Genomic DNA, 68,246 nt, shown 5'->3' on the forward strand with positions numbered 1-68,246 from the left:
TTGCTCCATGGTGACAAAATGGCAAGGCTGCCCCTCCTTGTTCAAAGCACAGGGCATGAAGGGCGGGACCCCATCCTCTGTTATCAACAAATCAAAGACTATCCAATAGAACTCTGTGGCCAACCCCTGTGAAGTCATTGGCTGGAATTTGGTCCATGTCCAAGCTGCCAAGGAGGTGGGAAAAGTGAGCCACACGATTTGAGGTATACGAAGGACCAATCGGGCCCCATCATCAGAGACTGAACACCCCAATACTCTCCCAAATCCATGTGGCTCTCACAGACGGAGATGAGGGCTGGTTACCAAGTTGGAAGCCAGCAAGTTCTGCCACATGTTCTGTCTGTGTTTCCAGCTCCTTCTACACATGTCAGTCAAGGCAAATGTAACATTAACGTATGGAGAAGACATGTGTCAACATGTCTGCATTGCTTAAACTGACAAGTCTCAACACAGGCTCACATTAGAAATCCCTAGGGATGTTAGGTGGTGGTGGTGGTGGTGGTGCATGCCTTTAATCCCAGCATTGGGAGGTAGAGGCAGGCAGGATCTCTGTGAGTTCAAGGATAGCCTGGTCTATAGAACAAGTTCCAGGCAGCCAGGGCTATACACAGAGAACTCGTGTCTTGAAATACCCCACCACCAAAAATTAAAAATTAAAAAAAAAAAATTGGGGGGTAAAGTTGGAAAGATACTAGTGATTAGAGTCAGTGCATGAAGCTTTCTTTTTTTTTTTAGATTTATTTATTTATTTTATGTCTGTGAGTGCTCTATCTGCATGTACACCTGCAGGCCAGAAGAAAGCGTCAGATCACGTTATTGATGGTAGTGAGCCATCATGTGGTTGCTGGGAATTGAACTGAGGACCTATGGAAGGGCAGTCGGTGCCCTTAACCTCTGAGCCATCTCTCCAGCCCATGAAGCTTTTAATGTAACTGCTCCAGATGGGCCCTGGCAGGAGTGGTTTTTAAAGCACTCTCAGAGAGCCCAGCATGTAGACTGTTTTTAGAACCATGGCTACAAACCAGGCAAGGTGGTGCACGCCTATAATCCCAGCACTTCGGGAGGCAGAGATGGGCAGATCACTGTGAGTTCGAGGCCAGCCTGGTCTATAGAGTGAGTCCAGGACAGCCAGGGCTACACAGAGAAACCCTGTCTTGAAAAACAAAATTTTTTTTAAAGAAAGAAAAGCACTGCTACAGAAACAGCACCTTAGGAACAGGGTCTGTCCTGCACTCATCAACGCGTACAGTTGAACATCATGCTGACAGGAAGTTTCCTCCACTGCATGAGGAAACCAAAAGTGGGGGATGTTGCAGAGATGGCTCAGTGGTTAAGAGCACCTGTTGCTCTTGCAGAGGATCCAAATTTGGTTCCCAGAAACCTGTCCGGTGCCACTTATAACTCCAGCTCTGGAGGGTCTGATGTTCTCTTCTGGCTTCCTCAGGCACCTGCACTCAAGTGCATGTACTCACACACACACACACACACACACACACACACACACACACACACACACACCTTTTAAAAATAATAAAAATGAATCTTGTTCTAAAATAGCAGAGCACAACTTCTCCAGCCTCTACAGTCTACACACCATAGCGGTCACCGTCCTAAGAACAGTTGCCTCTCCCCTCAGATCTCTCTCAGTTCTTGAGCCTTGTACTTGGCCTCCCTTGATTAACCAAAACCACAGCTCCAGGTGGCAGCTCCTGTAGGCAGATTGCCAGCTGCTCTTCTAACCACCACGTGGGACATCCCAGTCCCACACTGGCTTAGCAAACGAACTAGTCCAAGAATATAACTCTCCCGCACCAGCCAGGCTCAAGCCTTAGGCCTTGGCTAACCTCCCAGCCAGGATAAGAGACCAGCAAGATGGAAATTCTTACAAACGCACTCCCAAGCACTCAGCAGCAGAGTGTCTAGTCTGAACTTGAAAGCAACCTGTAGGCTTTGAGCTTTTCCAAAGCTACTTTATTTGAGGTTCTTTAATGTTTAGACCTCCCTTCCAACGCACCTATCCTAGATAGGAGAGAAAAGAGGTTAATGGGAACAGGAGAAGTAGACCTTTTTAGACTCAATACCTTGGAGAGATTCCCACTGATATAGCTGGCAGGTTTCAGCAGACCAGTTAAATACCAAACCAGCAATTCAGTGAACGTGACTGCAACCACTCGAAGCAGCTGGAACCCGGAGCCTCGAAGCAGTGCACGCCTTTAATCCCAGCACTTGAGAGGCAGAGGCAGGTGGATCGCTGTGAGTTCAAGCCAGCCTGGTCTACTGTAGGTCCATGAAGGGAGTCCAGGACAGCCAGAGCTGTTACACAGAGAAACCCTGTCTCGAAAAACAAAAAGCAAACCAACCAACCAAACAAACAAACAAAAAGCTATTGTCTGAAATCCTACTATCTGGTTCTAACCTCATCACACTTCTAAAACTGCCAGTTCAAAGGTAAGTCCCAGGGACAGTCTCAGGACAGGTGTAGTGTCCACGGTTCTAGGAGAAGCCACATCAATGCTTGGAGAAACCTCACACTGGGTTTTACACTTTGCTATTACTTGCTATTATCTGCTGTTGAAGACTTTAGCATATTGCATCTCATTTTTAACACCATTTATAACTATGCGTCTGATCCTGATCAAGCACAGGTTCTTAGAAAATCCAGCAAGGTTTGGGAGGCTACGGGAGAAGTGCGAGCTGAAGGCTAGCCTGAGCTACATAGTGAGGCACTGTCCCAAAAATTGATGATGATGATGATGATGACAACAACCCAGCAAAGTTTTCTTCCTCAGGAAGCTCTCTGCACAGTCTGATGTCATCCTACTTTGAGCACCTCCCATGTCTCCTCGCTACCCTGTGACACCCCACACTCCTGTTTTCTTCCATCTCTCAGACCTAGTGAAAGTTAACCAGTGTCCCACATAAGATCACTGATGGTCAAAGAAGCACCAAGTACTTCAGTGTGGCGTGGGGATGAGAGAGAGGCCAGTGGGCACAGGAAGTGGTTGGTGAAGGATGAACGGGGTTGTGGTATTGGTCTGGCCACCGACATAATACAAGTCTAGTCATGCTTTGGGCCCCCACTTCCTTGCCTGAGAGAGTTCAGCTGGATGGTCCTTTCTTTTGAGCCCCGTGCATCACCGAGGCCCTAAATCCTGTACCAAACTGGAGCTGGTGTGGGTAAGATGATATACCACAAAGGACCAGGCTGTGGGATGGCAGCGGTATGGTTGGCTGGCCATGAGGGTCAAGGGAGAAACCCATGAGCTAAGGTACTGGGTAGTTCATCTACATCGGTGGTTCTCAAGCTTACTAATGCTGCCACCCTTTCATCCAGACAGTTCATCATGTTGGGGTGACCCTCCAACCATAAAATTCTTTCCTTTTTTGTTTTAAGATTTATTTATTATTATGTATACAGTGCTCTGCCTGCATGTACACCTTCAGGTCAGAAGAGGGCATCAGATCACATCATAGATGGTATCTGGTTGCTAGGAATTGAACTCAGGATCTCTCTCGAAGAGCAGCCAGTGCTCTTAACCTCTGAGCCATCTCTCCAGGCCCCCATAAAATTCTTTTCAATGCTATTTCATAGCTGTCAGTTTGCTGCTGTCATGAGCGTAATGTAAATGTCTGTGTTTTCCAATGGTCTTAGACGGCCCCTGGTGAAAGGGTCATTTGACACTCCCCACACCCTAGCCAGGGGTCGCAACCTAGAGGTTGAGAACCACTGATCTACATGGGCATCCATATCCATGACTTCCGGTCACCCCTGCCCCTGCAAAGTACAGGAGGTGAGGTGGAGAAGGAAAGCCAGTCTCGGTGTCACAATCACGAAGTCAAAACAAGCTGTTCTGGAAGATGCAAGGAAGAAAAACAGCAGCTGGTTTGCATTTCACGGCCACAAGCTCCCCCACATCCAGTCCACATGGAGCCCCTCCACACCCTGTCTTTGTCCAGACACAGGAGCTCAGACGTACACACAAAGCACTCTTCTGACCCCCGATCCTTCCTTCCCAGCACCCAGGGGACAGCGGGAGAGAGGGTGCAGAGGAGAGGTAGGGTCTGCAAACAACCCTTAGGATGAAGGGGCCTTGAATAATAAGTCCCCTCAGCCATCTTCGGGTCATAGGCTTGAAGAAGGATTCAAAACGCCACCCTGGGAGCCCAAGAGCATCTGAGTAGGCCCCTAGTTCGGTAGAGAAAATTTGGCAGTTAAACCTATACACATCGCCAGATCAGGCCCCAGGAGCCTTCAAGTGCCTGGAGTGAACATCTACAACAGTGCCCCCTGGTGTCAAGAGGATTGGTGACCATCCAGGCGCATCCTCCAAAGACAGTTCTGAGGAAAGGACTGAGGTACCGCGGAGCAGGAGAGGGCTTGGGCTGCAAGTTTCTGGGATGGAATTGCAGGGTTCTGTCCCCAGGGCAAACAAACAGCCATCTTTTTGGCCAGCCAGGCTCTTGGGCAAGAAAAGGAGGTTCTGGAAGGCAATTCTCAGCAGCGGGCAGGAGATAGCAACTGCCAAACTATGGGAGGAAAACCTGGGATGGGAATGGAATCCAGGCCAGTCTCCCACACAGTTCATCAGGGCCTGGGATCTGCTCTCTCTTGGCATTGCCTGGCCAGGCCATGGCTCAGGTATCTGACACCTGGGGCCTGGAGTCACATGCCAGGAAACTTTATACACTTGGGCCCCAGGTCGAAGCTTCCAGCTGCTGCAAGCAAACAGGACTTCTGAAGGAGGGAAGCAGGTCTCCATCGCCCACTGGCAGGCAGCGGGACTACTTCTGGCAACAGCACAGGCGAGGACTCTGCCACCAACCCTGGTGAGAGGCAAGACGGAGATGGAAGGGGGGGGGGGGGACAGTGAGTAGAACCAAGAGCACAGAACTGGGGCAGGCACCGGATGCTTCCAGAAAAGGGGCTTGATGAGCAAGAAGGCAGGGGCAGAAGTACGTTACCTACGGTATAGTCTAGCTGGACACCCTGGAGTTCTATCAGTAACCTGTCACTCTCTTTGTTGTTGTTGTTTTGTTTTGTTTGAGACAGGGTTTCTCTGTGTAGCCTTGGCTGTCCTGGACTCGCTTTGTAGACCAGGCTGGCCTCCAACTCACAGCGATCCACCTGCCTCTGCCTCCTGAGTGCTGGGATTAAAGGTGTGCGCCACCACCACCTGGCTAACCTATCACTCTTATGACCTTAGTGCCAACCAGACCCTCGGGTGTTTACCTGGCCTCCGTGGCAGTCACACAGGTATGTAGAGGACAAAAATATTTATTTCAGTGAGGAAAATGAATATACCAGCAGGAAAAAAAAAAAAAAAACCCAGGCCTGTTTCAACAGGGAAAAGAGACAAAGGGACCTCATAGATTAACCTAGACTCAATAGAAGCAAAACGTTTCAAGCCTATAGGACTCTTTTGCCCCCTCCTCCCTGCTCCCCCACCCCCACCCCAGCCCCAGAGTCCAGACTCACTGGTCAGACGGACAGAATAATCAACTGAGAAAGCATTCAAAGGAGGGGCTCTGGTCCGAAGAGAGTCCACTGAGGGACTCTAGGCAGAGTCTACTTCAGTGGGACTTAGAATTCTAACTTTGCTGTTCCTTCACAGGTTCGTCTATTGCCCAGACACTCCTCCACGCCAGGATTATGTTTATCGGCGACTATGCCCCTGCTAGCTCCTCATCTCCTGCCCCTCCTGCCCTTTCTGTCCCTCCTGTCCCTCCTGCTGGTGACAGGCACAGGGGTCTCCCCGCCCAGCCCCAAGGTACTGCCCCGGGGCTGCTACATCGCAGAAGAAGCTGGGGAGCAGACATTCCGCTGCAGCAGGGCTGGCCTGAGTACCGTGCCCAACGGCATCCCCAACGACACCCGAAAGCTTTACCTGGATGCCAACCAGCTGGCATCGGTGCCAGCTGGTGCCTTCCAGCACCTGCCCGTCCTGGAAGAGTTAGACCTGTCTCATAATGCCCTTGTCCGCGTCTCGGGGGCTGCCTTCCAGGGCCTGGAAGGCACCCTGCGCCACCTTGACCTCTCTGCTAACCAGCTGGCATCTGTGCCTGTGGCAGCCTTCATGGGGCTGCAGATCCAAGTGAACCTGTCCGCCAACCCATGGCGCTGCGACTGTGCCCTTCAGGAAGTGCTCAGGCACGTAAGGTTAGCTCCAGGCTCAGGGACAGGCATCGTGTGTGGTCCAGGAGCCCGGCCAGATCTCGTGGGACAGGAGTTCCTTCTGCTCACCAGGGAGGAAGAGCTGTGTGGGACAGGACGAGGTGGGACCCGAAGGAGCACAGATGTGGCTTTGCTAGTCACCATGGGAGGCTGGTTGACACTGGTAGTGGCTTATCTGATCCACTATGTGTGGCAGAACCGGGATGAGACCCGGCGTCCGGTCAAGCGGGTTCCTCTTGTGCAGCCCATGCGCTCAGAGGATTCCTCTACCCTCAGCACCGTAGTCTGAGGACCAGGAGCCATCTGCCCTTTTTGCCCTATGCCCTAGCCTTTCCTACACTGCCCTACCACACCCTCCGCCCGTGTATCCTCTATCCTAGCCATTCTTTTTTTTTTTTTTTTTTTTTTTTCCCCCAGAGCTGAGGACTGAACCCAGGGCCTTATGCTTGCTAGGCAAGCGCTCTACCATTGAGCTAAATCCCCAACCCCAATCCTAGCCATTCTTAACTGGGACTGGGGGTGGGGATGGGGGCAAAACAACCCTTTCACAGGGGTCACATATGAGATTTCCTGCATATCAGATATTTATATTACAACTCATAACATAACAGCTCATAAATTTTCATTTATGAATTAGCAATGAAAATAATTTTATGGTTGGGGGGTCACCACAACATGTATTAAAGGGTTGCAGCGTTATGAAGGCTGAGAGCCTTGTGGACTCCCTGGCCCACCCTCGTGCTCTCGTTAGTCTTTCTTCTCCAGAATGCTGCCTTTGGTGCCTGCATTTGAGGGCTCCTCCTTCTGTACCTGGATTGTGCTCAACTCAGAGGATCCAAGGTTCCTGACTAGACAGGGTGGGGGTAGCATCGCAGCAGCATCGCAGAGAGAGAAACCAGTAGCTGTAAGGAGCCTGGGCCTGGGGACACACAGAGGCCTCATCATACAGATGTGGGTAATGACCCCCCCCAAAAGAATGATGGCTTTGAGGGGGCTAGGCGAATGGCACATAGTAAAGCATCTGTCCTGCAAGCATAAGGACCTGAGTGCAGATCTCTAGGACCCACTTGAATGCTGTACACAGGGTGGGTGTTAGAATTCTGCTTCAGTCTGCCTGCCTGTGACGTCACCGCCTCCCTGCCACGGGGGCCATGTAAAAGGACAAGCCCTCCTGGTGGCTCTCTCTCTTCCTCTTCCTCTGTCTCTTCTTACCCTCTCACCCCCTTCCTCTCTGTCTCTGTCTCTGTCTCTCTCTTTCTCTCTCTCTCTTTCTGGGGTGCCTCTACCCCCTTTTCCTTCTCTCCCCATGCTCATTTGATAAACTCCTCTACAACATAGTATCAGCTGCCTGGTATCTTATTATCTTATCTTATATATTAAACATAAAAGTGGGTGTCTGTAATCCCAGCGCTGAGGGGTGGGGGTTAAGACAAACAGATCCCAGGAGCTCATTGGTCAGACAGCCTAACCAAGTCAACAAGCTCCGCGTTCAGTGGGTCACGGGACACTGGCCCAAAACAGCGGGGAAAGCAATTGATGAAGACACCTAATGACATCAACCCTAGCCTTTCGTTGCACCCACATGTACACATGCACACACCCACACGAACATGCATAACACACCCATGCTTACACACACACACACACACAACCACCCAGAGTGAGGGCCTTGGGAAGAAAAGGCAGAGTGTACAAAAGAAAGGGTGCTATGAGATGAGTGTGGCAGCAGGACCAACCTTGGCCGAGGGGATGGAGAAGAGTGAGGGAATGGTGGAAGCAATAAGGCGTGGGAACAGAAAGCAAGAGTGTGGCCATTTTGAAAAGGGCCTCTGGGCTCTTCTCCCATCCCTCTACCTCCTCTCCTCCACCTCACTTTGGAACCTCTCTCGTGTCCCCAGGCTCTTCTCCTTGTGTCCTTTGTCAAGGACCCCCTGCGCCATGGTCCCCTACTTCCTTTCCCCAAGTACCCTGTCATTCTGCCCTCTCCTTTACACACTGACATCCCTCCTGAGCTCTTTCTCTCAGAGGAAAGATGGCACCATTTAGTGACCGACCTGGGCACAGGTGATAACAATTTACCCCAGATTATCACTCAGCAACTCAGTAAAAAAAAAAAAAACTTTCATGAGCTCGCTTCATCTCTTCCTCTTTGTCTGTTTTACGGAACACGTGTGTGGTCTGGCAACCCAACCCGGCCTGCCACCTCCCCTCTCTGTGGGGGTGCTCCCACTGGGATACATGCTCGCCCATTTCTCTTCCTGCTTTAGCCCCTGATGTTGGAGTGCGAACAGTTGAGAGCCAGAGCCTCTGAACTAATAAGGAAGGAACCAGAAGTGTGAGGAAGGTCAGAAAGAAGGTGGCCTGGCTTCACTACTTCAGCCCCGCTAGGATTCGGAGGATAGAACAGGTTCTAAGACGCCACTGGCATCTTAAGCATTTCCAAGAAGCACAGTAGTATGTCGGAAGGAAATTCCTCCACCTGGCTATACCAGAATTGCGCTATCCAGCCCAAACTCTAAGGCAAGATTCCAGATTCCTGGGGGCAGGCCCCACCCTGGCATGAATAGGCAACTTCTCGGAGCTGAGCGGGCTCCGAGTGGAGGGGAGAAGAGGCCCCAGAACCTTCCACCGCCAGCTTCACTTGGCTCTTTCCTCTGAGAGTCCTGGGAAATTCACACCAAAGGAAGAAGAGTGTCTCCTCTGGGGGTTTCTGAGCCTGATCAAGCTAAGCCATTCCCCCAGACTACAGATGGCTCTCCAACGCCTCATTACCTACAAAGGGGGCTGAGTAGAGAAGAGAGCAAGCCCGGACTGCTGAGGCCAGGATCGAGGGCCTCCTTGCCCAAGGGATGGGACGATTTGGTGGGAGAGAGAAGGGTAGGACCAGGGTTGCAGCTGAAAGGAAAACAGGGTCTGGTCTCACCCCACCAACAACAGGAAGCTTGCGGGGTCGAGGGGAGCCAGAGTAGTTGAGGCGCGGAGCAAAGGGGCGGGGCGGGGGGCGGGAGGCGAGGCAGTGAGGATACTCCAGGCCAGACCCTGACCTGGCTGCCCACGGTTCTCTGGCCAGGCATGTCTGAGGAAGGAGGCAAGCCCAGAAAGCCTCAGGCTTCTGTGCGTGGGAGGAGAGGACGCCAAAGGTGAAGCCCTGTAGAAGCCAGTTGCTACTGTCGGGCGCCCAAAGCTCTGCGAGTGAGGAAACGGAGTCTTCGGGTGCTACAAACTGAGGTGGAGATTAAGCTGCGATGCTGAAGGACTTGACCCGGCTGGCAGGAGAAGAGGGAGAGGTGGGGGAGGAGGAGCTGCGCTGGCTGAACACGCTGATAGCAGCAAAGCGGGAGCAGGCTGAGTGGGTGGGGCTTTAGCGGAGTGGGCCCCACGGCGCTGTGCAGGGCAAGGGAGTTAGTGATGGCGGAGGGGAAACACCTGCGTCTTGATTTAAACAGACAAGAGGCGGGGCCCCGAAGGGGTGAGGTGGGGCCGGGGAGGGGACAGAAGAAAGGTGGAAAGTGGCGCTGAAACAAGCCGGAAGGTAGGCTGGGTTGCTGCAGGGAGGGGATCCCAGCCCCACCCCCACCCACTCTGCCAGGGTTCAGCCACTGATGTGGTGACGCTGTCTGAAGGCGGAGCGGGACTCTAGGACTGGGGACAAGCAAAGAGGGATTTTATTTTATTTGTTTTGTTTTTATTTCTTGGCTTTTCGAGACAGGCTCGCTTTGTGGACCAGGCTGGCCTCGAACTCACCGCGATCCGCCTGCCTCGGCCTCCCAAGTGCTGGGATTAAAGGCGCGCGCGCCACCATCACCTGGCTGCAAAGAGGGATTTTTAAACAACTGGGCAGGACTGGTCATCCGAGGGTGGGATTACGGGGCAGGAGAAAAGGTTTAAATGAAGTCTTGACTGAGAGATTATCTTTAGAGAGATTGGAGCTTTCGCTGCGAGGAATGCCCATTCGCTCCCTCAGGAAGCTTCCTGTTCCTCGAACTGCAGGAATATCTCATCTGCTTGGGGATGACCTGGGATCTTAAGGAGCCAACTGGTCTTCGGAGTGGGGCATGGAGACAGTCCTTAAACAACTGCTGAGACTTCTAGCAAACTCTACGCCAAGCTGTCTCGGAATACCCTTCACATGGCCGGCTCTGCACGCTCCGGGTCAGGAGTGAGAGGCAGCAGAGGAGGAGCGGCAAGCCTCTATGTACTGAGCCTACCAGGGTAGGCACAGTAGCACCAAACAGAACCTACCGTATAACGTGTAGGTCTTAGTGCAAGAAGAAAGTGCAGATTTACTTGTCAAAAAAAATAAAAACAGGGCACTGACGAGATAATTCAGAGGTTAAGAACACTGACTGTTCGTCCAGAGGTCCTGAGTTCAGTTCCCAGCAACCACATTGGCTCATAACCATCTATAATGTGATCTGATGCCCTCTTCTGGCCGGCAGGTGTACATGCAGCCATAATAAATAAATACATCTTTTTAAAAAAAAAATGTTAAGATAAAAATGATTAAGCTGGAAAGATGGCTCAGCCAAGGACCCAGGCTTTAATTCCAACACCCACGTGGCAGCTCACAACTGTCTGTAACTGCGGTCTCAGGGGATCTCACTTCTCCTGACCTCCACGAGGTCAATGTCCATGTGCACGGTGCACACTCATATACGTGAAATAAAGTCAAAATGCCTGGCGGGACAGGGGTGGCACACACCTTTAATCTCAGCACTCAGGAGGCAGAGGCAGGTGCATCTCTGAGTACGAGGCCAGCCTGGTCTACAGAGTGAGTTCCAGGACAGTCAGGGCCACACAGAGAAACCCTGTCTCAAAAAATTAAAATTAATTAATTAATTAATACAATAAAAATCACAGAAGCCCAGGCGTGGTGGCATACAGCTATAGTCCTGTCACTGGGAGAAATCTGAAGTGGGAAAACTGCCAAGAAAGTAAAGCCACTCTGGGCTATGTGACAATACTCTGTCACGACACAAACAAACACTTTTAAAAGACTTAAACCGGTCTTGCTGGTACACCTGCAACTCTAGCACGTCGGAGGCCAAGGCAGGAAGACCAGAGGAATTCAAAGTAGTTATGCAGGGACTCCTAGTTGGTAAAAGTGCTGATATTAAGTGACTCTAGAGCACTCAGCTCTAAGTGGGCCGTCTGTATCAACCACCACCCCAGGGCTCCAGAAACATCACAGAAGACGAAGCAGAAAGAATGGGAGAGCCAGAAGACGCGGAAGAGTACTATGGGATTTCTTCTGGACATGACATGGCCATTGCACCTAAAAAAGACCTGCACAAGATTAAGGGGTAGGGAGTCAATTGGCTCCCAGGTCCCACTACACACACACACACACACACACACACACACACACACACACACACACAGAGGACACCTTAACCCCAGCCCCCCAGCTCCAGCCCCCTCCCTGTCCCCTTCCCCAAAGGAAGAGCACTCTCTGTTTTCCTTTACCTCTGTAGGGCTGAGAGCGGCAGCAGGTGCTGCCCACACCCTTGGAGGAGAGTGTGGCACCTGGGGTTACCGGAAAAGCCTGAGATTACAACAAGGACAAGATTTGCCTTTGAGGTCATGTAGCTGTCACTACATGAGTCCCTCTAATGTCTAAAGTGCACAGGGGACTTCAGGGCCACCCTGCAGGCTCCTAGGAGAATTCTTCACAAAGCTTAGGTCTTTGGGTTCCAATCCCTGTCCGTTTCTGCTCACTCAAAGCACTCGCAACCTGGAGAGGGTTTTCCAAAATGGAGATGAGGCTGAAATCGATGACTCTCCAAGTGAAAGGCGTTGTGTAGATTGTTTTGTCATACGTTTGTTTGGTTTTATTTTCTGTCCTGTGCAGATGGAGGTCATCCAGGGCCAGAATTCTTCCTTCTTCATGTCTGCGTGCTCAAGAGCATCTGCACCGAGGCATTGATAACTAAGCCCTCATGGGATTTTTGTTTTTCAGGCCTTTACATATAAGCAGACAGCTGCTTGTTGTTCTGTTTTGTTAAGATTATTTATTTATTATTACGTATACAGGGCTCTGCCTGCATGTACACTTGCAGGCCAGAAGAGGGCACCAGACCTCAGTATAGATGATCGTGAGCCACCATGTGGTTGCTAGGAATTGAACTCAGGACCTCTAGGAAGAGCAGTCAGTGCTCTTAACCTCTGAGCCATCTCTCCAGCCTCCCCAGCTGGTTTTCTTGTTTTTGCTCCACCTCTTGGCCTAGGGTTAACTTTATTTAATCCTGTGTACAGAAAAAGTTCTTGGATTAAAGGTGTGCTAGAGCTGAGCCACTCCACAACTAGGAATATGTTTTTATAGTTCACAATCTCAGGGTCCACGATGGGATCAAATATCCTGTAGCAGCCGGTCATGATGGCAAATGTCTGTAATTCCAGAACTCACGAGGCTGAGGCGAGAGGCTCGGTAGTTCAAGGGCAGCCTCAGCTACACGGACAATTTGAGGCCAGACTAAGCTACATGAGATCCTGTCTAACAAAAACAAACAAACAAACAAAATAGAGCACACACACGCACACACGTATGCACGCAGACAAGTTTTTTCTCTATACTCAAAGCCAAGAGCCTTGTTACAGCTCTGTGTTCCCTAATATTTCCTCCATGGTTTGGGCACTGGCCAACGATACCCACATTCCAGATGTTTTGTCCTGCGGCAACTGTGGTTAGGGAAAGCGGAGCCTGGGGATCGGCCTTGGGGAGCTTTGATTCCAAGCATTCCTTACCTGAGACCCAGGCTCTTCAACCAAATCTGGAAGCGATGTCCCAGCCGCCAGGTCTTGCAATCCCAGCTGAGGAGGATGTCACCTCTTCCACCAGCTACATAGTGGACAGAAAACTCTGACACCTGTCACTGCGGCATCATCAGGGGCTGGAGGAAAGTAAACATCCTGGGAGACCAGCTGACAGAAGAGGTTTCTCAGAGTTGGTACTGCCACTAGCAGTAGTCTCTGTGTTTCTGTTTGTTTTTTTCGAGACAGAGCTTCTCTGTGTAGCCTTGGCTGTAGCCAGGCAGGCGGGCCTCGAACTCACAGAGCTCCACCTGCTTCTGCCTCCTGAGTGCTGGTATTAAAGGTGTGCACCACCACAGCCCGGCTTTCTGTACTTCTATCAGCTAGTCAGATGGGGAAAGGTGGAGGGGGGGTGGAGAGAAGGGAAAGGAAAGGAAAAGAGGAAAACAGCAGGTCAGTGTGGTGACACACTATAGCAGGCTGAGGCAGGGGAGGCAGGCATCTGAGGCCAGCTGTACTATATACTGAGGGGGGAGAAGGGAGAAGGGGAAAGTAGGGGAGAGATGAGATGGGGAGAAAAAAGGAAGAGAGGAGGGGAGGGGAGGGGAGGGGAGAAGAGAGGAGGGGAAGGGAGGGGAGGGGAGCGGAAGATAAGTGCAGAAGCAAGAACCCAAGCTCCCAAACTCTCAGCCTCATGCCCCAGCCTCCCTTTCCTGCACGTCTTTGTCTCCTACCTCCTTACCACCTTTTACTCAAAAAAGTCCGGGGGGGAGGTGGTTGGGGATTTAGCTCAGTAGTAGAGCGCTTGCCTAGCAAGCGCAAGGCCCTGGGTTAGGTCCTCAGCTCTGGGGAAAAAAAAAAAAAATAACAAAAGGACAAAAAAAAAACAAGGTAACTCAAGAAAGTCCGGGGATGTGTCTGTGTGAGGAGTCATGCCCTTAGCTGCTCCAGCCTCCCAACAGCCCACAGCATGCTGCTCTGTCTCCTGCCTTTCAGAACCTCCCCTGTCCCCCTGACTTCCAGACCCCAGATTTCCCCGTTCTTGGCAGGATCAGCGACTCCAGTCCAGACCTCACCGTCTCCTTTTCCTTTCTTTACTCTTTGGCCCCTTCCAAGGGGGAAAAGTCAGGAAAAAGAAAAAGAAAAAACAAGCTAAGGAAGTAAAGGCTGTGTCCTGGTGCCTTGTGTCTGTCCTCAGAGAACTCCGCGAGAGAAAGAGGCATTAAGTTTGCCAAAGAGCATGCAGCGGAAGGGACCTCCTCCTTTTCCCATTTACATGTTCCATGTAGCAACACATACATATACACATATGTCCATACATACACACATACACACACACACATACATACATACATACATACATACATACATACATACATACATACATACATACATACGGATATGGACATGTATAAAGCAGAGGATCAGGGACGAGCGTCTGGTAGCACTTACATCAATTGGCCACCAGAGGGCGATAAAGATCAAAGCCTATCACCAACTTCAGCACCACGCCCACAACAGTTTTCAGTTTGGGGTTAACCCACTTTTATTGACTTCAAAAGTTTCCTGGCTTTCTTTGCTTTTATTTATTTATTTATTTATTGGTTTTTTGAGACAGGGTCTCTCTGTGTACCCTTGGCCATCCTGGACTCACTTTTTAGACCAGGCTGGCCTCGAACTCACAGCGATCCGCCTGCCTCTGCCTCCCGAGTGCTGGGATTAAAGGCATGCGCCACCACACCCGGCTTGCTTTTATTTTTATACCCTTTTTCCCCACACCATGTCTGAGCCTTGCTTCAGGAATTCTTCCTGGAGCTGAAGACATGGCTCAGTAGTTAAGAGGAAGTACCGTTCTTGCAGAGTACCTGAGATCGACTCTCAGAATGCATGTTAGGGAGCTTACTGCCTATGGTAACTCCAGTTCTAGAGGGATCCCACACCCCTGGCTTCCACGGGCACCTACACTCACATGCACACAACTGCAAACATATACAGATAAAAACTAAAATAAAGGCGCTGGAGAGACGGCTCAAGGGTTAAGAGCACTGACTGCTCTTCCAGAGGACCCAGGTTCGATTCCCAGCACCTACATTGTGGCAAACAGTCATCTGTAAATACAGCCAGTTACAAAGAATCCAACATCCTCTTCCAGCCTCTGTGGGCACCAGGCACACATGTGGCACACAGACATACCTTTTAAATATGAAATAGGATGCCAGGCTTGGCGGCACATGCCTTTAATAACAGCACTTGGGAGGCAGAAGGGAGTTTGAGGCCAGCCTGGTCTACAAGCAAGTTCCAGGACAGCCAGGGCTACACAGAGAAATTCTGTCTCAAAAGCCCAAAATAAGCAAACAAGCAAATAAATAAAAGAGCATTGGCTGCTCCTGCGAGGACCCAGGTTTAGTTCCTAAGCATCCACATAGTGGCCTCTAATCACCTGTAGCTGTAGATCCAGGGACCCAGGTGCTGTCTTCTGGCCACACTTACATATGTGCAAGGAAACACTCAAACACATAAAATAAAAATAAATAAAATAAGAATTTAAAAGCTTTTGCAAAGCCAAGTGTAGCAAACTTAAGTGTAACTCCCACACTCAAGAGACTGAGGCAAGAGGGTTGTGTATTCAAGGCCACCCTTGGTCACACAGACAGATTCAAAACACACACATACACACACACACAATTCCCACAGATCAGCCAAATTCATACATAAATACATACATACATATATTAAGTGCAATTTAAATTCTTGCTTATATTCCTTTGAACATAAAAAGCCAGCCCTCTTGGAGTTAGAGAAATGGCTCTGAAAATAAAGATACTTGCTAAGCAAGCCTGAGTTTGATTCCTGGACCCAACATAAAGGTGAAAGGAAATAGCTGACTCCACAAGGTGTCCTCTGACTTTCTTAAGTGCATCATGACATGTGAAACTATCCATAGTGTGCACGCGCTCGCACACACACACAGACACACATAGCACACGCAAACAGACACACACACCACACACACTACACAGACACACAGCATACACACACTCAGACACACACAAACACACACAGCACATACACAGACACACACATAGTGCACACACACAGACACACACGTCTCTGATAAGGAGGAGGAGACCCAGGATGTAAGGAGGCCAGGGCGTCCTGCATGTGAAGGGACACACCTGAACATGACTCCGTTTCCTCCTCCTCCTTCCTTCCTGGAGCCCTCTGAGCCCAGTGCTTAGAATGCCATTAGTCAGATTGGGAAAGTTTTTGCAGTAAGATAGAAATGAGGTGGAGGGAGGATAAGGAGAATATGACATCAGGCCGGAGAGAGATCTGCATGAGGGAAGGACCGCAAGAGAAACGACAGAGGCAAGATGAGAGGTCAGAGAAAAGACTCGGCCGGGGGACTTTGGGGCTTCTAGGGAGAACGGACACATGTGTGACTTCACTGCTGCCTCATAGATCGTTCAAAGATGAACCAGACAAGAAACCTCGCCGTCAAGCCACTGGAACAGGGGAGAAACTCCCAAATGTCTGATGGAGGTAACGGTCGGGTGGACCACCTTCCCAGCTGATTAAGGAAGAGGAGTTTGCACAGTTCAGATGTCTTACCAGTGTCATGATTCAAAGAGACAGAGAGGCAGAGGCAGATATTTAGGGCGAAAGGGAAAACAGATCCGCATAACATATACGCGTCTGAGCACAGGTATGCTCACATGACAGAAACCAGATGGCCAATGACAACCTTCCCACACACCCAAGCCCCCGACTCCGTCTCTCCTAAGAGAGATGGGCACACGACCATAAATGTGGCTCCTGGTATGGTGGCGCACGCCTTTAATCCCAGCACTAGGGAGGCAGAGGCAGGCAGATCGCTGTGTGTTCGAGGCCAGCCTGGTCTACAAAGTGAGTTCAGGATAGCCAAGGCTACAAAGAGAAACTTTGTCTCGAAAAAATAAAAATAATAAAATAATAAAATGAAAAAGAATGAGGAGGAGGAGGAGAAGACATTGTTGTTTTAGGGAGTGTGGGAATCTCCTCACTCCCACCAGCTCTTAAGGAAATCTCCAGGAAACTGATTCTTCATATGGCCTTGCACATAATCACATAATTTGTATTCTAGAGGCCTGTCCATGCATCCAGAATCCTCTTTTAAATTATTTCCAGGCAGCAACTGAAGAAGGAGAAGGGCAGTGCCTGACTGAGCTGCAGGGAGACGCTGAATGCCCATAGGTGAGTCCTGGGCCTCCGGCCATCGCACTGCTGTGCCTCTCCTCTGTGTATGGGTGTGCGTGTACTCAGTGTCCCTAGAGGGGCAGGGATGCCTCTGTGTCATAGAAGGCCATTCAGGCTGGCTCTAACCCTGCCTCCTCAGACTTCTGTGCGTGCTGCATGCACAAAGGTATGCATATGCAGTCTATACAAGTAGCCAGAGGTAGGCATCAGCAGGCTGATGCAGAAGAAGATGAAGGGCAGGTTCTCAGTGGCTGCGCTGCCTGTGGTGCCTGAACATACAGGATTGCTTGTCATTTTTCACCCCCACGTGGCCCCAGATGTATCACAGATGCTTCCTGATGGACCATGATGACACCAGAGCAGTGAGTGATCCACTCCTTATCACACACACACATACATGCACACTCGTGAGTACACACACACACACACACACACACACACACACACACACACACACATGCCTAACTTCCATGGCCTCCCTTGCTCCCCAAAGTGGTCACCAGCCAACTTCTAGTTTCTACTTCTCTCTCGGCCTCAGCTATCCACACCTACACAGACACCTGCCTGGCAGCTCCCTACCCGCCCCCTCATCTCTTTAGAGCCCAGGGCCCAGGGCCTGAGGTGGGGTAAACTTGAAACAGGTTGATGCTGTTCTCCTGGAAGTGGAACAGAAAGGGGTGGGGCCACGGAGGTAGGCGGGGTCTGTGGAAGCCTACATCCACATAAAGCAGCTCGCCCTGGTAAGGGACCAGTCAGTCCTTCTCACAGCCCACAGACAGCGTGAGCTCTGGTCCCTCACTCCACACCAGCTGCCGGACAGAGCCCAGCATCACTCCCTCCCAGGTAAGATGGACGACAGCAGAGAAAGCAAGGGGCGTCTCAGGGGTGGGGGAAAAGTTAGGACCAAAAGCGCGTGGGATTCCTTATCTTTATCGTGGTCATAAAATTCCCTTGGATCTCACAGGGGGGCAGGTATCATGGTGGGCCTTAAAGAGGGAAGAGAGAGGTAGCCTTTTGGCGAGGAGCAGTTCCAGGTACGCTCATCTGCTGATTACGCCAGGGAATTGCTCCTCAGAACTGATATCCTTACGGTTTTGTTATTGTGTTCCTTAATCCTCATACTGTTGTTTTGGTTAGTCAGTTTATAAGTGGCGTACGCTCGGTTAATAAGTTGTAATAAAATATATTGGTTAAGAAAATTGAGCCTACACTCATCTGGTCCTTGGAGGGGGTCTATGCTATCCACGCCCTTCAAGGGATGAGGAAAGAGCACATTGGAGATGACAGGATGGCCCCATACATCTGTGTATGGACCTCCTGTTTCCCTGCCTCTGTCAAGGAGCACAGGAAGGTGAGGCCTGTGGAGGCTAGCTGATGTGTCTGGCCTCTTCCACCCACCAGGACAATCTGGGTGTGTCTGCTGGCTGCCCAGTGAGATGCCTGGACTTCAAAGGCAGAGAGACCTAAAATGCTGAACTTCAGGTCCTCCTTTCAGGTCCCAAATCCTTTTGGACCCTCTCACCCCAGCGTGTCTCCCAGGGACACATTGTTCTTTCTTTCCTTTCCTTTCTACCAAACACAGTGCCTGGTGCTGATGCTGCCAAAATGACTAAGACCCATTTCCTGCCCTCTGGGAAATCACAGTTGAGTAGGCGAGACACAGTCAGGTGAACAGATGGTGACAAGATGAATTAGCAGGTGTTTCAGAAGTGGATAGGCAAGGTGTCTTGGGAATACAGGCAGAGTCACTAAAATGCCCAAAGGAGTAAAGGGGTGAACGGGTGACCTGAACAGAGCCTTATGGGGTGAATACAAATTCCTTCTAGTAGAAGGTAGATATATCATAAGCAGAAAGGCAACGTCATGAGTGGGACAGAGCCTGGGGAACAGGTCCTCGTTACAGCTGCTGTCCCCTAGGGCGAGAAGAGGCCTCACTGCCCCTGTTCATAACATACTCTAGCTGGGCTCTATGGAGGCAAAGTAAGGAACATGTAATAGGAAAAAAAAAAAACAAAAACAAAAACCCTCGACAAAGGGGAGGTCTGGCATCTCATGCCAGCCCTGTGAATTTTGGGGCCCAGGATTTTCCATCACAAAATAAGGACTCCCTGGACGTCCTTCCAGATGCAACAGGGTTTCTCTGTGTAGCCTTGGCTGTCCTGGACTCGATCTGTAGACCTGGCTGGCCTCGAACTCACAGAGGTCCGCCTGCCTCTGCCTCCCTGAGTGCTGGGATGACAAGAGTGAGACACCACCACGCCCGGCTCCCAGGCCTCTCTACACCTCCCCCCCCCCCAGCTCTATGAGCGAAGCCTGGCGACCCCCTCTTTACAAAGCCCTTACCAGGTCTTGATGTCTCGGCAGCCATCTTGGCACTCTCCGTCTCTTTCTCCACAGAGACGATGACTATGTTTGAGAACGTCACCCGGACTCTGACTAGGCAGCTGAACCCTCGAGGGGACCTGACACCCCTAGACAGCCTCATCGACTTCAAGCGCTTCCATCCCTTCTGCCTGGTGCTGAGGAAGAGGAAGAGCACACTTTTCTGGGGAGCTCGCTATGTCCACACCGACTATACCCTCCTGGATGTGCTGGAGCCTGGCAGCGACCCCTCAGGTCAGGTTCTCAAGCCGAGCTGGGCTCTAAGGGATCCCGTAGGGCTGGGGCCAGCCATCTGGACCACAAGGAAGACTCTGAAGCTCTCCCTTCCCTGATATTGGTTAAGTGTCATCATCGCCAGGCCCAAAGCTCTTACTAGGGGTGCTGAGGCGGCAGTGGGGTGCTTCTCCGCTCAGCTCCTTCCGTCTTTTCTCTCCTGCAGGTCCAACAGACTGTGGAAACTTTAGCTTTAAGAATTTGCTGGATGCAAGAGTAGAGGGAGCCGTGGATATGCCAAGGACAGTGAAGGTAAAGGGGACTGCGGGCCTGTCCCGGAGCAGCACCCTGGAGGTCCAGACCCTCAGCGTGGCCCCCAAGGCTCTGGAGAACTTGCACAAGGAGAGGTGAGAGAGGACGGGACTGATGGGGGACGGGATGGGATGGGGTCGGGCAGTGACTAGACAGTGGTTTGAGTCACAGGTGGAAGGGGAAACGCTAACCCTGACCTTTGCAGGTATGGTCTCCACAGGAGAACCCCTGAGGAGATTTCTCCAGGGGGGAAAGTAGCTCGCTGGTGAGGCCTAGCAGTTACAAGGGGATCCGCCAAGCCACTTCCTAGACATTTCTCACACCCTCCAGCAATCTCCAGTATCATCGCCCACCCCACCCCCCACCACACACACACACACACACACACACGCACGCACACACACACACACACATTCAGATGTTCAGATTCACTTCTGTGTGACCTTGGAAAAGTCACTTCTCAGGGAACCTCATGTTTCTTTGCTGTAGAATGACGCGTGTGGGTGGCAGTTTCTAAGGTCCCTCCAAGCCTAAGACTGTGCAACATGGTGGAAAAGGCAGAGGATGGTAGTAACTGTTACTTACAGAGCTTGTGTCCGGCGCTCTGCTCCCGCAGAGCAAGCTTCAGACTGACCCCATCAGCAGACATGGCGTGTGGCAGACAGGATGTTCATACAAGGCTCTGGCATGAGTCTGGTTTGACAGAGGACCTGACTTTTTTTTAAACAAATTTTTATTTATTTATTTATTTTTGGGTTTTTTGTTTTGTTTTGTTTTGGTTTTTTGAGACAGGGTTTCTGTGTGTAGTCTTGGCTGTTCTGGACTCCCTTTGTAGACCAGGCTGGCCTCGAACTCACAGTGATCCACCCGCCTCTGCCTCCCGAGTGCTGGGATTAAAGGCATGCGCCACGACACCCGGCTTTTTATTTATTTATTATGTATACAATGTTTTGCCTGCATGTACATCTGAACGTCAGAAGAAGGCACCAGACCCCATTATGGATGGTTGTGAGCCACCATGTGGTTGCTGGGAATTGAACTCGGGACCTCTGAAAGAGCAGTCAATGCCCTTAACCTCTGAGCCATCTCTCCAGCCCCAAGGACCTGACTTTTAAATAATAAAGTAGTGATTGGAAGAAACAGATGAGGACTCAAGGGGCTGATGGGAAAGGCTTGAATGTTTAACAAGTTCACCCAGTAAACACCTGCAGAGTTCTCACTGAGTGTAGAGCATCCTACCATGTGCTGGTGTACCTAGGGTGCCTGTGTCCAAGAACCTTGTGGTGAAAACTAATGCATAAGAGTAATTCTCCAGCTGGGTGGTGGTGGCACACCCCTTTAATCCCAACCCTTGGGAGGTAGAAGCAGGAGGATCTCTGAGTTCGAGACCAGCCTGGTTACAGGGTGAATTCCTCGACAGCCAGGGCTACACAGAGAAATCCTGTCTCAGAGAGAGAGAGAAAGAAAGAAAGAAAGAAAGAGAGAAGAAACTATCCAGGCCGAAAGCACTAGACTTGCAGCCAGGGAGAGCGCTTCTGGCTGGGGAGGTGAGGCAAATCCTCACAAGATGGTGGTCTTGGGTTTAGGCCCTGAATGACAGGTATAAAGTGGGCATGCAGAGAGAGGAGAAGTGCCTTACAAAGGCACACAGGTGAGATGTCTCCAAACCAATAGGAACCAGCCTGACAGGCGCAAAAGAGGCACAAATGGAACAAGCGAAAGATGAAGGGTAAGACCCAGAGCAGGAAGGAACCAGAAACCGGGTCAGAGAGCTCAACAAGCAGCCCCCAGGGACACCCTGAGCCCCTGCTGCTGCTATGATGTGCATCATGGCGACCTCACCAGATGAAAAAAGTGCATTAGCTGGAGGAAGTAGATGGGGTTAGGAGCAAGGATCTCCAGAAAGACAGTGTCCTGCCCGCTATCCATCAGAGAAAAAAAATGAGGACATGACCCGGGCAGTGGTGGCGCACGCCTGTAATCCCAGCACTCGGGAGGCAGAGGCGGGCGGATCGCTGTGAGTTCGAGGCCAGCCTGGTCTACAAAGCAAGTCCAGGACAGTCAGGGCTACACAGAGAAACCCTGTCTCAAAAAACCAAGAAAGAAAGAAAGAAAGAAAGAAAATGAGGACATGAGCAAGGGACGCATGGCCAGAACGGAGGGAGGAGAGGGTGCAAAGCTTATTGCGAAGGATGATGAAATGGGTTAACCTCGCCAGCTGACTCCGGGGTGACAGGGAGGATTCTGCTAAAGATGACTCTGAGTCTTGACCAAGACTTGTGTCATTGCAAGACATTAAAGGTGACAAAACAGGAAAAGAGGTAGTTCTGTGGGGATGGTTGTCAGCTCCTTTCATGACACACCTGGAGTACCACCTGAGACTGTCTGACAGGGAGATGGGAAAGGGGCTGGAAGCTCAGAGAGAGGTCAGGGTGGAGGTGAACCTGTGGCGGTCAGCAAGATACAGATAAAGATGGTAGGAATGGGGTGTGTGTGTGTGTGTGTGTGTGTGTGTGTGTGTGTGTGTGTGTGTGTGTGTACACGTTGGAAAAAGCTCAGAGAGAGGAGGCATAAAACCAGACTCTTAGGGACTGGAGAGCTGGCTCAGTGGCTAAGAGCACTTGCTGCTTTTGCAGAGGACCTGAGTTCAATTCCCAGGTCTCACATGAGGCAGTTCACAACCACCTGTAACTCCAGCAGCAGGGGACCTGCTGCTTTCTTCTGGACTACACACACACACACACACACACACACACACACACACACACACACACAAAAATTTCAGAGGACACAAACTATTAAGGTTCCAAATCAACTGGGAAATGATGAGTCAGATAGAATGCATTTGATTTAGGAGGCAGGAAAATAAGAGCAAAAACAGCGTGCAGCAATAGGAAGCCGAGATAAGGCGGGGTCACAGCAGAGAGAAGATCCAAAGTAGTCCACAGTCAGGAGGGGTCATGGAGTTCAGTGAGCGCGAGGCCCTTGTGATTTCAGCTGGGTGGCAGAAACAGAAGCCAAATTAGAAGAAGTTACGACGGGGTGATGTAGGCAGAGGCGGTGAATACGCGTATCTTTTGAGATATTTGCCAGTGCTGTGAAGGAAAGACAGAGTGGTGATTGAGAGAGTATTCAGGAATCGAGGTGGATTTTTTTGTTTTAGGGACAGAGACATGTTTTCTTATGGAAGTAAAGGGATGGAGGAAACGGAGATGCGGAGCTGGTGCCGGCAAGAGGGATGGGTGGAGAAGAACAGACAAGGGTGATGGGCCATATCTGAGGAGTGGAGACGGGAGGGTCAGGGGACAGCTCAGTAGCTAAACTGCTTGTCCTACAAGGGTGAAGACCTGAGCTTAAAGAGCCCGGGGAAAAGCCGCACGTGCTGTCATGCCTCTGTGCTGCCAGGATCTCACATCAATTTGGGAGTTGGAGACAGGAGAACCCCTGGGAGTGTGACCTGGAGGAAGAAGGACCCAGCTAACCTTAGGTTAAACACCTGAGGTTGTCACCTGACTGCCACACTGTAACACATGCACACGCGCGCGCGCGCGCACACACACACACACACGCCAAACAGAAGAAAAGAGACAGGAAGGAATCTCAGACAACATGAACAGCAGCCCAAGGAGAACCTGTTCCTGGGCTGTAGGAGGAGACAGGGAAGCCAGGTGCTGAGCCTCCAGCTGTTTGCCCAGTTTATCTTAGCAGCCTGGGAGGCAGCTGGCGTCACCTCTGTTTTATAGATGAGGTAACTCAGATTCAAAGCAGCTGCCCTGCCAGGAAGCAGGAGCTCTGAGTTTGCGCTGTGGTCTGACCTGACCCTCGTTTTTTTTCCCCCTCTGGCACCGTACTGTCTAGGATTAACAGATTAAAAAGTAGACACTTTAGTCCAAGTGCTTGGGAGGCAAAGGCAGGTGAATCTCTTGTGAGTTCAAGGCCAGCCTGGTCTACATAGAGAACTCCAGGCCAGCCAAAGCTGTATACTGAGACACTGACTCTAGAATAAAATAAATAGTAATATTAATACAAAATGCAAGTGCTGGCCCTCGTGAGGAGCCAGTCGATGCCTGTGGTGTCTTTATGCTTCCGCCCTTAGGAAACTGGCAGCGGACCATCCATTCCTGAGGGAGATGCGGGATCGCGGGGAGAACCTGTATGTGGTGATGGAGGTGGTGGAAACCGTGCAGGAAGTCACTCTGGAGAGAGCTGGCAAGGCAGAGGGTTCCTTCTCCCTCCCGTTCTTTGCCCCGCTGGGACTACAGGTTTGCTTTACACACACACACACACACACACACACACAGAGAGAGAGAGAGAGAGAGAGAGAGAGAGACAGAGACAGAGACAGAGACAGAGACAGAGACAGAGAGACAGAGAGAGAGACAGAGACAGACAGACACAGAAAGTGAGAGAGACAGAGACAGGGACGGAGACAGAGAGACAGAGACAGAGACACAGAAAGGGAGGGAGGGGTAGGGGGAGAGGAGAAGGAGAGGGAGAGAGAGAGAATCCATTAACTCTGCCTGAATGGTGCCCACTTAGGATATAGGACCTGGAAAAAAAAAAGATGCAAACCCAAGTTGACCACACCGCCTCCTTTGCTCAGTGGTACCCGGCAGAGCAGGGCAGGTCCCCTGTCCCATATGGCACAGACAATATGGAACGGGCCAAGGACTACTGAGTTTGTCCTCAACCCTGTCTGAAGGCAGAGGCGGGAGGGTCACAGGTTCAAGGTCAGTCTGGGCTACCTGGTGAGACCGTGAGGTGGGGGTGGTTTCCTACTTTCAGAAAGTCCTTACATATAGATGAGACACACACCTAAAGCCCAGAAGATGTAGGCTTGGGAGACTCAGTCCAAGCAGGTGCATCTCTTATATCCATACATACATGGACCAAGCATATTCAGGAGGGATGCTGTGGGATTGGGAGCGGGGGAGGGGGTAGGGGGGGGGGGGAGGGAGGGGTCAGTCCTGGAAGACTTCCTGAATGAGATAAGAATGGGACAGTTGGTGTAGAGGAAGGAGGAACAAGTGTAGAAGGAAGTTGGGAGGTGAGACAGGATGACGCACAGGCAGGCGCTGGAGCAGTCGGCCCAGTTCCCTCTACCTGTCCAGTCCAGAAGCAGGCAGAGCGTGGTAGCCAGTGATCACACGAAATGAAAGAGAAGCGCCAGGCAGTGGTGGCGCACGCCTTTAATCCCAGCACTCTGGAGGCAGAGGCAGGTGGATCTCTGTGAGTTCGAGGCCAGCCTGGTCTACAAGGCGAGTCCAAGACAGCCAGGGCTACACAGAGAAACCCTGTCTGGAAAAACCAAGAGGGAGGAAAAAATGAATGCAAAGGCTTCAAGGCCCACTGAGTTCAGACTACAGAGAAGACAAGTGGAGATCCTCCTGAAGGCTCTCCAAGCCCTTGCCTCCTTGAAGGCTCTCAGACCTGGCCCTGGCCCTGCCTCCTGCCCCTCCTCCTAACGTCTCATTCATAGCATCTCCGAGACCTCACCGATTCTCGTTGTGTAACCCAGGGATCCATGAACCACAAGGAGGCTGTAACCATCCCCAAGGGCTGTGTCCTGGCCTTTCGAGTGAGACAGCTGATGGTCAATGGAAAAGATGAATGGGGTGAGCGGAGGCCAGCACGTTCTCCCCTCAAGATAAGGGTCGCCTGCATCCGTGCAGTGGCATCCTGGTCCTCTCTTGCAATGGGAGGGGATGGGGGAGGCCACATCTTGTACTGCCCATTGTTGGAGACAGAGCAAAGGCTGCTCTGGAAAAAAAGGTGAAGGAGCTCAGGGTTCCAGGTGTCCCTGGGCACCGGGGAAGCCGTTGGGGAATGACAGAAAACCCGTCCAACACACCAGGATTGGGTTTGGCAGGGTGGGGGTGGGGTGGAGAAAATGCTATAGCAGGCAAGAACGTAGAACTCCCAGCGGTAAGGGTTGGGTAGAGAATGTGATGGACGTTTGATGAGCAGAGCCCTTGGGCTTGAGGCTGAAGAAGAAAGGCTGTGGCAGCTGGTGACAACCTCCTAGATGCCTTCTCCTGTCCCTTACAGACATTCCACACATCTGCAATGACAACATGCAAACCTTCCCTCCCGGAGGTAGGTGCACTGCTTACAGGCTCCCCACGCCCCCTGCCCGGATGGTGTCTGCTAAAGTGCCCCGCCCTCTGAGAGTAGTAGCTCCTATAATCTCCCCCTCAAGAGCATCTGCTCTTGTTTCCTGGGTCCTGAGATAGATAGAGGTACGGAATGTAGACACACTGCTGGAAAGGAACAAAGAAACAGAGGCCAAAGCACACTCAGAAAATATTTGGAGGCAGCGAGTGTTGCAAAGTTCTGTGAGTGATGGGAGGCAGATGCAGGCCGATCTCTGTGAGTTCGAGGCCAGCCTAGTCTTCCACAAAGCGAGTCCAGGAAAGTCAAGGCTACACAGAGAAACCCTGTCTCGGAAAACAAAACCAAACCAAGTTCTGTGGGTGGGTGTGCTGGCAAAGCCTCCGTGTAGTTATAGCACTGTGGCAGGGCTTGTCTCGATGATTGTGGCTTTAGCGAGAGGCAGCAAACAGTTTGTCCTGACAGGTGTTCTCTGCTTCTGTTTTCAGAAAAGCCAGGCGAGGGGAAGCTCATATGTAAGTGGTCCTTTCTTTTCACAACTCTCCCCCCCTTACCCTCCCATGGGACTGACAGGGAAGATAGTCAGACAGGTCCTAACAAACTGCTGCCCCTCAGCTATGGCAGAACTTCCAGGAGGAAGTTTGGGAAAAGCACTGGGAAGGGGGAGCTCTGTGGACATGATGCGGAGGAGATGTGCTGCCTCAGATCTTTGTTGTCAGAGGCCTCAGCTACAACCTGTTCCACCCGTATCTGCTGCCCAGTAACGAGGGCACGGGGTGCTGAGTCACTTAGCCGCTGGGACATACCAGTTCAGAGTGACCTTTCTTTTTTCTTTTCTTTTTCTTTTTTCTTTTCTTTTTTTTTTAGATTTATTTATTATGTATACAGCATTCTGCCTGCAGGCTAGAAGAGAGTACCAGATTTCGTTATAGATGGTTGTGAGCCACCATGTGGTTGCTGGGGAATTGAACTCATGACCTTTGGAAGAGCAGTCAGTGCTCTTAACCTCTGAGCCATCTCTCTAGCCCAGAGTGACCTTTCACATGGGTTTTTTTGTTTTGTTTTTGTTTTTGTTTTTTTCCAGGCAGGGTTTCTCTGTGTAACAGTCCTGGCTGACCCGGACTCACTTTGTAGACCAGGCTAGCCTCGAACTCACAGAGATCTGCCTGTCTCTGCCACCAGAGTGCTGGGATTAAAGGTGTGTGCCACCATGCCAGGGACCCCCTTTTCACATTGCATTGGCTCTTCCGGTTCATCCCTGCTTCCCAAGAGTGGAACAAGAGGGTTCTGGAGACAGCTGGGATCTCAGAGGGTTGGTGCTGACCCGCTCCCTAGGGAGGGCTGCTATCCTGAAGGACTGTGTTCTTATCTGTCTATTTCTTCTTATTTCCTCAGTTATCCAGGCGTCTGATGTCGGTAAGGAGCTTTGGGGATTCTTTCAAGGCTTTGCCACACAGGTAGGGGGCGAAGCACTAGGGCGGAGAGAAAAGGCGAAGGCCCTGGAATTTAGAGTCTCTCTCTCTCTCTTTTTTTTTTTTTTTTTTTTTTTTTTTGGTTTTTCGAGACAGGGTTTCTCTGTGTGTAGCCTTGGCCACCCTGGACTCACTTTGTAGACCAGGCTGGCCTCGAATTCACAGCGATCCACCTGCCTCTGCCTCCCGAGTGCTGGGATTAAAGGCGTGCGCCACCACCGCCCGGTTTAGAGTCTCTTCCAGGAGGTCCCCAATGCAGCCTGGATGTACCCTAACTGGTCGTTAACCAGGCTGCAGCTCGAGCCGTCCCTGGATACAGACCCAGTGTTCGCTAAGCAGTCACAGCCAGCCCTCCATTAAGAGAAGGGGAAACGGCCTCCCCAGACATCTAGGGGCAGTTGACAACAGAAGTCAACTGTGCACTGATAAGGGATGGAGCCCGGGATACGGGGTGGAGGTGGTGATGGCGGGGCGATACTGTCATGTTGGTACGGGGGTCTAGTCCACGCTTTTGCTCCATCCTTCATGACAACTTTATAACCACACGCCTCGGTAAAGAGGAAGTGTTGGAGCCGGGCGTGGTGGCGCACGCCTTTAATCCCAGCACTTGGGAGGCAGAGGCAGGTGGATCGCTGTGAGTTCGAGGCCAGCCTGGTCTACAAAGTGAGTCCAGGACAGCCAAGGCTACACAGAGAAACCCTGTCTCGAAAAACCAAAACCAAAAAAAAAAAAAAAAAAGGAAGTGTTGGATTCAAGATGGAGGCAGGGTACTGGGAACCTGGGAAGGTACTGGAAACGTGTGACAGAGCCTGCAGGTGGGTAGGAGGGCGCCCGCTGAAGCGGTGCCTGCCGCCACGTTGACTGCGCCCTTAGGGGAGATGCATGAAGACTTCAAGACACTAAAAGAAGAGGTTCAGAGAGAGACTGGAGAAATGGAGAAATTGAGTCGAGAGGGGCAAAGCTCCCTGCTCACCTCCCTCAGCAATCTCCTAGGAAAGAAAAATGAGCTCCAAGACCTTGAGCAGACGGTGAGACCCCAGCGGGAGACAGGAAGTGGGGGGCGGGAGGCGTGTCTGGGTGGTGGTGGGTCGTTGTAGACGGGGAGAGCAACCGACAGTGGCACAGAGTGGCCAAAGGCTGGGGAATCAATTTGGCAAGCTGATTTAGCAAATTAAAAAATAGCAGATATCTTTCCCAAGGCTGGCCAAGTGTACCTAGGCTGCTAGGCCACCACTGGTCCCTTTGTCCATTAAAAGGGGTATCAGTAGTATAGGGTTCCCTCAAGAGCTGTGCGTCCTCTGATGGTCGGAGAGTAGCAACAGGCTAGTGGCGCCCTCTGCTGGAGAACAGCTTGAACTTTCCAGAACTCAAAACCCAGGGACCAAAACTCAAAAACCAGGAACCAGCCCAGCATTTTCTACACACACACACACACACACACACGCACACACGCGCACACGCGCACACGCGCACACGCGCACGGAATGGGAGAATTCAGAGACTATTGTGTGCCAGGTGCTGGGTTAGGCCTTCCCTGAGGTATTAGTCACCCAGTTTTCCTCACAGCTTGAAGGGGCTCTAGACAAGGGACATGAAGTGACCCTGGAAGCATTCCCCAAAGATGTCCTGCTGTCCAAGAATGCCATGGATGCCACCCTCTATTTCCTTGGGGCCCTAACAGGTGAGTGAGAACTGAGTAAGGTAGGGTTTTTTGGTTTTTGTTTGTTTGTTTGTTTCCTGTTATAAGAGTAAAACATATAACCATTGAGATGTAATAAGAATAAATTAATAAAATAAAATTTAAAAATTAAAAAAAAAAAAGAGTAAAACATGTGAGGCTGGAGAGGTGGCTCAGAGGTTAAGAGCACTGAGTGCTCTTCCAGAGGTCCTGAGTTCAATTGCCAGCAACCACATGGTGGCTCACAACCATCTAAATGTGATCTAATGTCCTCTTCTGGCCTGCAGGCACAGATGCAGGCAGAGCACAGTATACATAATAAATAAATAAATCTTTTTTTTTTTTTTTTTTTTTTTTTTTTTAAAAAGAGTAGCCGGGTGTGGTGACACACATCTTTAATCTCAGCACTCATGAGGCAGAGGCAGGTGGATCACTGTGAGTTAGAGGCCAGCCTGGTCTACAAAGCAAGTCCAGGACAACCAAGGCTACACAGAGAAACCCTGTCTCGAAAAATCAAAAAAAGGAGTAAATCATGTGAATGAATTCCCAAATGCATGAGTGAGTGAATCCCAGGTGGTTTATACTACATGGCTTATATAGACATTTAAAAAAAAATGGCTCCAGCTACAGCTACAGCATTTGATTAGCGCACACAAGATCCTGAGTTCAATCGCTGGTAATAGAGGGAGAAAAAAAAATCACCACCAAATTGGTTTTATTCCTAGAGATTCAATTGCTCTTTTTTTTCCCCTCCATTTCAACTTTCTGCATAGACTACACCTGTTAGTTTTTTTCTTTTTTGTTATTGTTGTTTTTCTTTGTTTGTTGTTTTTGTTTTTTCGAGACAGGATTTCTCTGTGTAGCCTTGACTGTCCTGAAACTCTCACAGTAGACCAGACTGGCTTTGAACTCACAGAGATCCACCTGCCTCTGCCTCCTGAGTACTGGGATTAAAGACCTGTGCCACCATGCCCAGCACACCTGTTAGCTTTAATTTCAGAGAATAACTGATCTTCTTGTGCCTATTCTCTCTCCTTCCCTCTTCATGATGATTTTCCCACTTAAAAAATAAAACAAAACTCTGAGTCCTTTAAACGTAGACTAAGATGTTTGCTACTTTTTGCAAGGACCATAAGATGACCCAGGGAGTAAAAGTGCTTGCCACCAAGACTTATAATGTGAGGTCAATTCCCAGAACCCACCTGGTAGAGAACCAACCCCTGCAATCTGTCCCCTGCCTTTCATATACACACCATGACACTCACAGGAGTGTGCTCAAGTACATGTGTGTGTGTGTGTGTGCGCACATACACAGACACACACAGAAGTGGGGGGAAAGCCAGGCATGGTGATGCACACCTTTAATCCAGCACTAGAGAGGCAGAGATCTCTGTGAGTTCAAGGCCAGTCTGGTCTACATATCGAGTTCCAGGACAGCCAGGGCTACATAGTGAGACCCTGTCTCAAAAAATAAAATAAAATAATGTGAAGGGGGGTAGAGTGGGAGATTTTCTGTCAAATGCCAAACCCAAAGGAAACCCCTCAGCTATGGCTCCCTTAACAGCCTTGTCACCAGTGCAGTAGCCCATAAAACCCAGCATTCAGGAGGTTGAGGCAAGAGGATCACTGTGGATCTGAGGCCACCTTGGGTAAAGAGTGAGTTCTAGTCCAACCTGGCCTACAGAATGAGATCCTGTCTCAAAGACAAGCAAAAAGCACACAGCTTTGTCTTCTTCCAAAAACTGCATTGAAAGATTTGTGTTTGCTGCTGTTGTTTTTGTTTTTGTTTTTTGTTTTTTGTTTTCAGACAGGGTCTCATTATGTATCCCTGGCGGGCCTGAAACTCACTATGTAGCTCTGGCTGGCCTGGAACTCACTATGTAGAACAATCTGGCCTCAAACTCACAGAGATCCATATACCTCTGCTTCCCAAAGGCTGAGCTTAAAGGTTTATGCCACTCTACCCAGTCAAAGACCACCATTTTTTATTTAATAGCCAACAAAGGTGTGTGTTATAGAGCAGGTGTTCAGCTGTGGACAGATGCAAGGATGGATGGATGGATGATGGATGCAAGGATGGATGGGTGATGGGCTGATTGGAGTGTGCTGGAATTCAATAACCACACTGATTGGAGTCTGTAGTTCCCTCTGTACCAGCAACCCGTTTTCATTCTTTCTTTCTTTGCTTTTCCCTCCAGTGTTAAGTGAAGCCCAACAAAAGCTTCTAGTAAAATCCTTGGAGAAAAAGATCATCCCAGTGCAACTGAAGCTGGTAAAGAAAAAAGCTGCAGGTGTCAGGGAGAGTCTGGGAGGGAGGTGCCAGAAGCAGTGGGAGCTTGCAAACAGAGTGCTCAGAGGTCCCTGCCCATCCCTGAAGAAAATGTCTTCTCCCCTCTCTAGCTGTTTAGGGTCATCAGCTTGCCTTTGGTAGGAGAGAGGAAGGCTTTCCTGGTTCCTCCTTTTTCCAGACACTTTGGTCTCTTGCAGGTTGAAAGCACCATGGAGCAGAACTTCCTGCAAGATAAAGAGGGTGTTTTTCCCCTGCGGCCTGACCTGCTCTCCTCCCTCGGGGAGGAGGAACTAACCCTCACCGAGGCTTTGGTGGGGCTAAGTGGCCTGGAAGTCCAGAGATCAGGCCCCCAGTACATGTGGGATCCAGATACTCTGCCCCGCCTCTGTGCCCTCTACGCTAGTCTCTCCCTCCTTCAGCTGCTGAGCAAGGCTTCCTAACGGTGCCCTCTCAGCTTGCTTCCCTCACACCTTCCCAGTCTTACTTCCCTCTCTCTCTCTCTCTCTCTCTCTCTCTCTCTCTCTCTCTCTCTCTCTCTCTGTAACACTCCAAGACACTACAGAGCTGAGGATAGCTGAAATGCCAGCTCATCCTCCACAGTCACCTGCCTCACCATCCATCCCTTTTGTCCTCCACCTCAGCAACCCACTAAGCCCATCTCCTGATGCCTCCACCCTGAAGATACAGGAGCATCCCAACTCTTACAACTTTGAGCCATTTCATTATGGGGGGGGGGGGTTGCGGGGGGGGGGGAAGCCAGGGGGTAGTGGTGCACTCCTTTAATCCCAGCACTCAAGAGGCAGAGGCAAGCAGATCTCTGTGAGTTCGAGGCCTACCTGGTCTGCAGAGTGAGCTCCAGGACAACTAGGACTACACAGAGAAACCCTGTCTCAAAAAATTAAACTAAACAAAATGAACAAGAATAAAACAACAACAGCAAAACCCATTTATTTCCCAGTCTAATCCTTCCTACTTGTGCCTCCAAAAAACTATTCATCTATCCTAGGACAAACTATCTTTTGGTTTTTCTGTCAAGGGAATTAAAGAAACAGACTTGAGCCGGGCGGTGGTGGCACACGCCTTTATTCCCAGCACTCAGGAGGCAGAGGCAGGTGGATCGCTGTGTCGAGGCCAGCCTGGTCTACAAAGCAAGTCCAGGACAGACAACCCTGTCTCGGGGGGGAAAAAAAAAAAAACAAGAAACAGACGTGATCCACATGTACATGGTGCTGCTCGCACTGTCCTCAGGCCTGCCAGCTGGAAAAAGTGCTCCAAAACCTCAGTGGGTTAGAATCCAGATCTGCTCTACACTGAAAAGTCCATCCAAACAGCGTGACTTCACTGAACAGCCACGTCCTATAGCCCTGGTTGAGGGCTTGGCAGAGGAAGAAGTCTAGAGGAAATGATACGAAGCCCAGACAATGCAAAGCAAAACAAAATTTCAAATAGAAGTTAAGTAGAAAAGGGAGGTGGCCATAGTGAGACCCTGAACTTAAAGTTAAAAAAGAGCGAGAGGCTGGAGAGATGGCTCAGCGGATAAGAGCACTGTCTGCTTTTCTAAAGGTCTTGAGTTCAATTCCCAGCAACCACATGGTGGCTCACAACCATCTATAATGTGATCTGGTGCCCTCTTCTGGCATACAGGCAAAGCATTGTATATGTAATAAATAAACAAATATTAAAAAAAAAAAAAAAGAGCGAGAGGCGAGAGGAACACCCAAGAATGAGACCCAAACTTTTAAAGATTTATTTATTTTATTATTTATTGCATATAAGTGCTTTATCTGCAGAAGATAAACCACATGTGAGCCACCATGTGGTTGCTGGGAATTGAACTCAGGACCTCTGGAAGAGCAGGCGGCGCTCTTAACCACTGAACCATCTCTCTAGCCCAAGACCCAAAAGTTCTAAATCAGTGGTTCTCAACCTGTGACCTTTTCACAGGAATTGCATATCAGTTATTTACATTATAATACACAATAGTAACAAAATTACAGTTCTGAAGTAGCAATGAAAATAACTCTATGGGGCCAGGTGTGGTGGTGCACACCTTTAATCCCAGCACTCGGGAGGCAGAGGCAGGTGGATCGCACTGTGAGTTCGAGGCCAGCCTGGTCTACAAAGTGAGTCCGGGACAGCCAAGGCTACACAGAGAAACCTTGTCTTGAAAAAAACCAAAATGAAAAAAAGAAAAGAAAAGAACTCTATGGTTGGAGGGGGGTAGCGGTCACCATAACATGAAAAACTGGATTAGAGGGTCACAGCATTAGGAAGGTTGAGACCCACTGTTTTAAATGACATTGGCTTTCTTTGTTGTTGTTGTTTTGTTTTGTTTTCAACCCTCAAATCCAGGATGAGTGCGAAAGGAAATAGTATGAATAGGCCTATGTATCGTAATCTCATTAAACGTCTGTGTTCATATCACCCTCAGCCTAAAGCTGGCTTTCAGTGTCTGTAACCAATGCTATTTACTTATATTTATTTATGGGGAGGGTGCATGTGTGCCGCCGTGGTTTGCTCCTTGGGTCAGAGGACAGCTTCTGGGAGTCGCTTCCCTCCTCCCATCTTATTATGATCCAGGGATTAAATCACTCAGGTTTGGCAGCAAGCAGAGCCATCTTCACGTCCCTCTAACATCTCCATCTCCTCCTCCCTCTTACACGCAGGGGTATTTTGCCTGCAAGTAGATACAGGTACCGCTTGTGGGCCTAGGGCCCTCGGAGGCCACAAGACAAGGTTTTGGATCCTTGGAGGGAACTGGAAAATAGATGGTTGTGACCCACTGTGTGGGTACTGGGCTCTAACTCAGGCCTTCTGCAGGTAATACCTTTAACCTCTGAGTTATTGCTGAAGCACTTGGAGACATGTGCGCGCACGCGCGCGCACACACACACACACACACACACACACACACACCAATCTCTTTTAAAGCATTTTATGAGTAGACTGTATCTCAAAGACTTCAGGCCCCAGGAGTCAGAGGTTTAGAATCCCCCGGTCCCTCCACACAGCGAGAACTCATGGCCGGCTGCCAAAAGCTTCATGCGTAGCTGGGACTCTTGGCATCTTCTGAAGCCCTCAGCTCTGCGGGGTTGCTATCTGCCGACTTGTTTTTCCATTCCTTATGATGTAAACTTTAATGGAGAGATGAGCTAATATCTCAACCATCCAGACTGGTTACTTCTTTGATCCACAGGACGAATGACAAAAGCTCGTCTGTTTCCTCCTTCTACCTTTCGCAGCCACCCACAGTCCTTTGTATCATAAGGGAGCTTTGATAAGTTTATCCCTGTGCTCATCAGAAAGCTCTGCTCCAGAACTGGTTAAAACAGATAAGCATCCAGGTGGTGGCGCACGCCTTTAATCCTAGCACTTGGGAGGCAGAAGCAGGTGGATCATTGTGAGTTCGAGGCCAGCCTGGTCTACAAAGCAAGTCCAGGATAGTCAAGGCTACACAGAGAAACCCTGCCTCAACAACAACAAAAAAGAAAGAAAGAAAAAAAAGAAAGAAAGCTCTGGGGCTGGAGAGATGGCTCAGTGGTTAAGAGCACTGTCTGCTCTTCCAAAGGACTCGAGTTCAATTCCCAGCCACCACATGGCAGTTCACAACTGCCTGTAATTCTGGTTCCAATGGCTCTGATACCCTCACTCTAAAATAAAATTAAATAAATTATTTTAAAAAAGAAAGAAAGCTCTGCTCCCTGCCCACCACCACTTGGGGGAGGGGGTGCGGGCTCTGTGTGTGTGTGTGTGTGTGTGTGTGTGTCTGTGTGTGTGTGTGTCTGTGTGTGTGTGTGTGTGTGTTGGATGAATAGGTTCAGGTATACGCCCCAAAACTGGAGCACACATTTCTGTTTGGCAAGTGACTACTTAATAGAGAGGGTTGTTTGCCAAAATAGAAAAAAAAACAAAAAACAAAAAACCCAACAGATAAGAAGGGACAGCAGCGAGGAGGCTGGCTCAGCAGGTAAAGGCCCTTGCTGCCAAGACTCATGACCTGACTTCCATTGCCAGGCCCCACATGGTGGAAAGAGAGAATGGATGTCTGAAAGTTGTCCTCTGACTTCTACATGTGCAGCATGGTAAGAGTGGCTCCCAACTCATTTTAAATTATTAAATATGCGGTGCTGGAGAGAGAGTTCAGCGGTTAAGAGCACTGGCTGCTCTTCCAGAGGACCTGGGTTCAGTCCCCAGCAACCACATGGCAGCTCATAACTGTCTGCAACTCCAGTTCCAAGGGATTCAATACCAAGTAAAATATCAATGGACATTACATTTAGAAATTAGCCGAATGTCGGGCATGGTGGCGCACGCCTTTAATCCCAGCACTCGGGAGGCAGAGGCAGGCGGATCGCTGTGAGTTCGAGGCCAGCCTAGTCTACAAAGTGAGTCCAGGGCAGCTGGATGCTGGTACGTGCTTGTAATACCAGCCCTCAGGGAGGCAGAAGCAGGTAGATCATTGTGAGTTCGAGGCCAGGCAGGTCTACAGAGCAAGTCCAGAACAGCCAAGGGTACATAGAGCAACCCTGTCTGGAAAAACCAAATGAACAAATAAATAAATCTTGAAGGAAAAAAATCCTAGCTACCTTTCATCTAGAGGCAGAGGAGGAATCTCTGACTTCAGGCCAGCAAGGGCAATGTAGTGAGATCTATCTCAAAACAAACAAAGAGGTCCTGAATATTTATAGAAACAAAAGAGCATATAGTCAAACACACCCTCCGTCTTCTGAGCCAGGTCCAGCTCTGAAACTCAGCATTTTATTTATAGAGGTTTTTTTTTTAAGTTCCTATGTTGGAGTGTTTTATGCTTTGAGATACGCCCATGTATCATCAAAACTGAGGCAGAAGGAGTCTTGTGGGAAAGCAGTGTGCAGGCTTCCGGGTCCAGTTTTCTTCCATTTGTGTACACCCCGGAGAATGTCACCATTCCGTTCCCCACTCACAGGTGTTGGATGTATAAAGGCCTCCTCAGATTGCTCCCTTGGAGCCTCAGCCACGGAGACTCCACCCTCTCTCTTCCATCCCCAGAGTGCACAGCATCCCAGAGCACTTTCCTCTAAAAGTCTCTGTGGTACCACCTGTGCTGTTTTCATTTTGAAAAGATGATGTGTTTGTCATCACACACACACACACACACACACACACACACACAACCATGGAGGTCAGTAGTCAGTAGACACTGTGGAGGTCAGTGGAGTCAGTTCCCTCCTTCCACCTTTACCTGGTTTCCGGGAATGGAGCTCACGTGCCCTCAGGTTTGTGGCAACACGTTTATCTCCCGACTCATCTTGTTTGGTCAGTTGTTTTGAGTGTTTGAGAGGGCAGCAAGCTCTCACAGGCTGACCTCCAACTAATGAGAGTTCTCTCAGCCTCCTAAGTGCTTACTGGAGTGGAGCATCATGACTGACATTACTTTTTTATTATTTTTATTTTTTTTGAGACAGGGTCTCTCTGTGTAGCCTTGGCTGTTCTGGACTCACTTTGTAAATCAGGCTGGCCTTGAACTCATAGCGATCCACCTGCCTCTGCCTCCCAAGTGCTGGGATTAAAGGCATGCGCCACCATGCCCAGCACATTTTTTTTTTTTCAAAAAGCAAACAAAAAAGTGTGTCTGGTGGTGCTGGCGCACGCCATTAATCCCAGCACTCACTCGGGAGGCAGAGGCAAACGGATCTCTGTGAGTTTGAGGCCAGTCTGGTTTACATAGTGAGTTCCAGGGCTACACAGAGAAACCTTGTTTTGAAAAACAAAACAAAACATTTATATACTGTGGTAAGGAATGCCACAGCCTGCTTGTGGAGATCACAGAACAACTTGTGGGACTCAATTCTCTCCTTTTACCACGTGACCCAGGGATCAAACTCATGTCTTTACACTCGGTGGCAAGCACCTTTACCCAAGTCATATTTCACCCACCCACTTTTTTTTTTTTTTTTGAGACAGGGTCTTTCTATGTAGTTCTGCTCGTCCCAGAACTTGCTATGTAGACCAAGCTGGCTTTGAACTCTGAGATCGGTCTCCCTAGTGCTAGGATTAAAGGCGTGCACCACCACACTGAGCTTGCTGGGTTTTTTCCAACAATCCTATATGTACTGGACCTGAGCCGTATGGAAGTGGACTCCTATTATTAAATTTGACTATTTTAAGATATATCTATTTAAAAAAAAGATATATCTATTGTGTATTCAATGCTCTGCTTGCATGTACACCTGCAGGTCAGATCACATTATAGAAGTTGCTCGGAATTGAACTCAGGACCTCTGGAAGTGCAGTCAGCGCTCTTAACCTCTGAGCTACCGCTCCAGCCCAAAATAACTGATTTTTAAAAAATTAACTCTACCCAACACACTCCCAGGCTGCAGAGATAGTATGCCTTATAGTCAGCATTATACAAAAGTTTGACAAGGAATTTCAGATGTCATAGGGCTGAGCTCAGTTTATTGCAAGCCCAACAACCTGACTACAAGTCCACAAGCTCCTTTTCTTCCTGGTGGTGGAAGCACATGGCGGGCGTTGAGAGCGCGAGACTGGCGGATTTCATAGGGGACCTGACCAGCGCAAACTGGGAGAGCTTGCTGGGGAGAAAAACCCACCCAGCAACTCGTGACGTCATCGGATCTGCGCTCCAATAAGCCCTACCCACTTACGTATTAGAGTCAGTGGTAGCCCGTGTTGGAGTGTAAGGGGACCTCTCGCGGACATCCAAAGACACGCACTCGACAGGAAGATAAAAATCACTCTTAAGCCTTACCAATTCCTGCGGACTCCTCCCCTTTCCTAGAAGATCCGCCTCCAACGTGCACCTCGGCTGTTGATTTCTTTCCCCTCCCAGGACTCGGCCATCTGCTCGCCGGGCCTGGCATTTCCCAGAAGCCCCAGCGCCGGGAAGGAGTTTGCAGCTGCTCGGTCATCGTGCGGCCCGACGCGAGCCCGCGCTGGTGTGCAGGCCCGGCTCTGTGCCTGGTCTCTGGTGTGAGGGTTTACGCGAGGCCCCTGCCTCGGTCCCCGGACTAGGCCGCGACCCCGGGAGCCATGAAGCAGGAGGGCTCGGCGCGGCGCCGAGGCGCCGACAAGGCAAAGCCGCCGCCGGGAGGGGAACAAGAACCACCGCCGCCGGCCCCCCAGGATGTGGAGATGAAAGAGGAGGCAGCAGCCGGGAGCGGCTCAACGGGGGAGGGAGACGGCAAGGGAGCTGCGAGCGAGCACTCTCAGCGAGAGCTGGACACTGTCACCTTGGAAGGTACGGGAGCCCGCGTCGCGGACGGACCGCGATCACGGGTGACAGCGGCCACGGTGATGCGACTTCTCCCTGGGACCTCTGCGCAGCTTCCACCTTCCTCGGTTCCGTGTGTTCGGTCAATGGGACTGGGGTCGGAAGTGCCCGCCCTACGACCCTGATGCTCTCGACCCCAGCCGGCGACCGCACCTGTTTCTCCAGGCTGCGGACTGCTCTCCTCGCACTCCACTCTTCTCTTCTGGGCTTGCATCTTGGTCTCAGCGAGCCTTTTCTTCCGCCTTTAATACACCCCACCCGACCGACTCTAGCGCCTCCGAAATGCTATTGATCTCTAGAAATCAGTGTTTGTATTTGTGTCTTAAAGAGGCCAGGGTAACAGATAACGCTGCCCCTCAGTTTAAGAGTGCATAAAAGGGTTAGCTTCCTTTAGCGAACTCCCTCAGAAAGCCTACCTTGTGTTGCTTCCTTTTATTCTGTAGTTGAAGTATCCAAACTGTCCCGTTGCTCTTTTCCTCTCTCTCTTAAGGTCCTTTACCCCTCCTTTCTTTAAGAGTTCAAGTGCATATACACAGACTTTTAATTCTGACTTGTCTTTTCTTTTCTTTTTTTTCTAAAGACTTATTTATTATTATGTATACAATATGCATCAGATCACATTATAGATGGTTGTGAGCCACCATGTGGTTGCTGGGAATTGAACTCAGGACCTCTGGAAGCGCAGTCAGTGCTCTTAACCACTGAACCATCTCTCCAGCCCCGACTTGTCTTTTCTTTCTTTTTCTTTTTTAGTTTATAATGCTTACCTGTGGCCTCTAGTCCTAAAAGCCAACACTATCTCCATCTTTTTTTCTTCCAGAGGCTAGTTCTCAGATTCCTACTCTTTTCTTTTGGGGGTTTTTGTGTTGTTGTTGTTTTGAGACAGGGTTTCTCTGTGTAGCCTTGACTGTCCTGGGCTCGCTTTGTAGACCAGGCTGGCCTCGAACTCACAGAGATCCACCTGCCTCCCAAGTGCTGGGATTAATGGCGTGGGCCACCACCGCCCAGCCCCTACTGTTCTCTTAAGTTGCTGTTTCACTTTTTCCAGTTAGTGCATCTTGACCATGTTCGAAGTGAGTGAGGTGAGGCTTCTCACGGTGATCTGCAGTTTTCCAAGTTCTGGTTCAAATGGGACCAGACTCCTTACTAGATACTCACAGTCAGTCAGCCTGCCCCCCAAGCCCCCATCCCCTCCACCCCCCACCTCCCGCCTCTTTCTGCTTCTCTCTGCTTAAGTGTAGGTATGCTCTGAGTGGTACTCTTTTTTTTCTGAGTGGTACTCTTGAGGACGTTTGTGTTTTGTTTGGGTTTTTTTTGTTTGTTTGTTTGTTTAGTTTTTTCAAGACAGGGTTTCTCTGTTTGGCCTTGACTGTCCTGGACTCGCTTTGTAGACCAGGCTGGCCTCGAACTCACAGCGACCCTCCTGCCTCTGCCTCCTTGAGTGCTGGGATTAAAGGTGTATGCCACCATGCCCGGCTCTAGGACATTTGTATGGCATGCATTAACTCCCACTCTAAAAGTTGGCAACAAGATCCCTACACAACGAAGGTCTTTTACCTGAAATAAAAGTCGCCAGTGGCAGAGAGGTCACCCATCATTCCCTCCTGTGTGTGTGTCTGTCTGTGTGTCTGTGTGTCTTTCATTGTGGTTTGTATTCATGGTAGAGATTTTGGAACATATGAGAATTTTAAAGTAACAGGGAGAAAAATTTCAACCAGAGTTGGGATTAAAGACGTGCGCCACCACCGCCCGGCCCCTGTGTATTTTCACACTATTCCATAATTGAAATCACTGAAGCACACAGTTTGAATTGGGGTAATAGTGTGTAAAGATGTTACTTTTTTTTTTCTTTTTTGGTCTGTTTCCATTCAGCACATCCATGAGCGTAGGATTCAATTGATTCAGGAAGGGTGTGTTGACTACTTAGTAGTGACTGAGACTGCAAACCCCAGGATCAGTTTCTCTGTTTGTGTGGGTGAAGTTAATAGCATTATCTGTTCTGTTGAGTTACTGTGAACGTAAGAGCACGTGAACTGTGCCTAGCACATGGTAAGCCCGCAGTAAAGAGTGGCTGCTACTGTTTGTAATAACCAGTGTCACAGACACCCATTGGCACGTGGGAAATGTGTCTAAGAAACTGCCAGTTGGTTGCATTCTTTTCATTGCTGTACATTTAAAGTTTTTCTTGTTTCTTTCTTTTTTTTTTTTTTTTTTTTTTTTGGTTTCTTGTTCTTTTAAGTAGTTTTGCAATCATCACTACTCCCAGGCTTTTAATCGACTTGTTTTGGTTTTTTCTGTCTTTTCGAGACAGGGTTTCTCTGTGTAGCCTTGGCTGTCCTGACTCACTTGTAGACTAGGCTGGCCTCGAACTCACAGTCATCCGCCTGCCTCTGCCTCCCGAGTGCTGGGATTAAAGGCATGTGCCACCACTGCCCGGCTTAATCGACTGTTAACTATTTAAATGAAGCTTCCATGCATTTATATGCCTAAGTCAAAATGGATAAACATGTCTAAATTTAAATTTGAGTGTGTGAATGTTTTACCTGCATGTTTGTAAGTGCACCGCCTGTGTACAATGTCCAAAAGGCCAGAAGAGGACATTTGATCCCCTAGGACTCTGGTTTTAGACAAGTGTGAGCCACCGTGTGGGTGCTGGGAATTGAACTCAGGTCCTCTGGACGAGCAGCCAGTGCTCTGAACCACTGAGCCGGCTCTTCAAAGCACATTTCCTTTCTTTCTGTTTAAAAAATTTTTTTCTTATTTATTATGTATATAACGTTCTGCCTGGTTGTACCCCTGCAGGCCAGAAGAGGGCATCAGAGCACATTATAGATGGCTGTGAGCCACCATGTGGTTGCTGGGAATTGAACTCAGGACCTCTGGAACAGCAGTCAGTGCTCTTAACCACTGAGCCATCTCTCCAGCCCCTGGGCATATTTCTAAAGTTTTTTTATGTTCTAAAAATCTGATTTACAGTATAAAAGCCCTTTTCTCTTTACTGTTTATGTTTCCATTCTTACAAATATTGCTATTTTGGTATTATAAAAATGTTCCCAAGCTGTGCATGGTGGCACACGCCTTTAATCCCAGCACTTGGGAGGCAGAGGCAGGTGGGTCTCTCTGAGTTCAAGATCAGCCTGGTCTACAAAGGGAGCCCAGGACAGCCAAGCCTACAGGCTACACAGAGAAACCCTGACTCTGAATGAAGGAAAAAAAAAAAAAGGTCCCGTTTTCAGATCTTTAGGTGCTACCAAAATACAGTCCCCCATGTCTTTCAGCGGTTTGCCATCTTCTGGCTGTGTCCACGCCCACTTCTGTTTTGAGGTTATGGTAGTAGTTTCTCTTAACCAGTTATATAAATTCCTCATGAGATGAAATGTGAATCTGGCCAAAATTGTTGTAGTTAGGCTCATTGTGTGTGTGTCTCTGTGAGATGTCTTCACTGGTTACAGACGTTTTCGCTATTTTGAGCTCTGATAATTCTCCGTGTGTTTCTTCTACTTCCTCAACTCTTTTCGTGTCTATGCCTTTCTGCTCTCCTCTACCCTGGCCCCTTGTTTCCTGGTTATGTCTGAAAACAGTGTGGTGCATCCATAAATATTGCTTAACTCTCTTGGGCCAGAAGGGGTGGATGAACGTACTGCCCCTTGGGAAACTGCTCCATGGAATTGTGTCCCCCAGAGTGGTGGGGAAACAGGAAGAACTGGAAGTGACATCTTTTTCTTCTCTGGTCTTCTGCAGATATCAAAGAGCATGTGAAACAGCTAGAGAAGGCTGTCTCAGGCAAGGAGCCTCGGTCTGTGCTGAGGGCGCTTCGGATGCTGCCGTCCACGTCACGCCGCCTCAACCACTATGTTCTGTATAAGGCCGTGCATGGCTTCTTCACCTCCAATACCGCCACTCGAGACTTCTTGCTGCCCTTCCTAGAAGAAGTGAGTGGGGCTAGCTTCCAGGGTGTCTGCTAGGATTTGCAGTGGTCTCAGGTGTGGCGGCTTCATCCCTAACTCAAGCCTTCTGTGAGACTATTGCAGTCTTTACTGTATTCCGTTGTCAGCCTCCTTGACACTCCAGGAAAAGGGCTCTCTTTAATTTTGTATCCTCAGCACCTGGCATATCAGGTGCTCAGTAAATGTGTGTTGAAACACATAGGGAGTGCCCAGGAAGCTGTTGTGGACTGATTTGGCTGCACTTGCCCATGGTAACCCTGTCCTCTCCTAGCCCATGGACACAGAAGCCGATCCCCAGTTCCGTCCGCGCACAGGAAAGGCGGCATCAGCACCCCTCCTGCCTGAAGTGGAGGCCTATCTGCAGCTGCTCATGGTCATCTTCCTGATGAACAGCAAGCGCTACAAAGAGGTACGCGGGATGCGGCGGGAGTCGTCAGCCAGCCCCAGGGCAGTTAGGGCTCCAGTGAAGTAGAGGGGATCAGTGTGAACTCTCTGTGCCTCCACCTCCCCATGCCAGGCATGGTGGTGCACACCTGCCATTCCACTGCTCAGAAGCTGAGGCAGACTAGAAATTCGGGGGCCAACCTGGGCTGCCTAATGAGACCCTCCCTCACATTTGCACAGAACAAACGTTCTTAGATTTTTAAGAAATGGCAGCCAGGCAGTGATGGCGCATACCTTTAATTCCAGGACTCCGGGGGCAGAGGCAGATGGATTGATATAGGGCACATGCATACACAAGTAAAAGTAATAGTTCTTCAAAATGATATTTTCTTTCTTTTTTTTTTTTTTTGGTTTTTCGAGACAGGGTCTCTCTGTGTAGCCTTGGCTGTCCTGGACTCACTTTGTAAACCAGGCTGGCCTCGAACTCACAGCAATCCACCTGCCTCTGCCTCCCGAGTGCTGGGATTAAAGGCGTGCGCCACCACGCCCGGCTCAAAATGATATTTTCAAAAAACCAACTCTGTGAGGCTGGAGAGAGGGTTCTGCTGCAGAGGACCCAGGTTTGGTTCCCAGCACCCACATAGCAGCTCACAACCGTATGTAACTCCATTCCCAGGAGATTCAACACCTTCTGGCTTGGGCACCAAGCAGACATGCGGTGGGCTTAATAGAATCCAGGCAAAACACTCATACCCATGAGATAAAAATAAAGTCAAAGCCTCTCGCTGCCCACCAGAAGCATTTCCTTTTGCTGTATACAGTTGGTGGTTCTAGCTGAATACACAGTGTACACAGAGGGTTGTGCAGCCATTAGCACTAACTTCAAGGACATGTTCCTTGCTCTAGCACACACACCATGTCTGCCAGCAGCCCCTTGCTGCCCTCCACTTACCCACAACACACCAGTGTCCTTTCTATCTCTGGAAGATTTGCTGCTTGCACTAATACAAGGTTTAAAGAGTGTGCACAGGGTAATGGCATGGATCAACAGCAGCATGCCACTCTGCTTTATTTTAACTGAAGATGGAGCCCAGGACCTTGTACATGTTAGCGCTGGGTAAGCACTATACCACAGAGCCATACCCCCAGCTTGACAATTTTTATTTTGTTTGGTTTCAGCATTTTACTCTATAACCCAAGCTGTCTGAAGCTTGCTGCAGCCCAGCAAGTGGAACCACATTTTTGTGACTGGCTAATGTTCTAACGAATATGTCTTTTTGTTTGTTTTGGGGACACTTGTCTCTAGGCCAGCCTAACCTCCATCTGGGTCTTCCCCCTCATCCTCCCAAGTACTGGGATTACAGGCTTGCAGCGCCACACTTGGTTATTTGTGCGTTCTTCAGCCCCCAAGAACTACTTGGGTTATCTTGAAGGATGCAGATACTGGCACGTGTCTGAGGCTTTTGTAGCTGTTTCCAGTTCTCTTGGGTTCACACCCAGGAGCAGAGTTGCTGGCTCATGACAGTTCCTCTTTGACCTTTGGAGGAATTACCTCTTTTGACCCCAACCCCCACCAGGCCCAGAAAGTCTCTGATGACCTGATGCAGAAGATCAGCACTCAGAACCGCCGAGCCCTGGACCTCGTAGCTGCTAAGTGCTACTATTATCACGCCCGGGTCTATGAGTTCCTGGACAAGCTGGATGTCGTGCGCAGGTATGGGTAGCCAGGTCTGCGCGGGATCAGAGCCTGGTCCTCACTGTGGGCTTGGAGAGAGTGCGGAACTGGGGGTACGAGCTTCTGTTTTAGTCACTGCTCTATTGCTCTGAAGAGACACCATGACAAGGCAACTCATAAAATAAAGCTTTTCGCCGGGTGTGATGGCGCACACCTGTAAGCCCAGCACTCAGGAGGCAGAGGCAGGTGGATTGCTGTAAGTTCGAGGCCAGCCTGGTCTACATAGTGAGTCCAGGACAGCCAAGGCTACACAGAGAAACCCTGTCTCGAAAAACCAAAAAATGAAAAATAGAAAGCTTTTCACTCAGGGCTTGCCTACAGTTTCAGAGTTTTTCATCCTGGCAGCAGGCTTGGCTCTGGAGCAGTAGCTGAGAGCTGCATCCTTATCCAGAGGGGATAGGGGCTGGCATTGGATTTTAAAACCTCAGTGACACACTTCTTCTAATAAGACCACATCTACTCCAAGAAAGCCACACCTCCTAATCCTTCTAAGTCTTTCAAATAGTGCCACTCTGTGGTGACTAAGCATTCAAATATCTGAGCCTGTGGGGACTTTTCTTTTCTTTTCTTTTCTTTTCTTTTCTTTTTTTTTTTTTTTTTTTTTTTTTTGGTTTTTTGAGACAGGGTTTCTCTGTGTAGCCTTGGCCATCCTGGACTCACTTTGTAGACCAGGCTGGCCTTGAACTCACAGCGATCCACCTGCCTCTGCCTCCCGAGTGCTGGGATTTAAGGCGTGCGCCACCACGCCCGGCTCGTGGGGACTTTCTTGTTCCAACCACCAGAAGCCCCCAGCAGGTAACAAGGGTCATGGCTAACGTGCCCTGAGCTGTAGGGGTGGCAGTCCTGGCTAAGTCATGGAGCAGCCTCTGGGCTTTAATGAGCTGTCCCTAGCTCTGTCACAAAGGAGGATTGGTAGAAGGACACCTAGGAATATTTTGGCTCTCTGTTCAAAACCTGCTACAGACTCCCCCACCCCACCCCTGTCCCTTTGGGAAATGCCTCCCAGTAGTTTCTGAGAACTGAACTGCCCTACTGCCCTCCTTTCTGAGCCTCTCTCCCCTCCCTGGTGTCCTGTTCTTCCATGAGCATGCCAGACATGCCTCCTTAGAGCCTTTGCCTGTCCTCTCTGCCTGGAACCCGCTCCTCGCCGCCTTCAAGCCTGTGCCTCCCTGTAGCCATCTCAGTGCTGTGGTCACCGAGCTGTGTAAAATCTAGGCCTGGGCCGGTGAAATGGCTCAGTGGGTAAAAGTCCAGATCTTAGTTCCAACCCTGAGGTCCACATGGTAGAAAGAGAAAGCCAATTCCCAAACATTTTCTCTGGCCTCCATATTTATGCTATTGCATATGCGTGTGCCTCACACACAATATTTTTAATGTAATAAATTTTTTAAAAATTAAGTCCAGGGGCTGTTGGGGAATGGCTCAGCAAGTAAAGACACCTGCTGCCAAGCTTGGGCCTGAATTTGATCCCCAGGACCCAGACTATGGGATGAGAGAACCAGCTCCCGGGGAGTTGTCCTCTGACCTTGTTTACACACTGGCACGTGTGCGCACACAGGCGGTGTATAAAGAACAGCAGCCCAGAGGGACAGCTCAGCTGCTAGAAGCTCCAGCTCAGAACCAAAAGCACAAAGACAACAGGCCAGCCTGTTGTGCCTCCTGCATGCCTGATGCTCTCCCCTGGTTTCGTCTTTTCCTCTGCATTAACCACATTCTTAACACAAGCCCAAGTTTTGTCCTCTCTAGAATAAGGCCAGACATAAGTGGATATTGGTAAACAGCACAAATCAGAGTTGTGTTTTGAGGGGTTTGTTGTTTGTTTTGGAGACCTGGTCTCTCTGTAGTCCTGGCTGTCCTGGAACGAGACAAGTAGACCAGGATGGCCTCAGGCTCCCAGAGGCCGACCTGCCTGTGCCTCTTGAGTCCTGGGATTAAAGGTGTGCCCTGCCATGCTCAGCTTTTTTGTTGGTTTGTTTTTGTTTTTCGAGGCAGGGTCTCTCTATGTAGCCTTGGCTGTTCTGGACTCACTTTGTAGACCAGGCTAGCCTCCAACTCAAAGAGATCTGCCTGCCTCTGCCTCCCAAGTGCTGGGATTAAAGGTGTGAGCCACCACTGCCCGGCTCACTCAGCTTTTTAAAATCTTTATTTATTTATCTTTGAGGCAGGTTCACTGTGTAACCCTGGCTGGCCTGAAACTCTTTATAGATCAGGCTATCCTCAGACTCATAGAGGCTCTCCTGCCTATGCTTCCCAAGCGTCAGGATTAAAGGTGTGACCCGCCAAACCTCACATGGTTTGAGAATTCGATATCCTTTTGCTTTCCTTCTCAAAGCTTCTTGCATGCCCGGCTCCGGACAGCCACCCTCCGTCATGATGCGGACGGACAGGCTACCCTTTTGAACCTCCTGCTTCGGAATTACCTTCATTACAGCTTGTATGACCAGGCTGAGAAGCTAGTGTCCAAGTCTGTGTTCCCTGAACAGGCTAACAACAATGAGTGGGCCAGGTACCTCTACTACACAGGTAAGCAGGGGTCCCCACCCACAAAGCAGGAGGTGGTTCCGGCTGCCTGGTGCAGACTTTGCAGGGTTGTTCCATTTGGCACAGACAGCACTCATCCCAGCTAGGCATGTGCAGGACCAGCCGGGGCTGGTTGGCGCAATCTAGGCCTGCACATGGAGCGATAGACGTTCAAATCATTAGGCAAGCGAGAGGGTGTGGTGGTGGAGGACACCACTCTTGACCCTCCCTCCTCTCCTGTACCCCAGGGCGAATCAAAGCTATCCAGCTGGAGTACTCTGAGGCCCGGAGAACGATGACCAATGCCCTTCGCAAAGCCCCACAGCACACAGCTGTCGGCTTCAAACAGACGGTAAGCCACAGTTACCTTGTCCCTCCGTCCCTTGCTGATCTGGTTCCCCTTAGGTCTGCTTCCCTGCACTGGAGACGGAGCCTCTTGACTCTTGTCCCTGAGGCTCCTCCAGCTGTGAGTGTTGGAGCAGTCACAACACTTCAGCCCCTCTGCCAGCTTATGTGTAGATGCGTTTGAAATGTCCCTGATTCCCAGCACTTCGAACAGTTAGCCTAGGCACGGGGCTGGGTTGTGCTGAGAAGCCCAGACTTTTACTTTGTTCCTTAAGTATCTATCTGGATGAGTGCTCTGTGGCCAGGAAATCCAGAGAGTCTCAGCACTCAAAGCTGAGGGGCTTGTGGCATGGGATCCTTGGCCTCTTCAGAACCTCAGACACGGAAGGTCCCTGGGTTGACCTTGCTGCTTTCAGCGCCGTGGGTAACAGGAAAGGATGAAGAGGACATCTCTCAGCAGTCGGGTTTCAGAGAGGCAAAGGATGTTGCCTCCAGGGATTGTGGGCCCATGGAAAGTACCAGAGCCCAGCTCGGACCCAGTTCTTCCAGCCTGTGTGCCTGCCTCAGCATGCCACCAGCCTCCATTGCTCCCTTGTCAGAGTGGGTGAGCATGGTCCGTGATGGTCAGTGCTCTGAGGCATAGTGTTTCTGCTTGGAAGTTTGGACTGGGTCGACTTAGTTTTAGAGAGAGAATAAGAAATCTGCCGGGCGGTGGTGGCACACACCTTTAATCCCAGCAGAGGAAATCAGATCTCTGTGAGTTCGAGGTCTACAGAGTGAGTTCTGTCCTGTCCAAAAAAAAAAAAAAAAAAAAAAGCCGGGCGTGGTGGCGCACGCCTTTAATCCCAGCACTCGGGAGGCAGAGGCAGGCGGATCGCTGTGAGTTCGAGGCCAGCCTGGTCTACAAAGCGAGTCCAGGACAGCCAAGACTACACAGAGAAACCCTGTCTCAAAAAACCAAAAAAAAAAAAAAAAAAAGAGAGAGAGAGAGAGAGAGAGAAAGAGAATGAAAGAAATTTTAAATTTGAACTAGGTTTTGGACTATTAGTAGGTTTTTCACACAAGGGAATTCCCAGATACACAAGCAGCCTGGTAGATTGCTTCTTTTTTTGTTTTTGTTTTTTTGTTGTTTTGCTTTGTTTTTTGAGACATGGTTTCTCTGTGTAGCCTCGGTTGTCCTGGACTCGCTTTGTAGACCAGGCTGGCCTCGAACTCGTAGCAGTTCGCCTGCCTCTGCCTCCTGAGTGCTGGGATTAAAGGCGTTCGCCACCATGCCCAGCTTTCAAGCTTCTTTTAAAAGTCACTAAAAGGTGGGTGTGGTGGTACACAGTAATCCAAGCAGTTGGGAGGCTGACATAGGAAGACAGCAGATTTGAGGCCAGCCTGGAGTTCATAGTGTAAGACCCTGTCTGAAACAAAAATCCTTACAAGCACAGATAATGAAATAACATGTCACATGCTGGCAAGCACCATGGAGTATATCTGGTATCTCAACTAAGGGGGAGGGACTGGGGCGGGATGGAGCAGTGAGTTGGACTGAGGTCTTTGGCCAACATTCAGTTGATGAGGACGCCTGGGACAATGGGCAGGGAATGTGTGTGTGTGTTTGAGGAGAGGAGGACCTGCCCACAGGTTGCACCTGGGCATGGAAGGGCATAGCTGTACACCTAGGCACAGGCAAGAGCATTGCAAGTTTGAGGCCGGCTGGGACTGTGGAGCAAGACCCCGTTTATAAAGAAATGTATACGTCTGTGTGTCTGTCTTTGCCTGCCTGTCTGTCTCTCTCCGTTATTCCCTTCTCTCTTAAGACGACTCTCACTGTGTAGCCCTGGCTGGCCTGGAACTCACTGTGGCCAAGCTGGCCTCTGCCTCCTGAGTGCTGGGGCTAACGGCGGGCACCATCTGCCCCAGTGTGCACCTTAACTGTCTGTGAGGTGCCTGAGCTGCTAGTTCATGGGAGCTGACCCGCTTAGGAACAGATGAGTGCCAGTTAGCACCCATTACTGCAGCTGCCTTTACACCAAAAACCTTAAAAGACGTCCATTTGGAAGTAGACCTAGGAGGAGTTAGAAGAAGGGAGCAGGGAATGAATGTGACCAAAATACATGTTATGAACATTTCAAAGAATTAATAAAATATAAAGTAAGAAAAAGCACATAATCAAGCCAGGCTTTGTGGCACATGTCATATCCCAGCATGTGGGAAGCTGGAGTAGGAGGGTTTTTTTCCTAATTCTGTAACAAGTGCAGGGCTAGCCTGGGCTATATAACCTAGACTATATAAGGAAACCCTAGATTTTTGAAAAAGCAAACACAGTGTGTTCCCCTTCCACTTCTAAGGTCTAAAGCCTAAAACGTATCTTACAGGGCTAACATTAAAGTGGGGGTGAGCTGGGCTCCTTCTGGGGACCCTGGTGAGTCTGACATGTTCCCCTTCAGGGCCAGGCTGCACCCTAACACCGCACTGTGTGCTCCGGCCTCGGCTTCCCTCTCGCTGTGTTACTTTTTGAGTTCATTGGTTGTTTTGGGGTGCGTGTGTGTGTTTGAAATAGGGTCTCTACATAGCCCTGGCTGTCCTAGAACTCAGTATGTAGACCAGGCTGGCCTCAAACACACAGATCTGCCTCTGCTTCTCAAGTGCTGTGCCACCACTGCCCAGCACTTTTTTTTTCATGATTTATTTTTATTTAAATGGGGGGGGGGTCTGTTTCACCATGTATTTTTGAGTTCCCATAGAGACCAAAGAGAGTATCAGATCCCCTAGAGCTAGGGTTACAGAGTTGCAAGCTACCATATGAGATCTGGGATCGAAACTCCTGTCCTCTGCAAGAGCAGCAAACATTCAGAACTGCTGAGCTGTCTCTGCGTCGTCTCTTCTGTTTAGTTAACTTAGCTTATGCGTCCGTCTGTCTACCTGCTTAACTATGCACGTCACAGTTTTGCCCGCCCTCCCCCTGGGGATGATGAGATCAGGCCCCAGTCAGTTGTCTCTCCGGTGAGCTCCCGCCCACCTGCTCCTGTCACTCACACCTGCAGGTGCACAAGCTTCTGATTGTGGTGGAGCTCCTGCTGGGGGAGATCCCAGACCGCCTGCAGTTCCGCCAGCCCTCCCTCAAGCGCTCTCTCATGCCCTACTTCCTCCTCACCCAAGGTAAGGCTGAGCTCCCAGAGCCCTGCCCTGTGGCCTCATGTGCCCACCTTATGTCCACTAACCCGCCCCTGTCCTCTCACAGCTGTCAGGACAGGAAACCTCGCCAAGTTCAACCAAGTCTTGGATCAGTTTGGGGAGAAGTTCCAAACAGACGGGACGTATACCCTAATTATCCGACTTCGGCACAATGTGATCAAGACAGGTGTGGATGGGGGTCTCAGCAGGGTGCAGGTGCTGTCTTCCTGGGATGGGCAGCCTCGTGGGCAGGTGGGCGGTGACCCGTCCATGTCCACCTGACCGTCACTGCTCCTCCTTCCCAGGTGTGCGCATGATCAGTCTGTCCTATTCACGAATCTCCCTGGCAGACATTGCCCAGAAGCTGCAGCTGGATAGCCCAGAAGATGCAGAGTTCATTGTCGCCAAGGTGGGGCTGGCTTGGGAGCCACAGTGGCCTAGGATGTGACTTCCCTGGCTCTTAGAGGGGGCAGGAGTAGGAGGGAACTCGCCAGAGGTTCAGCGGTAATCTGGTCTCTCCAGAAAACACCAGTCACTGTAGCAAAGCCAGGGGTTTGCCAGAAAGGATGAATCTGGGTGTGAGCATTAGCGCAGAGGACCTGAACAGCAGATTCTCCCAGGAGATGACCTTTCTCCCGTTGGGAGCCCACAGGCTATCCGGGACGGCGTGATCGAGGCCAGCATCAATCATGAGAAGGGCTACGTCCAATCCAAAGAGATGATCGATATCTACTCCACCCGGGAGCCCCAGCTGGCCTTCCACCAGCGCATCTCCTTCTGCCTGGACATCCACAATATGTCTGTCAAGGTCAGATGCCCATGGCTACTGATGGGGCTCCTGGGCAGGATGACCCTCGCTCCCCTAGGCCTCAGGGAAGCCAGGCATCCTTAGCTGATTAGTAGTGCCCAGTTCCCAACCTGTGTCTAAAGTCCACTGATGAGCCAGGCGAGGTGGCACACACCTTTAAGGAGGCAGAGGCAGGCGGGTCACTGAGTTCGAGGCCAGCCTGGCCTACAAAGTGAGTCCTGGACAGCCAAGGCTACACAGAGAAACCCTGTCTGGGGGTGGAGGGTGCAGGAAGTCCACAGGGACAAAGGACTCAGCCAAGGCCCTGTAGCCCCTGCCAGCTGGACTGTAGGCCTGTTCTTGTAGCAGGTCAGGGTAGTCACCAGGGAGGAGCAGTTCCGAGTTTGCTCCGCCACCTCTTCTGAGTCTCGTAATTGCTGCCTGGGTCAGGGATTGCTGACACTAGGCCAGGCTGACCTGTGAAAAACAGGAAGTGGCGTTTAGTTTAACAGGAAGTTTTAACCCCTTCTGTGCCCAGACACTGAGTTTGGTGCTGTTGTCTCCTGGCCTTCTCCCTTCCCCCAGGAACCAGAGTATTGCTGCCTGGGCGGGGGGGGGGGGGGGGGGGGGGGCTCCCCTTTTCTGAGGAATAGGGGAGAGGTGAGGGGAAAAGAGGGAAGAGGATGGGGCCAGGAGGAGAGGAGAGGGGGTGCATTGGAATGTAAAGTGAATAAATAAATTAATTTAGAAGAAATCTACCAAAGTGCACTGTGCAGATGCACAAGGTCCTTCGTAGCCTAGCCCTTTCTGTCCTCACCTTTAACATCTGGTAGTGTAAAAATTCACTTCTAAGTCACTGTGATGGTGCACACCTTTAATCCCCACACTTGGGAGGTAGAGGCAGGTGGGTCTCTGGGTTCTCGGCCAGCCAGGGCTGTATAGAGAGAACCTGCCTTGAGGTAGGTAGTTAGAGATAGAGCGATGAATGAATGGGAGCGAGATCACTTCCCGCCTAGACGGGAGCATGGCCGCGGCCCATCCACCATGCTCAGACCTTGGTGCTGGGCATGTGAAGGGCACGCCTGTGACTCCTGCTTCTGTGTTCAGGCCATGCGCTTCCCTCCCAAATCCTACAACAAGGACCTGGAGTCTGCAGAGGTGAGCGAGGGTGGGCCTTTCAGTGGGGAGTGGGGAAGGGCCTGCAGGGTGGGGGTGAGCGAGAAGGAAGGGTGAGCCTTCCAGAGGAGAGTGGGGAAGGGCCTGCAGGACGGAGCCGCCCTTCCCTGGGTGAAGCCACCAAGCCCTCTCCCCACAGGAGCGGCGTGAGCGGGAGCAGCAAGACTTGGAGTTTGCCAAGGAGATGGCGGAGGATGATGACGACAGCTTCCCTTGAGCCAGGGCCTGGGGAGGGGTGGGCTGAGTGGAGACTGGCTTTTTGTCTTTTCCCTCAGGGGTCCCCCTGCCCGGGAAACTAGTCTCCTTTTCCCACACACAGCTCATAGACTGCATATGTGCAGGGGTCCGGGATGCTGGGAGCCAAACATCCCTCTCTTGCTACCATGCCTCTCTGTAGCTGGTGACAGTACACTGTGGCAGGAGAAGGAGCGGCAGCCTCCTGGAAGCAGGGTCCGGCCTGATGGCGGTGTAGGCAGCAGGAGGGGCGGACAGAACCATGGATTAGGGTGTGGACTAGGGCCTGGAGTTGGGACATGTTGGGTTGTATGTTTTTGAAGCTTCAATTATGATTTTTAAACAATAAAAAGTTATCCAAAGCTCCTTGTACACTGTGTCAGTTATGCAGAGCATTCCCTTGGCTGTGGTGGCAGCAAGCCCAGGTGGCTTTAGTTTTCTTGGTGTCTTAGCTCCAAGTGTGTTCAGGATCCAGCATATCTCCAGGGAAGGAGGCCAATGTAAGGTGCACTGAGGTCATGGGAGCCCAGGTTTGGGGCTCTCACATGTTGGGCAGATAGATGCGTGTCCTAGGTTTCTCTGCGCCAGTCACCAAGTAAGACTGGACTCTGGCCTCCTGGCTCTTCAAATGAAGAACTTAAACTTCCAAGCCGCTCAAAGGGGCGAGCAGAGCAGGCCTGGAAGTCGGTTGGCAGGGTGTTTGTCTGGCATGTGCATTCTCTTGGTGTGATTCCCAGTACTGCACAAAGCAGGCTTGATGGTGCAAACCTGTCACCCAGTACTAGGTTAGGATTTCAAGAGTAAACTGGGCTACATGAGACCCTGCCTCAAAAAAGTCAAGAAAAGCTATGTGGTGGTGGCGTACGCCTTTAATCCCAGCACTTGGGAGGCAGAGGCAAGAGAATTGCTATGAGTTCGAGGCCAGCCTGGTCTACAAAGCTAGTCCAGGGCAGCCAAGGCTACAGAGAAACCCTGTCTCAAAAAAACAAAAAAAGTCAAAGAGTGAGCCACTGACCTCAAGTGCTGTACACAAGAAAGTGGGCTGCTTGCTGAAAACAAAGAATTTGGGGTCAGGAAGGGGATCCCCCAGGTAATCCTGGCTACACATGAGTAGGGATGGACACACACACACACCCTTGTCAAGTGTCCCAGCAGAGGCCCCCACGGTGTCAGTGCAGTTAGGTCTGTGGTCTGTCCCTTTGTCCATGTTGAGCTCTCTTGCTTGAGACACCTGGCATTCTTTTTTTGGTTTTATTTTGTTTTTGGTTTGGTTTTTTTTTTTTCGAGACAGGGTTTCTCGGTGTAATAGAGCCCTGGCTGTTCTGGACTCACTTTGTAGACCAGGCAGGCCTTGAACTCACAGAGATCCGACTGCCTCTGCCTCCCAAGTGCTGGGACTAAAGGTGTGCACCACCACTGCCTGGCAACACCTGTCATTTTTGCCTCTTGCTTCCTACCTGGCCCACTTGTCTGCCTCACCAGCATCCCTCTGCAGGGCCACTTAGTTATATTTTCCTGAGGGGGAGGTTGGTGGGAAAGCCTTGTCTTGCCAGCCTGTCTGTATGCTCCTTAAGGGCTGCTGGGCTTTCTAGCCCCAGAGGCCACCCTAATGCTTGGCAAGATGGGTTAAAGTATTGTTTGTTGGGGAATGCATATTGACACGCCTTACCAGCAGCAGATTTCACTCAGTATGTTTTGGTCGTTGCCTTGGTTCTTGATCCCAGCCCTGGTCACTGATCCCAGCCCTAGTCACAGTGACCCAGTGTTGCTACACCCTTCAGGCTAATGCTGCTTTAGTGTCATACAATGCATGAGGTTGCTTCTGTGAGATGGGACTCCCTCCAGCTCACCACTCAATCTTCACAGGTATTCTTAGCCTGTGTCGAAGTTGTTCATACTTCCAAGTATTATATAGTTTTTGTTTGTTTTGGTTTTGGTTGGTTTGTGAGACAAGGTAGCCTTGCTTGGCTGGGAACTGACTACACAGACTAGGCTGGCCTTAAACTTCAGCTAACAAGGAGATTGACAGAAAAAAAAATGGCTCACAAATTCAAAAAGAGTAAAGACCAGGAAATCTTGGCAAATGACCCAGCTAAAATAGTGACAAACTCACCAGACTAAGGGAAGGCTTACTTTGGATTAGGTGGTACCCGTGAGCCTGTGGTACTGACTGTGGCATCACCAGCAAGAGCTGCAAGCCGGACAGGTGAGAAAGGCGCGGGCTGCTGTGCTTGCTATCCACACGGCCACATCATAGGAGCGAGTGCCCATTTAAAGATCATAGACAAGGGGTTTGGAGAGACGGCTCTCTGGTTAAAACTGTTGTGTCACAATATGTGTATTTTGACAAGCTTGTGCTGGGCGTAATGGCCCACACCTTTAATCCTAGCTCTCAGAGATAGAGGCAGGTGGATCTCTGAGTTCAGGCTAGCATGGTCTACAGAGTGAGTTCTAGAATAGCCAGGGCTACACAGAAACCCTGGAGAGAGAGAGAGAGAGAGAGAGAGAATATGTTGTTCTTGCAGAGAGCCTGGCACATGACCATGTACAACTCCAGTTCCAGCAGACCCAATGCCCTCTCCAACATTGAATGCACGTGCGCGCGCACACACGCACGCGCACACACACACAGGCAAAACATTCATACACATATTAAACCAGGGGTGGAGGGCTGGAGAGATGGCTCAGTGGTTAAGAGTACTTGTGTGTTCTTCCAGCTGTCCTGAAGCAAGGGCTTCTGCAGCCAACCTCTCACCAACTATGCTAGGCAAGTACTGTATCAGCAAGCTGCACTCCAAACCTCGCTCCTCTGGTCTTTATTCCCCACTGTCCAAAGTGTACTGGACAGTGCTGCAAAGCCCAATAGAACAAAATGGGCTTCAGAAGACCATTCACCTACCTATCAGCTAGTTCCGAGACCCCGGGCAAGGGCCTTTACTTCATCAAGGCTGCCCCTCATCTGTAGCCTACCAATTGGTTAACAGGACAAAATGATAGCAGCGATCCTACTGCCCTTGCTGCCAACCCCACGACCCCCATAAAGGCTCAAACAGATTTTTTTTTTTTTTTGGTTTTTCGAGACAGGGTTTCTCTGTGTAGCCTTGGCCATCCTGGACTCACTTTGTAGACCAGGCTGGCCTCGAACTCACAGCGATCCGCCTGCCTCTGCCTCCCGAGTGCTGGGATTAAAGGCGTGCGCCACCACCGCCCGGCTCAAACAGATTTTTAAAAATTATTTTTGTTTTATGTGCATTAGTGTTTTGCCTGCATATATGTATATGTATAAGGGTGTCGGATCACCTGGAACTGGAGTCACAGACAGGTGTGAGCTGCCATGTGGGTGCTGGGAATTGAACCCAGGTCCTCTGGAAGAGCAACCAGTGTTCTTAACTGCTGAGCCATCTCTCTCCAGGCCTCAGGGAGATTTTTATCTGGTTTTTGTTTTTGTTTTGCAGGGCTGGGGATTGAACTCAGGACCTCTGGCATGTTAAGCAATCTACTCAGAGCTACATCCCTGGCTTAAATCTTTTTATTTATTAATTTTTGTTTTTGTTTTTCGAGACAGAATCTCTCTGTGTAGCCTTCGCTCCCCTACACTCATTTTGTAGACCAGGCTGGCCTCAACATCCTCACCACCCCCTACACCTGTGGTTCTCAGCCTTCCTAATGCTGTGGCCCTTTAACAGTTCCACATGTGGTGGTGACCCCTGACCATAAAATTATTCTGTTGCTACTTCATAACTGTAATTTGGCAACTGTTATGAATTGTCATGTAAATATCCGATATGCAGGATAGCTGATGTGCAACCCCTGGGGGTCACAACCCACAAGTTGAGGACCACTGATCTACACACAATTAGGAGTTTCTGATATATGAGGTAGGCAGCTGTTGCCAGTCAGCGTGTTTAAGAATGAAATCTCGCCAGACAAAGGTGGGGCACGCCTTTAATCCCAGCATTTAGGAGACAGAGGAAGGCAGATCTCTCTAAGCTCGAGGGCAGCACCGTCCACAGAGTGAATTGTAGGATAGCCAGGTCTACACAGAGAAACCTTGTCTTGAAAAACTAAAAAAAGAATGGGACTCTCTTGCCTTGCCCTCCCAAGCAAAGAGGGTAGATAAGTAGTTGACGTCCATGGCATGGCATGCTTTCATTTTATTCTGTCATAGGCATCAATGGCCACCAGAGGGCACCCTAGCCCCAGAGATGGCCCCGCCCAGTCAGCTAGGCATCAAAAGATTTCTATATTCCTTAGTCCAAAAGGTGGGGGTGAAATAGTTCAGAAAGTGACCGCTTTGAGCTGCGATCAGTCAGACAAGGGAGCCCCTCCTCTTTACCCAGTAAAATCTTGTTGGGATTGAGACCAAGGCTGGGATGTCCCTCCAACGCCACAACTCATGACTGGGCAAGATGTTCCCTTCTCTGGCCCAGTGCACAGGATTGAAGCCACTGAGGTCACTTCCAGAGCTAACACCAGACAGAGTTCTAGCATTGGAGCTACAGCTCCTCCGTTTTGGCTGCAGCCTGCATCCACTTGAGCCAGCTCAGACTACCGCTTTCTTCTATGGTGCAGAGATCATCAGGGCACTGTGTGTCCCAGCGCCTGACGTCAGATGCCCCAGACCCTGCTACGTTAGAAGGCAGAGTATCATGCCAGGAGAGGCAGAAAGGCAAGGTCAGGTGAGCAAAGAGCCCCAAAGGGTCTTGATTCATTCAGGACAGACATCCGGTTTCCTCGAGCCTTTCTGGCTGCCCTGCCAGGATCCAGGGGCTTAAAGAAATGAGTCATAGTTGGGGGGTATTGGGGAGTTCCCAGCTAATCAGCCTGGGACAGGATGGCCCGAACGAACACTGAGCCATGTTGTTTTTTATCCAAATGTGGGGTGGGCACAGACAGCAAGACCCTAGGGTACTGTCCAGGGCTCCTAGCACTACAGGAGGCATCTGGGTGTGAAATGCAGAAGGTAACAAGTTCTTCTGGCTCTAGTGGAATGCTCGCCCCAGGTATGAGCAGCCTGAGAATCACAGATGAAGGGACAGAAGGGGGGTACCCAAGCATGTTTGCCAAATGATGGAGAGAGAGAGAGAGAGAAAGAGAATGAGAGAGAGACAGAGACAGAGAGGAGCAACCTTGACCTGGGGCCTGCCTCTTCCTCAAGGTCTGACTGGGTCTCCTGCTATTGCCCGTCACTAGCAGCTCAGCCTTGTTGGACTAGTCAGTAGGTCAAATTCCCTGGAGTTTTCAGGCCTGGGTGTGGCTGGAGGGGAGGAAGAGAGTTTGAGTGGGGGAGCAAGACGTCAAGGAAGGGACAGAGATTCCACAATTTCACAAAACTTTCGCAAACAGCTTTTCCCCAACCCCCTGCATTGTCCTGGGCCATAGACAAATTTGCATAAATCCTGGGAAGTTATTACTAAGCGTGAGTTGCCCTAACCCCAGGTAATTTCCTCCCAGGCCTTGATGGGTTTCTGTATAAAGGCCCCCTGGAGCTGGGCCCTGGCATAGCCCAGAGCTACAGCGAGATCACCCAGAATCCATGGCTCAACTTTCTGCCCAGGGCCGAGTGAAGCTGATGGGTGGTGAGTGCCCAATTACCTGCCCCGGGGAGTGGTGGAAAGGAGGGAGGCTGGCGCTGGGATTGTCTCAGCCCCGTGTGTCTGCTCCCAGCCCTGCAGCTCCTGCTGTGGCACAGCACACTGTGGTCAGGACAGGAGGCCATTCCCCTGGCCTCTGTCAGCTCTGTGCCACCGTCCCCACCTTTGCCCCGGACCTTCCTGCTCAAGTCCTTGGAGCAAGTAAGGAAGATTCAGGCGAGGACCTCAGGGCTGCTGGAGCAGTTGGTGAGTGAGACTGCAAAGGGAGAGAGGACTTAGGGGGGGGGGGGGGGGGGGTGGGGAGCAAATAGGAATAGGAGCAGGCTAGGGACACACAGCGGTGGGGATGGTGTTTGCCTCATGCACAAGTATCTCCAGAATGCTGAGGAAACACTGAAGAAGGGAACACAGGGCACAGAAGAAAATGAGAAGAGGCAGCAGTGGGACCTTCTGGTTGGAGCAGCACTTAGGGTCACCAGGAAGGTAGGGAGCTGAGGAAACCAGGTGGACAGAGCGATGGGAGGATGTGGGACAGAGAAACAGCCTGGCCCACATGAGCGCCCTCAAGTACTCTTCCCCCTACAGTGTGCCACCTACAAGCTGTGCCACCCGGAGGAACTGGTGCTGCTCGGCCACTCTCTGGGTATCCCGCAGGCTCCCCTCAGTGGCTGTTCCAGCCAGGCCTTGCAGCTGGTGAGTGTTTGGAGAAGGGGGACTAGGAGGAGAAGGGACTACACCTCCGTATCTGGGCTCCTGAAGCGAGGGGGGGTGTCCCATTCCATCCTGTCTAACCCTCCTATTGTCCCCAGACAAGATGCCTGAGGCAACTCCACAGTGGACTCTTCCTCTACCAAGGCCTCCTGCAGGCCCTGGCAGGCATTTCCCCTGGGTTGGCCCCCACCTTGGACATGCTGCAGCTGGATGTAGCCAACTTTGCCACCACAGTCTGGCAGCAGGTACGTATTGTCCGGAAGGACAAGAGTCAGGATAGGGTCGTGCCAGCTTGCTTCGATATCCTGGAGACCATATTCTCAGAGGCCTGTGTATGGGTAGACACCCACACACACTCACCCACCAGCTTCCTTCAGGTGGAGAGGAGGAGTCAGCCTGCAGGCCTAGAGGCAGGAGGGGGAGAGTTGGAGTCTTGTTTCTGTTAGTGTTAATAGTCAGCCCCACAGGCCAGCTTACCAGCACCCCAGAACTCCCTCACCTGAAGTAAGGGCTGATCTTCAACTTTATTTCCTCCTCACAGATGGAAAGCCTGGGAGTGGCCCCTCCTGTACAAGCCACCCAGAGCACCATGCCAACCTTCACCTCTGCCTTCCAGCGACGGGCAGGGGGTGTCCTGGCCACTTCGCACCTGCAGAGCTTCCTGGAGCTGGTTCACTGTGCTCTGCACGACTTTGCCTGGCCCTGAGCAAGGCCCTTCCTAGCCAGTTTATTTATCTCTATTTAATATTTATCGTTATTTAAGCCTACTATTTAAAGACAGAGAAAACGGAGCTCCAAGCTTCTCGGGCCTTCTCTCCACTTCTGAGTTTTGTTCTCCTGCCTGTGGCAGTGAGAGGAAGCTCTTGTGTCCTCCTGTGGAGGGCAGGGAGGGAGACAGGTAAATACCAAGTATTGATTCCTGACGTTGCTCCAGGCACCCAGTTCTGTGGCGGGACCTGAGAGAGCCACAGTGAGTTCCCGCCACTCTGAGGCACCTATTTCAGGGTCCAGGCAGCTTTAGGAGGTCTCCCTTTGGGGGAGACAAGAAATTCCTGTTTAATATTTAAACAGTAGTGTTCCCAAACTGGGTCCTTACATCCCTTGCTCTGCCCAACCAGGTCAGATTTCCCTGTCCACGTAGGAATGAAGTCCCTAAAGAAACAGCGGCAGCCAGGCTTGGCCCTAGAATTTATTGAATTATTTTTAGGGCCTTGCTGGCCTGAAACTGCGAGTGTAGGAGGGAAAGGCAGGAGGGATTCTATGGGGAGGGTATGGCATGGAGGCCTACCTATCTACCCTCCCTCTAGACCCCACTTGATCACTGTAACCAACCTTGAGAATAATAAAGTGTTTGTGTCCAGTAAAAGTCTTTCTTCCTTCTTGGGCTTGGCTGATGCCCGGCCAGGGGCTGGTGAGTGGCAAGAGAGAGCAGATGGAGGGGAAATGGTGCTGGGGGAGGAAGGACAATGTGGCTCACCTGATCTTCAAGGTGCCACTGTGTATAGCCCTGAGCTACGTGACAGGGACACAAGAGTGAAAATGCCCACACTGGGCTGGGTGTGGTGGCGCACACCTTTAATCCCAGCACTCGGGAGGCAGAGGCAGGCGGACTGCTGTTGAGTTCAAGGCCAGCCTGGTCCACAAAGTGAGTCCAAGATAGCCAAGGCTACACAGAAAAACCCTGTCTCAAAAAACCAAAACAACAACAAAAAAGAAAGAAAGAAAGGAAGAAAGGAAGAAAGGAAGGAAAAGAAAGTGCCCACACTGTCCCTATCTCAAAGCAGATGGATCATGAGCAGTGGGAGAGGAGGCATGTGGCTGGGAGCAGGCTGAGCTACAACCAGGGCAAACTGGACACGTGCACGGGACTGGTCCCTTCACCACCTATGAAAGTCCCTCCACAAAGCTGCCCACCCGGCAGAGTGACCCCATGCCTTTCACAGGCAGGAAGCTGAGTTCCAGGTGACACTGGCTCAGAGCTCAGGTCGGGTTGCCGGGTTTTCCCAGCTCCATCTCCCGCCATCACCACCCACTTCCTTGCCTGGCTCACTCCTCAGCTGAAGAGCCTGGAGGGTGGGGCTGCGGCCATGGGAGCGGATGGGAGGCAGCTGCGCGGCTTCCTCCACAGCCCTCAGAGCACAGGCTCTTCAACACCTCCTCACCATTCTCCACTCCTTTTTTTTTTTCGAGACAAGGTTTTCTCTGTGTAGTCTTAGTTGACCTCGAACTCACAGCGCTCCGCCTGCCTCTGCCTCCTGAGTGCTGGGATCAAAGGTGTGCACCACCAGCGCCCAGCCCATCTTCCATTCTAGAGTCCCACAGACAGAGTCCTCACCCTCATCCCTCCTGGAGCACGCTGTGAACTTTGGTGGAGTATGACTAAAGCACAGGACAGCCTGCAAAGCACAGGGGCCTTTCAACTTCCTGTTTTCAATGGGAGCACTACTGAGTCCTCCGCATTCCAGTGGGGCCTGTGAACAATGCCCCAAGCCTTCCACGGCTCCTCCTCCCCACCACAGGGCTGTGCCCGGCCCTGGCCACAGCACAAGCAACATAGCCACCAACACCCAAGGGGAAAACAAAACAAAACAAAACAAAACAAACCTCTTTGCAACCTGGAAAAAAACAAAACAAACAAAAAAACAGCCACCAACTGCACTTAATAGCTATGGGATCTTTATTTATAAATGAACCAAGGGATAGCCCCTCTCATGGATTATAAAAATAAATTTATATATACATGGTGGCCCTAAAAAGTCCCTCCTTGGAGTACAGCTACTGCTAGAATTGGGGCGACCATCCGGACTGCTCACAGTCTTTGGGTACTGGTTGAAAGGACAAGAAATTACAAAAGCAACTGGGAGGTGTGGTAGGGCCAGGTTAAGTCAGGGCAGGGTGGGGAAGGTCTCAGACTGCAGGAGCAACCTTGTTCCATGGGATGAAGAGAGGTAGCTCATCCTCACAGCTCCCTGCTGGGATGCTGCGGATGGGACCCCCTGTAGCCACTCCAGGCTCCTCAGAGCGCAGCGATGGCTTTGGCAGCCACCTGCCGACCCAGGGGCAGGCTGAGGTCGGTGATGGCCAGAACCACTTTGGGGCTGGACATAGCAGACACCTTTACCAGTTCTGATACCTGCCATAGACAGAGACGTCCTGGGTGTGACATCTCAGGAGAAGGACCCCCCCCCCCCACTTCTCTGAGGTCACCCCCGTATCGCCTGGGCCACTCACAGTGGTGAAAGGCATGAACTGCAGGATGCTGCCTCTGCTGTCCTGTTCCAGGCAGTCCACACACTCCTCCATGAACCACTGCACAAACTGGGTGTGGGGGCCAGCGGTGCGTGAGCCCAGGATGGAGGAAATGAGCAGGAACAGGTTGGCTGTGCACAGAGGAGACAAGAGGGCAGAGTTCTAGAACAGGTCAGACAAGGAAGAAGGGGACCAAGGAGGGGAAGCAAGAAGCGGTGAAGGCTCACACAGGAAGGACAGGGGGCACAGGAGGAAGACGAGCACAGCACAGGCAGGCAGGCAGCAGTGGGGAAGCAGGAAGGCATGTGGAAGCGGAGGCAGGACGTCACGGACCCAGAGGACTCCGTCTGCCTCTGAAGATGCGGAGGACTCACCCAGGACTCGGTTCAGAGGGTCCCTCATGTTGACTGTGTGGAGCTGGGAAGCTGACAGGGAGCTGTTCATGGAGCGATCAGCTGTGGAATGGCAGAGGGTGCTGCATCAGCTCTGACTCTAGGGGAGCCTTACCTGTCCTCTACCATCAGGGGAGCCTGGGACATGTAGGGCACAGAGGAGACTGAATCTGGGGAGCAGACAAGGGGAACTAGCACTGTTGAGCCCCATCGGAGGCCAATCTTGGCACTCTATGTGACTAAAGCTGCCCAGCCCACTCCAAGCCCATTTTATGGATAGTCTGTTTACTAAGGGCCTGGCTAAGGTCATAGGTCGTAGGTGGGCAACCCAACATCTTTCCTTTATATAAACATGTGGCTGGTCCTCTGGTCCCTACAAGGATCCAGAGAAAGTTCTAGGCACAGGAGAGATCTCTAGAAACAAGAAAGATTACATGCCACACAAGCTTTTGGGAGAGGGAAGCCGGCAGCAAGGAGAGGATACCATGGGCTGCCCTCTAGGTAGGAAGGCGGGAGGGCGGCCCCAGGTCACAGCCTGGCGGGGCCTGTTCTCAGCCACAGGGCATGTCTCTGGGTTAGGAAGGAAGGTAGAGTGGGTGAGTCAATGGTGCAAGCTGTGCCAAGACAGTGAACTCACTGGGTGCCTTGCTACCCTTCAACTGCTAACCAGGGAGGGACAACTGTAGGGTTTAGAAAGCTTCAGGTCTTGGGGAGAGTGGTGACCCTGTCCCCACTGGCAGGCAACAGAGCACCGGTTAGGGGACAGAGAGGTGCAATTTCCTGCTCCACCATCTGTAGGCCAGACAGTTGTCAGCTGGGAACCAAGGCAGGTCCTTAGGGGGCAGTCCTAGGCAAGCCCGAGACCGCCCACGTGCTCACTGGGACTTGACAGGATGTTGGCGTCATCCTCATTGGAGCTCAGGAGCCGCATAAGCTTAGATGGCTGCATGTCTTCCACAGGGAAGAGGCTGATATAATCCTGGGGGGCAGAGAGTCACAGTCACACACCCTACTCCCCAAGTCTCCAAGGACTGGAGGGCAGGTCTGAGTGGAGGAATGAGCTTCCTGCAGTGCTTGGCAAGTATCGCCAATGGTGGTCCTTCCCACACCCCAGCCTCTGCCCTAGTGAGCACAAAGGCCCCTCATCAAGGACACTCAGGGGTCCACATCAGCCACTCCTTCAGACCCTGACCAATCAAACAGGCCCACACAACTGACCTTAGCCCCACTCCCTGCCCAGGAAGGTACCTCTCTGCTTTAAGCTATCAGAAAATGTTTGCTGAATAAACACGTGAGCAAGCCAGCAGAGGCCTACCTCGATGTCTTCTCTGTGCCTCTTCTTCTGGCGGGAGGACGCCTGCCCCTTGTGGGAAGAGTAAGAACTCAGGGCGCACCACACGGCTAGTCTGGCAAAGGTTCCAGGAACAAGGCATAGTTAGAGGGTCCCAAAAAAGCTATGTGTGCTGCCCATGCTGAACAAGCCCACTCTATCCCCCTGCCCCACCTCTACCTCCGCTCAGCAGGCCCACCAACCACAGCCCAGCTTCCTAGGGTGGCACCAAGGCTGAGGTGACTCAATCGGGGTGCTAGCTGCTGAGGGCTCAATGTGGGAGAACCACGAAGGCTCTGGAGAGGATCCTACTTGGCCAGTGCGGTGCCAGGAGGGTCCATAAGGCTATGCCACTTAGAAGAGTCCGTAAGCAGGCCAGGCAGGATGTGGCCCAGCAGAACCAAGGTCACTTGCTGCATGTCCAGACAGAAGATGGAGTAGAGCAGCTGTACTGCCCTCAGGGTGTGCTCCTTGCGAGTCTCCTTCAGCAGCTCCTGAGAGAGAGGCGAGCAGCTGCTGAGATGCTGCGAGCGCTCTTGGGCCCTAGGGTGCTGATGCTCTAGCCACCTCTATAGCCAAAGGTACTATTCAACCCTGACTCTAAGGTGCTTCGCTGAGGTGAGGCTCCTACCTCTGTCTCCCCAGGAGACCACCCACCTTCTAGCAACCTGTCAGAGAAACCTGGCCTATCCTCACTGAGGACATCTGCCTCAGTCTACAAAGCTGCCCACATCAACCCCAGCCCAAGTACCTTAATCAGGTTGTTGCAGAACCAGTAGACGCCACCCATGTGCAGCAGGGTGTCCAGGATGTGGATGGAGCGGCTGTCCACCCAGCCCCTCTCTAGAACCTTGGCAAAGATGTCCGTCAGTACCTCTTTGATGGGGCGCTTGGGAGGAAGCAGGTTCCAGTAGGGCATGGTGTCCACACCCGTGGATGGAAACTTGATCTGCGTGGCCGTCTGCTGGAGCACGTCCGCACACATGTGCTCCAAGATTGAGTTCATAATCACCACCCTGGGGGAGCAGGGAGGACATGCAGGCATTACCCATGGAGTTGGGTTACGGAAACATGGCCGAGGAATTAGAGCCACCGTGTGCCGGGGACAGGACACCACGGTACAGCCCACTACTGATGGGGAGCTAACTTGCTGGCATGAAGCCGAGGAGAGGCACAGGGCAGGGACTTTCCCCTCTTACAGGTTCCATCAATCTATTCAGATTTTCTGTTCCTCCCTCTCCCCCTCCAACTTCTCCCATCCCCCAGGCCGGAGCTCTACCAAATCAGGGTCATAAATAAATATAATCATTTCCCTCTGAGCTGAGTACTTGAGGGGGGTGGGGGTCCCGCCCAGGCCTGGCCTCCTCCCAAAGTAAACTATAACTTCCAAGAGTGGCCCTAGGGCCGCCCCACAAGACTCTTCCCGGCCCTGGGTAGCTGGGCAAAGTGTGTACAGCCCGGAATCCTCTGGGAGCATCTGGGGCTGTGAACGCAGCTGGGGTCTGAGTACTGACAGCTTGGAAGCCAGCACAAGGAAGGCTGTCTCGACCTTCAGAGCACCTCTGTCACATGCACAAGGGATCACAGGATTCCCACTGTGTACACACACACAGACACACACAAACACCCTTGAGATAAATGATGGCAAAGCAACGTCCCAAAAGCAGGAGAGAGCAGATTTGATCTTTTTTTTTTTTTTTTTTTTTGGGGTTTTCAAGACAGGGTTTCTCTGTGTAGCCTTGGCTGTCCTGGACTTGCTTTGTAGACCAGGCTGGCCTCAAACTCACAGAGATCCGCCTGCCTCTGCCTCCTGAGTGCTGGGATTAAAGGCCTGCGCCACTATGCCCCGGACAGCAGATGTGATCTTACAGAGCCTCCTCAAACTATGTTTCAGCTGTTCTCACATGTCCCTCAGAAAACTTCCTTGGGAGCTGCCTTGTGAGCAGCCCTAGCATCCACAGCAGCACTCTCCAAGCGCCCCTGAGGGCGGGATAATAGCCAGGAGGGGCACGCGCATGCAATGTTACTCAGCCTTGAAAAGAAAGGAAATCCTGTCACATGCTACAGTACAAATGAATTTTGAGGAAATTATGTGGAATAAAGTTAGTCAGTCATGAAAAGGCAGATATTACGTAATTCTAGTTGTATGAAGGAAGTATCTAGTGTAGCCACGCAGAGTGCAGAAAGCAGCACAGTAGTTGCCAGGAACCCAGAGGAGGGGAGGTGGACCGTTGTTTATTGACTAAAAGGCTCAGATACACAAGATGAAAAACGGCTGGAGCCGTGTCACAATCCCAACTGACCCGCTATCCTGAAGATACACAGTTGTAATGATAAGTTTTCTAGTATGTGCTTCTTGACACATTTAGAAACCAACAGCCAAACAAACAGTTGAGTGAGTGACCTGACACTACTGAACCCAGTGCAGCGGAAGCCCTTGAAATGGTCACCAGGACAGCTGGGGCGGGGGAGGGAAGCTATAAAAACTGCAGATGGCTCAGAGTTCCTCGACAGTGACACAGCCGTACAGTCCCTTTGCTCTTTTGCCTCAGCTGGTTTTCTGGAACTTGGAGCCTTTGAGGACAGAAGTCAAGCTGTTTGGGCTCTGTAATTCCCGCACATGGGAGGTGCAGGGTTAAAACACTCTCAGCACAGAGACACACAGCAAATACCTGCTGAGCCAGTTGAGTCAATGTGTGAATAAAAATGTGAGGGAGAGCTGGGTGCGGTGGCACAGGCCTTTAATCTCAGCACTTCAGAGGAGAGGCAGGTAGATCTCTGGGAGTTCAAGGCCAGCCTGGTCTATAAAAAAGTCCAGGACGGCGGATATAACACAGAGAAACCCTGTCTCGAATAACAAAAAAAGAAGAAGAAGAAGAAGGAGGAGGTGGTGAGGGAGTGGTGAGGAAAGGGGGAAACGAGTGACAGTCAGCTGCCCTGCCTCAGCTGTGGGCTGAGCTGAGCAAGGTAGGCTGGTCAGGACTTGGATGGGACAGGAAGTGGCTTGGTGAGCGGTTCTGAGGAAGGTGAGGGCTGATGGCATGTGAGCGAGCGAGCGGGAACCGACTCCTCAGCACACAGACACACCTGCAGGGACTGGGCAGGGCAGCCCAGGCTACCGACCTCTCATTGTAGAACTGCAGTGTGTTCTCACTGTACAGCGGCCCCGCCAACTGGCGGATCATCTGCAGTGACTTCTCACGCTCATCCAGCCCCAGCATGCGGACGTGCGCCACAAGCCACGCCACGGCACACACCGCCAGACTGCACACCTTCCCCTTGATGTTATCCGTGATTTTCTGGAGGGAGGAGAAGAAAATGACTTGGGGACTCTCTCCCCCTCCCTGGCCATAGCTCCCATTGCCTCTGGGGGAGGCTAAAGGTCACAGGTAGTGTCCCAAGGTACATTTCACACCTCTGCAACACAGATTTGATTTTCTCTCAAAGATAAGTGGGAGGGACAAAGTGGCTAAGAAGAGGACACTAAGGAAGACTAGCGCCTAAAGCATGCTCTCCATGACTGGCCGCGTGCCTCAGGGAAGGAAGAGGCCCAAGTAAAGACGGAGCTACCTGGATGGACTCGAAGGCCAGAACCCCATTCTCCCAGGCATTAAGGATTTCCAAAATGGCTGCTGAAATGCTCAGGCAGGCTTCATGCCACTTCATCTGTCTACAGAGAGGATTAGGGGTGGGAGAACCATCATTACAAGGGAGCACAAGATGGGATTAGGGGAGAGGGTCTTGGGGTGCCCCCACTACTACCCCAGGTCAGGGCCCAGGTCACTAAC

At 50.9% G+C, this 68,246-nt stretch overlaps 5 protein-coding genes across 6 annotated transcripts in view; 4 read left to right on the forward strand and 1 right to left on the reverse strand.

Moving 5' to 3' along the window:
- Positions 1-5,666: 5,666 nt before the first annotated feature.
- Lrrc3c (leucine rich repeat containing 3C) lies at positions 5,667-6,461 on the forward strand. The gene has a single exon (XM_051158978.1). The coding sequence runs from the start codon at positions 5,667-5,669 to the stop codon at positions 6,459-6,461; it is 795 nt and encodes a 264-aa protein (XP_051014935.1).
- An 11,429-nt stretch (positions 6,462-17,890) lies between these two features.
- Gsdma (gasdermin A) lies at positions 17,891-32,106 on the forward strand. The gene is made up of 12 exons (XM_051158494.1): positions 17,891-18,001; positions 19,556-19,774; positions 19,980-20,160; positions 24,162-24,327; positions 25,584-25,680; positions 26,114-26,161; positions 26,665-26,691; positions 27,572-27,592; positions 28,522-28,676; positions 29,215-29,329; positions 31,525-31,598; positions 31,814-32,106. Exons 2-12 carry the CDS (start codon positions 19,561-19,563, stop codon positions 32,054-32,056), a joined length of 1,341 nt encoding a protein of 446 aa, XP_051014451.1. The 5' UTR covers positions 17,891-18,001; positions 19,556-19,560; the 3' UTR covers positions 32,057-32,106.
- A 6,365-nt stretch (positions 32,107-38,471) lies between these two features.
- Psmd3 (proteasome 26S subunit, non-ATPase 3) lies at positions 38,472-53,544 on the forward strand. The gene is made up of 12 exons (XM_051158493.1): positions 38,472-38,856; positions 42,631-42,821; positions 43,108-43,245; positions 44,798-44,934; positions 47,288-47,478; positions 47,724-47,827; positions 50,856-50,970; positions 51,053-51,172; positions 51,291-51,394; positions 51,638-51,793; positions 52,880-52,930; positions 53,088-53,544. Exons 1-12 carry the CDS (start codon positions 38,649-38,651, stop codon positions 53,163-53,165), a joined length of 1,593 nt encoding a protein of 530 aa, XP_051014450.1. The 5' UTR covers positions 38,472-38,648; the 3' UTR covers positions 53,166-53,544.
- A 3,549-nt stretch (positions 53,545-57,093) lies between these two features.
- Csf3 (colony stimulating factor 3) lies at positions 57,094-60,487 on the forward strand. Its single transcript, XM_051158980.1, has 6 exons — positions 57,094-57,114; positions 57,755-57,861; positions 58,767-59,022; positions 59,362-59,469; positions 59,586-59,732; positions 60,029-60,487. Exons 1-6 carry the CDS (start codon positions 57,094-57,096, stop codon positions 60,191-60,193), a joined length of 804 nt encoding a protein of 267 aa, XP_051014937.1. The 3' UTR covers positions 60,194-60,487.
- Positions 60,488-62,196: 1,709 nt separating this feature from the next.
- The window catches only part of Med24 (mediator complex subunit 24), a 25,260-nt gene continuing 19,210 nt past the window's right edge, over positions 62,197-68,246 (reverse strand). For both annotated transcript variants that reach the window (XM_051158491.1, XM_051158490.1), the window contains 9 exons: positions 68,029-68,128; positions 67,582-67,757; positions 65,210-65,474; positions 64,771-64,952; positions 64,444-64,534; positions 64,008-64,107; positions 63,111-63,191; positions 62,719-62,867; positions 62,197-62,620 (listed from right to left, as the gene is read on the reverse strand). In XM_051158491.1, the coding sequence (XP_051014448.1) occupies positions 62,504-62,620; positions 62,719-62,867; positions 63,111-63,191; positions 64,008-64,107; positions 64,444-64,534; positions 64,771-64,952; positions 65,210-65,474; positions 67,582-67,757; positions 68,029-68,128 (1,261 nt within the window). In that variant the 3' untranslated portion in view covers positions 62,197-62,503. The remainder of the gene's footprint in view (positions 62,621-62,718; positions 62,868-63,110; positions 63,192-64,007; positions 64,108-64,443; positions 64,535-64,770; positions 64,953-65,209; positions 65,475-67,581; positions 67,758-68,028; positions 68,129-68,246) is intronic.

The sequence above is a fragment of the Acomys russatus genome, chromosome 16 (genome assembly GCF_903995435.1).
Source record: "Acomys russatus chromosome 16, mAcoRus1.1, whole genome shotgun sequence".
In the NCBI taxonomy this organism is placed as follows: domain Eukaryota; kingdom Metazoa; phylum Chordata; class Mammalia; order Rodentia; family Muridae; genus Acomys; species Acomys russatus.

Excerpts from the sequence above, each read along its gene's own strand:
- Psmd3 (XM_051158493.1), top strand. The coding sequence starts at position 38,649 with ATGAAGCAGGAGGGCTCGGCGCGGCGCCGAGGCGCCGACAAGGCAAAG. Across the intron at positions 47,479-47,723 it reads CAGGTACCTCTACTACACAG|GGCGAATCAAAGCTATCCAG; the intron begins GTAAGCAGGGGT and ends CCTGTACCCCAG. Across the intron at positions 51,794-52,879 it reads TCCACAATATGTCTGTCAAG|GCCATGCGCTTCCCTCCCAA; the intron begins GTCAGATGCCCA and ends TTCTGTGTTCAG.
- Csf3 (XM_051158980.1), top strand. The coding sequence starts at position 57,094 with ATGAAATCTCGCCAGACAAAG. Across the intron at positions 57,115-57,754 it reads TGAAATCTCGCCAGACAAAG|AGATCATCAGGGCACTGTGT; the intron begins GTGGGGCACGCC and ends TCTATGGTGCAG. Across the intron at positions 59,733-60,028 it reads CCACCACAGTCTGGCAGCAG|ATGGAAAGCCTGGGAGTGGC; the intron begins GTACGTATTGTC and ends TCCTCCTCACAG.
- Gsdma (XM_051158494.1), top strand. The coding sequence starts at position 19,561 with ATGACTATGTTTGAGAACGTCACCCGGACTCTGACTAGGCAGCTGAAC. Across the intron at positions 20,161-24,161 it reads GAGAACTTGCACAAGGAGAG|GAAACTGGCAGCGGACCATC; the intron begins GTGAGAGAGGAC and ends TTCCGCCCTTAG. Across the intron at positions 24,328-25,583 it reads TTGCCCCGCTGGGACTACAG|GGATCCATGAACCACAAGGA; the intron begins GTTTGCTTTACA and ends TGTGTAACCCAG.
- Lrrc3c (XM_051158978.1), top strand. The coding sequence starts at position 5,667 with ATGCCCCTGCTAGCTCCTCATCTCCTGCCCCTCCTGCCCTTTCTGTCC.